Source organism: Lactuca serriola, chromosome 7 (genome assembly GCF_051521515.1).
Source record: "Lactuca serriola cultivar US96UC23 chromosome 7, Lser_US96UC23_V15, whole genome shotgun sequence".
NCBI classification, from domain to species: Eukaryota; Viridiplantae; Streptophyta; class Magnoliopsida; order Asterales; family Asteraceae; genus Lactuca; species Lactuca serriola.
Window position 1 is genome coordinate 51,322,584 of NC_136414.1, and position 72,089 is coordinate 51,394,672.

At 37.7% G+C, this 72,089-nt stretch overlaps 3 protein-coding genes across 3 annotated transcripts; 2 read left to right on the plus strand and 1 right to left on the minus strand.

Annotated features, from left to right (window-relative positions):
* Positions 1 to 16,518: 16,518 nt before the first annotated feature.
* LOC145061410 (ARM repeat superfamily protein) lies at positions 16,519 to 21,715 on the plus strand. The gene is made up of 13 exons (XM_079008866.1): positions 16,519 to 17,126; positions 17,444 to 18,511; positions 18,586 to 18,996; positions 19,072 to 19,250; positions 19,321 to 19,471; positions 19,548 to 19,754; positions 19,832 to 19,945; positions 20,030 to 20,191; positions 20,260 to 20,388; positions 20,474 to 20,575; positions 20,656 to 20,735; positions 20,811 to 20,939; positions 21,054 to 21,715. The coding sequence occupies exons 1-13, from the start codon at positions 16,614 to 16,616 to the stop codon at positions 21,616 to 21,618; spliced, it is 3,810 nt and encodes a 1,269-aa protein (XP_078864992.1). The 5' UTR covers positions 16,519 to 16,613; the 3' UTR covers positions 21,619 to 21,715.
* A 352-nt stretch (positions 21,716 to 22,067) lies between these two features.
* Positions 22,068 to 26,061, minus strand: LOC145061411 (3-oxoacyl-[acyl-carrier-protein] synthase II, chloroplastic-like). Its single transcript, XM_079008867.1, has 14 exons — positions 25,430 to 26,061; positions 24,661 to 24,866; positions 24,366 to 24,569; positions 24,164 to 24,274; positions 23,977 to 24,072; positions 23,813 to 23,858; positions 23,490 to 23,569; positions 23,337 to 23,405; positions 23,162 to 23,246; positions 22,889 to 23,043; positions 22,715 to 22,795; positions 22,559 to 22,618; positions 22,329 to 22,472; positions 22,068 to 22,255 (listed from the first exon to the last, which is right to left on the minus strand). Exons 1-13 carry the CDS (start codon positions 25,815 to 25,817, stop codon positions 22,356 to 22,358), a joined length of 1,698 nt encoding a protein of 565 aa, XP_078864993.1. The 5' UTR covers positions 25,818 to 26,061; the 3' UTR covers positions 22,068 to 22,255; positions 22,329 to 22,355.
* Positions 26,062 to 38,314: 12,253 nt separating this feature from the next.
* LOC145063961 (uncharacterized) lies at positions 38,315 to 40,832 on the plus strand. The gene is made up of 2 exons (XM_079011509.1): positions 38,315 to 38,464; positions 40,386 to 40,832. Exons 1-2 carry the CDS (start codon positions 38,315 to 38,317, stop codon positions 40,830 to 40,832), a joined length of 597 nt encoding a protein of 198 aa, XP_078867635.1.
* The last annotated feature ends 31,257 nt before the right edge of the window (positions 40,833 to 72,089 follow it).

A 72,089-nucleotide genomic window follows, 5' to 3' on the forward strand; every position in this document is an offset into this window, starting at 1 on the left:
AATAGTATATCATGCATCACATAAATATCTACACATAACACGTACATAAACCTGTAAGGATGTCGTGGCTACCCCCAGGGTCTTATACCATTGTGCCATGGGCTACCCCACATGGTCTTTACCTAGGACTGCCATGGGCTACCCCACATGGTCTTTACCTAGGATTGCCATGGGCTACCCCACATGGTCTTCCATGCAAGTATCACAAAGACAACTAGTATATCACATAATTACCAGCATACCACCCCGCATAAAGCTAACTATCATATCACACAACATAAGATGGGCCGACCTTGGTGCCTTAGACTCATTGGTATGGTGAGAAGACTCACTTGCAACTGTTGGCTGAAGAAATAAGATCACGTTGCTCCAACCACCGACACGAACTCCTCCACTGGTCAACACCAAATAACTGAACTCAATAAATACCAATAATTACCAAAATACCCCTAGAAGTCAACTGGTCAACTCTTGGTCATAGTCAAAGTCAAACTTCCTGACTGACTCTGCTCGCCGAGTCAACCCTCTGACTCGTCAAGTCCAAGAATCTTCGAGTCCCATCCTGCTCAACTCACCGAGTCGTCCCTCGACTCACCGATTCACGAATTAACCAGAAAAGGTTAGGGTTCCATGACCAGACTCGCCGAGTCCAAGAACAGACTCACCAAGTCCAAGGTAATCTTCAACAGACTCGCCGAGTTGTTCTTCCAACTTGCCGAGTTCATGCAAATATTTATACACCTCATCGAGTACACTCATATGACTCGCCGAGTATCTCAAGTTCTCAATCCATTCAGAGGCTTTTTCAAGCCATGCAGGGGCTCTAATCCATAGATCTACCCTTCTACAAGCTATCCCTCACGTAAAGTTGCAAACTTTACGTGATACCAAGGAGATATAAGCCCAAAACACACTAGGGCATGGGTTTTGGACAAAGGGGCTTTACCAACAACCCAAGAACTGAAGCTTTATGACATTCTAAGCCATCATGAGTCTAGATCTGGAGCAGCAACCCCAGATCTAACTCCCAAATCCGAGATAGGTCTCAAAACAAGCTAAGGGACTCCCAAAACAACCACCAAGGACAAACCAAAAAGGAAAAAGCTTAAGATAAGGCTCCTTACCTCAGAGATGTGCCCAAAACTGATGTAGATCACAGATCTATACAAGCACTTGATGCTAACTTCCAATTTCTCAAGCTCCTTCCACCAATTTCCTCTTCTAAGCCCCCGATATCCTCAACAATGAAGCCTCACACGAATTTTGGGGGTTTCTGGAACTCAAAGGGAAGGTAAAGAGGCTGAAGGAGGAACATAACATTCTTTATATAGGCCACAACCTCGGGATTAGGGTTTTTCTCTCTTCAGCACCAACTCGTCGAGTCCAACTACCGACTCGACGAGTTGGTCACTTAACTCGCGACCAAAATCCCGCACCGACTCAGAGAGTCGGAATACCTACTCGTCGAGTCCCCTTCTTTATTTACACTTTACCCCCCGAACTCTTGATTCTGACTTGGGATCTTACATTTCCTTTCTTGGCCTTTCTGATTTCGGGTGTTACAACTCTCCCCCACTTAAACTAAACTTCGTCCTCGAAGTTCACTATGGCTAACTGACCTGCAATCTGCCTCCAACACCTTGCCTGGTGACTCTAACCTTATTAGCCTTCTGCCCGATCATTCCGGATGGCATAATCCTTACAGGTCAAATCCCCGAGTACAATCTAATCCTTAACCTTCCTGAGAACACCCCCTGCTCAACTGGCAATCCTTCCAGTACTCCCCGAGTACCTAGGCTAAACATTATTGGGGTTTACTTCCTTTTCCTCGTGCGTTCTTGGCCCCCCTAAGGCTGCCCTCTATAGCTATCTATTTCCTTTGTCACTGTGAGGAACGTATCCTTCACGATGACCATCACTCCAACCACTCTCGGTGCCGGTCACTATTGTCGGTAGAACCGAACTGCCTGAAACACTGAACTGCTATATGGTTGCTTCCCAAAATATCTCGAGACCTTCCTGGTCTCCAATCATTCGTCGGTTATCTGCAACACCGAGTTCCAACTCAACTGTGGAGTCCAAGGACTCCTCACTCAGTCTCTCCCACGACTTCTGAACGAAATCTTTCTCTGGAACTAGTTTCCACTAGTTATCCTGTCACTGTGGCTCTAACAACCTCCCGCTACTACGAAACTGCTTTTCTGAAGAACGACCAGGACCTCCCTTGTCCCGACTTGACTGTCAATTGTCCGTAGCACCGGACATCTTCCCGATTGTTGAGCCAGAGACACATGCTCCACATTCCCATATGACCTCCAAAGGACACCTCGTCTGACAATAATTGCCATGGCGATATCTTTTCTCTTGACTCCTTCACTCCCTTGATCCATCCGATCATGACAGGCTGACAACCCGTCGCCACTGAATCCGACGCAAAAATGAATGCCACAAGAACGACTGTGGTCTTACATCATACCTGACCTCCCTCGACCTGTCTTTTCCTAGTTAAACATGTCATGGTCATATTACTGATAGAACCAATTCGAGTCACACTGTGATGGCTTGAGCTACCATCGACCACACCCATTCATTACCCTGGTATCCTGCATTTGATGCCCTTGGCATCTTATGCTCCCAATCTCATCTTACCGAAACAAAATCCTATACTGAACACGCACGAACCCTGTTTCGGATTCCTTTTCGAAACCAATCGACACCCCGCTACTACCTTGAGGTTCATAACACACCATAACTTCCGACGTCCCCTTCGTGGCCGATAGACAATCACCCTTAATCGATCCATGAGACTACCAGTCTCTCATCTGGTCCAACCACCAGGTTTCCAGGTGATCAAAAACCAAGACTACCCATCCGTAGCCATACTGCATCACGTGCCACTTATCCACAAGATCCTGCAACTCGAGATCCAACCCTTGACTCAACAGTCTCTACCATTTCCATTCTGAAATCCCATACCCATCCGGGCTCACCCATGAATAATCCATCGAATAATCCCTGCGGTCCTGATTCTACCTAAGTTGTGGCTTTCCCACGACTTTGTGAACTGATCTACTGTAGACCCAACCGCTCGAAGAACTCATGAATGCTACAACTACCTCGTAGTCTTACAACACTTCCCATGCCATCCGATTATTAGTGAATGCTACAGCCCCCTGTAGTTTGACAACACTCCCACCCTGACTGTCCATTAGTGAACGCTACGGCTCCCCCGTAGTCTTACAACACTTTCACAGTGAATGCTACGGCTCCCCCGTAGTCTTACAACACTTTCACAGTGAATGCTATGGCTCCCCCGTAGTCTTACAACACTTCCACAGTGAATGCTACGGCTCCCTCGTAGTCTTACAACACTCTCACAGTGAATGCTACGGCTCCCCCATAGTCTCACAACACTTCCACAGTGAATGCTACGGCTCCCTCGTAGTCTTACAACACTCTCACAGTGAATGCTACGCCTCTCCCATAGTCTTACAACACTTTCATACCACATGATCGTTGCCCATGGCCCTACTGCTCACCTATCAATCCGAACGCATCTCACTGTTTAGCACCCACGTAGTCTATCCTCCCAAACTGAACTCAATTATCGACTGGAATACTACTTGGTTCCCTTCCCCGAAGCCTGCAATATGACGTCAGAAGGACGCGATCCAAAAGCTAGGGAGTTTCCCGAACTCCCATTCCACGATGTCCGATACTCAGTCGGCCCTTAAGGCCGCCTTTCCTCCCCAAAAGGAAAATGTGAGACGCATCCAGGTCTCACACTCGCTTTTCTCCGGGATATCTGAATAATTCTCCCCTACTTAGATTCAACTAAGTCTGCTTGGCACATGAAAATTGAAGGATTCCCACATCATCTCTCTCGTTCCAATGGTTAATTTGCTGACGGGAGGCGCCTAACAAAGCTAGAACACCAAGAATAAGCCTTCCCAAAATAACATAACTTCCGAAAACCCACTAGCATTTCTGAATCCCAACCATATCAACGGATTTAGATGCTTTAAATACTGTTATACTCGGTTCTTGCTGACCGAAGGTCAGATGGTCTAACTAAATCTTCAGCAACAATTCTCTCTTCCCTTGACAACCTCAGGAGCCTTTCCAACCATGATAGCTAAGGTTACTGGAACCTAGTCATAATTTCCGTCATATAAGCCCTAGAACCAATCCAGGCCATGCCCAAAATGACACGCGCGTACTGAAAATTCTTAGATAACTGGAGTCGGTGCCCTCACTGCTCCTCGCTGATCGTCAAGTGGTTGACTTCCTTGTCCCCCGTCTGCCTTCAATGACAATATGACGGACTTGCCCCTATGGGCATTCCCTGCTGACGTGGCCAACCCTGCTACACCTGTAGCTACCCAGATCACCGGATAGCCTCCGACAATGACTCGGAGCGATCCCGGTATGTACGGAATCCACTCCGCAAGATACGTCCATCTGAAAGCTCCTTAAAGATTCCTCGGTGCACTGGCTGGCACCTGATACTCTTGCTAACTCGAACAATAGCAGAAATCCGACCCGAGGTCTAACTATCACACTCCCCAAGTAATATAAATTACTGGTACCACCGGAAATGACCGAAGATGGTATATCCACAAACATCTGGAGGACTCCTGACCATCTCCTATTGAGTTAACTCGACCATCCGGAAAACATGATGCAATGCTTCATCCCGATCCCAATGGTAATCCAATCCCTTGTAATGAGCTCTTTCGCGTAGTTTTCACAAGTGTTGCACCGAATCCGGCCCTGTTGGCCTCTCAAAAGCTGATCCAAACTCCTGGATCCCCCTCCCGAGATCCTCCACTATAGGCACCCGGGATGGTCCCCTTTTCCAAAGGTGACCCTAATTAATCCCTGCTCTCAAACTCTAGAAAGCATAACATTCAGGATCTCGCACCCTGACACACTCACCTGCTCAATCGACCACGGCCGATCTGCAATATATGGAGCAACCTATGCTCCCAACCAGTTACAAACTATCCCCAAGACAAAGTCTTTAACTCCGAAAGTGCAATAGATCGCACCATCAATCCTTGACGCCTGATGCAAGAGATCCAATGCGAACTACCAATCCTGGCAATCCTTCTTCTAACTGGCTCTCTACCGGAGCCAGGACCAAACCCTGGTCCTTCCCCTTGCGTGCTCATCCGCATTCTGCACTACAGCTATCCCCACAGTCCACTCGTAACCACGAATTCCTTTCCCATGTTTCTTGGATTCTTCGAGACTTTCCCCGATTTGAGTATGGATCTTGTGCTTTCATTAGTATGGGCCCAATACTACCTTCCACACCTATCCATACTTTCCTCCGGAATCATCCCAAATCCTCTAAGTCACCTACTTCCCTGATGTACTAAATGTATGCTAGACAGCAGCACAATATCCACCTAAGCACCTCCTAGGTCTCCCCCTAGGCTCCCAATCACACCGAACCGCCTCACTACTCACTGGAGCATATCCTAGGCTTTCCTAGGTTCCGGGCCTCGCCCTGCCATCAGCTGCTGAGGAACTCCTCACGATGCCAGTCATCTACCTCCTGGATATCGTCACATCCAATTAGTAGCTGACTCTCATCACTAAAGAGTTCCACAAAGCACAAAGCAAGCAGCATTCGTGCAGACACACTCCTGACACTAATCTCATCCTAGGCTCATCCTAGGGTAATCTCCTACCCACAAACGATCATAGAATATCCGGCCCACGTGCCACAACCCAAGTTGTCCACATCCACCCTTGCTGACGGCTGCCTTATGCATGCAAATTGTACACAGAACAGGAAACGAGCCGCACCAATAATTCTATGCCCATGAGATCCTAACTGTATACAATTTTAAAACATACACGTAGCAGTTACCAATATCAATAATCATTCTCATTCTAGCATGGCATCCAACATCCCAAGGCTACAAACATCACATATCAGGCCAATCTATCGTTGTTTACTCAGCACTAGCATGCAAGTCTAAGAGCTCGTATAGCATACAAAGGCTTCCCTCCTAGCCCTAACTAGCATGCGATATTCGGATTCATAACCAAATCATAACAGATAACAAATGTGGGTATTCTGGGGAAACTTACTTGAGCTCGGCCGATTACATGCACCACACCCTTTCTTTTCTTAGAAAACTTTTCCTTGAAAACATTTTCCTTTAAAAAAAAACCTTCCAGATCCTTAGTCTGAGTTCAGACACACCTAAAAGTATGTCCGAATCCCTCAAACCAAGGCTCTGATACCAACTTGTAATGTCCCAAAAATCAGGGGTAAAATTTTCATTTTTATTATAACTAAAACATTGATACTATTGAATTCAAACAATCAAATCATAGTCAATCAAATCGTTTATCAGAGTTTATCCCAAAATCATTCATTACGGAAATCATAGGTGTGTGCACTGCGATCAACCCGAGCTCTTCCTTTCCAAAATGATGATACCTGAAACCATAAACAAACCTGTAAGCACGAAGCTTAGTGAGTTTCCCAGAGCATACCATTCACACAAAACCACATATCACATATCCTGTTAGCTATAAAAGCTACACACATATCATATATACTGTTAGCTATAAAAGCTACCATATATCACATAATCCTTGCATACATAAAACCTGTAATAGTGTCATGGGCTACCCCATATGGTCTTTACCTAGGACTGCCATGGGCTACCCCACATGGTCTTACATCCAATGCCAAGGGCTTCCCCCGGGGTCTTCCCTGCAAATACCATATATAACCAAATAGTATATCATGCATCACATAAATATCTACACATACCACGTACATAAACTTGTAAGGATGTCGTGGCTACCCCCAGGGTCTTATACCATTATGCCATGGGCTACCCCACATGGTCTTTACTTAGGACTGCCATGGGCTACCCCACATGGTCTTACATCCAATGCCATGGGATACCCCACATGGTCTTTCATGCAAGTATCACAAAGACAACTAGCATATCACATAATTACCAGCATACCACCCAACATAAAGCTAACTATCATATCACACAACATAAGATGGGCCGGCCTTGGTGCCTTAGACCCATTGGTATGGTGAGAAGACTCACCTGCAACTGTTGGCTGAAGAAATAAGATCACGCTGCTCCAACCACCGACACGAACTCCTCTACTGGTCAACACCAAATAACTAAACTCAATAAATACCAATAATTACCAAAATACCCCTAGAAGTCAATTGGTCAACTCTTGGTCAAAGTCAAAGTCCTTAGTCAAAGTCAAACTTCCTGACTGACTCTGCTCGCCGAGTCAACCCTCTGACTCGTCGATTCCAAGAATCTTCGAGTCCCATCCTGCTCAACTCACCGAGTCGTCCCTCGACTCACCGATTCACGACTTAACCAGAAAAGGTTAGGGTTCCATGACCAGACTCGCCGAGTCCAAGAACAGACTCACCGAGTCCAAGGCAATCTTCAACAGACTCGTCGAGTTGTTCTTCCAACTCGCCGAGTTCATGCACATATTCATACAACTCGTCGAGTACACTCATGTGACTCGCCGAGTATCTCAAGTTCTCAATCCATTCAAAGGCTTTTTCAAGCCATGCAGGGGCTCCAATCCATAAATCTACCCTTCTACAAGCTATCCCTCACGTAAAGTTGCAAACTTTACGTGATACCACAAAGATATATGTTGGAATAGTGTCTAAGGCTGCAACTATATTAGGCAAGTATTTGACCCAGTTGTGCATTGTCCTTTTGGGTTGCCTTCACAATAGCAACTTGACAGGATGATTTATTATGAGAGAAGAAATATTATTAATATATTATGAGAATAATATAAAGAATAATAATATTATTATTTGATTAATATAAGTCATAAATTAATAAGGAATTAATTTGGTGACTTAAAGAGATTAATTGAATAAAGGGGTATAAACTGTCAATTGTGTGATAGTTTTACTTTGGGCTATAAATCCTTTATGGATAATGGTGGACGATTTCTAGGGCTTAGGATAGGCTTAGAATTTTTCCAAAGGCTTATCAATTAGGGTATTGGATTGCTTAGGGCCTAAGTTATCCAATTAGGGTTTAAGGGTGAAACCCTAGGAGCCTCACTAGTATAAATAGACCCTAGGGGTCAAGGGAAATCGACACTTGTGATTTAGAAAGAAACCCTGGCCGATTTTGATCCCCTCTCCTCTCTCTTAAATCATCCTCTTGCTAGTTGGTGTTTGTAAGCCATTAGAGGAGCGACAATTGTGACTCTAAAGCTCCAAGGACAAGAAGATCAAGCAAGTGATTCAAGGTAAACTTCTAATTCTGATTTCATATTGTTATTATACTCTATTATCCATTAGAAGTCTTGGATTCAATGTATGTTCAATTAGAGAAACCTAGATCCAAGCATTAGGGTTGCATGTGCACATAGGAATGTTCATATGGCTAAAACCCATCAGTGGTATTAGAGCATTGATTGGTTTCTATTGAATTGATGTATTGGTTGCTTGTTTGATGCTTGCTAAATTCTAATTTTATGTTTTCGACTGATGGACTCGGCGAGTCCATTGGGGTACTCGGCGAGTCCTAGCGTCAAAAAGAGCAATTATCGGGATTTCTTGTTGTTTATCTTTGAGATACTTGCCTTTATCATATTAGATCAATATAAATCCGATTTTATGATATATATGAGTATATTCTTGATCTAATTGAAGATATTTATCAATTAATAAAATATTTATTTCCTTATGTGATAATTGATTAATTATTTTAATTAAATTGGTAAATTGTTTTGCAAGAAATTGTTAAATAAATCAAATATGGATAATTATGTGATTAAATGTTAATTTAGATTATTTGTTATTTGATCCCCTATGTTTTGAAAAGTTTAAAATTTGCCCTCAAGTTTTGAAATTTATGTTTTGTGATTAAAAGTTTAATTTAGACAATTTAAATTTCAAAACCCTAGAATTTTACAAGTTTAAAATTCAACCCTATACTAATATAATATTACAAGATTAATATATATATATATATATATATATATATATATATGTATGTATGTATAATTAAAATGCTAGTCTTACCATTAGTAGACCTCATTCACGAAGCCGGTCTATAAGGTGGGTATAAGGTTGCTGCCTATAAAATGGCGCTTAATGGGTGTACACTCACACCCACCGCTTGCTTGATTGGTGGAGTGTCGTTAGCCGAACGGGTAGGATAGGGCAGCCTCATCTCCTCATTAAAAGTATAATATGAAATACAAGTAACTACATGTTTTTAAAAAAAATCCCAATCATAGTTACTTTAGGAAAAGTGAATTGATGCAATCCCATGAAATTACACTTTGCACCCTTGCTAAGAAGTTAGTGGAGCGTGTGTGGTTTACCGGCACACTAATTGGTTCTAAGCAAAGGTAGCAAAGGGTGATTCATTGTTTATCATAGTTTGATGGAGCGTGTGTGGTTTACCGGCACATAGAATAGGTGATTGTTACAATGAAGGCATCGTGTGAATTTGCATGGTAGTTCACACCCACTTTGTGATCCTCGGTATCCCAGTCACAAACGAGAGGGGCATATCGGGATTTAAACATGCCATTAAAAAGTTCAATGAATCTTATCGAAACCTAGGAATTCTCAATACATTTAGAACTTAACGTTTTGTTTTCATGGTGGAGAATTAGTGAATCGTCATTCACTTACCTTCAAATTGTTTGCATGTTAGATTACGACATCCCTTTTCTAATATGTAAATATTGTTGTTGGATCCTAGCCCTAATTTTCTTATTGGGTGATAATTAGGGATTCAAATTCTAATCTATCTTTGTCCTTTCTATTTGTAGATGTCTTACGCGAACAACGTTGCTGCTAGTTCATTCATATTGATGAACCTTTGCCAAAAGGTGACTTTCGATGGAACGAACTTTAGTGAATGGATAAGATACATTCGCACAATTTCTCGCTATGAGGACAAGGAGTATGTCCTCGATGATAAGCTCGAGAAGATCAACCCAGAAATCGCTACTCCGGCTGAAATGACTGCTTTTGAGACTCATGAACGTGATGCGACGAAGGTTCATTGCATCATGATAGCCACAATGAACGCTGAATTCCAAAAGTCCTATGAGGACATGTATCCGTACGAAATGCACCAAGACTTGTTGGAAAGATACCACCAAAACGCGAGGCAAGAGCGTTATGAGATTTTCACTAACATGATTTCCGCCAAAATGGGTCATGGAGAATATCTTACCGTGCACCTGCAAAAGATGCAAAGGTATGTCGATCATCTTCGCAAGTTGAATGTTGACTTCGGGGAAGACTTGGCGATCGACATGGTGCTTCACTCTTTGCCTCCGTGTTACAATCAATTTAGGATTACCTACCACATGAACAAAGAAGAGGTCACCCTAAGCAAGCTCTAAGGTCTCCTTAGGGTTGCTGAAAGCAACCTCAAGGACAAGTCTGTTGCACCCACTCCCAATCCACCCGCCGCTCCTGTTTTGGCCATTGGGCAAGGAAGAGGCAAGAAGAGGAAGGCTCCGTCTAAGAGCCACCGCAAGGGAAAGTCCCGAGATGGTTCCTCTTCTAGTGGGACCAAAGTTGATCCCGCTAAGCCTAACCCTAACCCAAAGGAGACAGAGTGCCATCATTGCCATAAAATAGGGCATTGGAAGAGAAGCTGCCCAGATTACCTGCAAGCCATAAGGGAAGGAAAGATCAAGCCATCTTTCGCAGGTATATACATAATTAAATCTAACGATTCATCTCATGCTATTTCTTGGGTCCTTGATACCGGTTGTGGTTACCATATTTATTCTGAATTGCAGGGACTAAGAAGAAATAGGGATGTGGAGCATGGAAGAATAAATCTAATCACGGGGAACAGAAGATCGTCGCCTGTGACCAAGATTGGAGTGTATTCTTTAGTGCTTAGGAATGGTTTATGTTTAGATTTGAACAATTGTTGCTATTCGCCAGAAATGGCAAGAAACATCATTTCATTTCATGGTTTGTTTAGACAAGGTTTTAGATTTTCTTTTAATAATGAGAATGGTTCTATTCTTGCTTATCTAAATGGTGTCTTATATTTTGAAGCAATACCGTTTAATGGAATTTATGAAACTATTATGATTGTAGATAACTTAGGAAATGATGTTTTATGCATGGATTCTTCTAATGGTATGGATAGAGCATCCTTGTGGCATTGTCGTCTTGGACATGTCAACAAGAAGCGCATAGCCCAACTCCAAAAAGATGGAGTGTTGGAGTCATTCGACCTTAGGGAAGATGACACATGCGAGTCTTGTTTGCTTGGAAAGATGACCAAGTCACCATTCACTAGTACATGTGAAAGGGGTGAGGGTCTATTGGACCTCATACATACCGATGTATGTGGACCGTTTAGATCAACCACAAAGGATGGGAACCGCTTCTATGTGACTTTTACCGATGACTATAGTAGATATGGGTATATCTACTTAATCAAGCAAAAGTCATAAACGTTTGAAAAGTTCAAAGAGTTCAAGAATGAAGTGGAGAATCAATTGGGCAGGAAAATCAAGATGCTTCGATCCGATCGAGGAGGAGAGTACCTAAGTCTTGAATTCCACGACTATCTCAAGGAGTGTGGAATAGTTTCACAACTGACGCCACCTAGGACACCACAGTTGAAAGGTGTGGCAGAAAGGCGTAATCGAACCTTGTTGGACATGGTTCGATCTATGATGAGTCGTGCTTCACTACCTATCTCATTCTGGGGGTATGCTTTAGAGACTGTCGCCCATATCCTTAACCAAGTCCCTACTAAGAAGGTTGCCAAAACATCTCACGAGATGTGGACATGGAAAGCTCCCTCGTTAGCACATATCAAGGTTTAGGGTTGCGAGGCTTTCGTAAGACGAGATACTCACGAAAAGCTCCAACCTCGTAGTGAGCGATGTATTTTCATCGGCTACCCGCAGAAATCCTTTGGATATCTCTTTTATAGACCGAAGGACAATGTTGTTTTTATTGCGAGGAGAGGAGTTTTCCGAGAGAGAGAGAGAACTCATAAGCCAAGGAGACAGTGGGAGGCAAACGAGCTTGAAGAGATTCAAGAGTCGATAGATGAAGAAACCTCTACCGCTGGCACTCAACTCGAGGAGGAAACTCCGGTTGAACTGATTGACGAGTCCTTACCTCTTAGACGTTCCGAAAGAGCTAGAGTTCAACCCTAGTTTTATGGTTTTCATATTACTACCGAAGGGGACACATATATTAGTGATGGTACACTGATAAATCTAGATGAACCTAATAGCTATAAGGAAGCCATGGCAGGCCCGTAGTCTGCGAAATGGAAAGAGGCAATGAACAGCGAGATCCAGTCCATGTATGACAACCAAGTTTGGAATTTGGTTGATAATGTGCCCGGACGTAAGACCGTTGGGTGCAAGTGGATCTTCAAGAAGAAGACCGACGTGGATGGAAACGTACACACATATAAGGCGCGATTGGCTGCGAAGGGCTTTACTCAAACTCCCAAAGTTGACTATGATGAGACCTTCTCACCAGTTGCGAAGATAAAATCTATTAGAGTGATGCTAGCGATTGCCGCATTTCATGATTATGAGATTTGGCAAATGGATGTCAAAACCGCTTTCCTTAATAGGAAGTTGGCTAAGGATGTTTACAAGGCTCAGCCAGAGGGTTTTGTCGATCCGAAGCATCCAAATAGAGTGTGTAAACTTGAGAAGTCCATTTATGGACTTAAGCAAGCGTCTCGCAGATGGAATCTTTGCTTCGATGAGAAAGTCAAAGAGTTTGGATTTGTACGAAGTGAAAATGAATCATGTGTATATGTCAAAACCAGTGGGAGTATAGTAAGCTTCCTCGTTCTGTATGTTGATGACATACTACTCATAGGAAACGACATCCTGACTCTGCAGGAGGTTAAGTCCTGGCTCGGGAAGTGCTTCGCTATGAAGGACCTCGGAGAGGCTTCCTATATTTTGGGAATAAGGATTGTGAGAGAACGAAGTAAGAGACTAATAGGACTTAGTCAGAACACTTACTTAGATAAAGTACTAAAACGTTTTAGTATGGAAAACTCGAAGAAAGGAGAATTACCGATACAAAGTAATGCCAAGTTGAGTAAGACTCAAAGTCCGAGTACCGAAGCTGAAATAGCATAAATGAGCCGAGTACCATACGCTTCCGCAGTTGGCTCAATCATGTATGCTATGACTTGTACTCGCCCTGATGTAGCCTTTGCTTTGAGCATGGTTAGTAGATATCAAGGGAACCCTGGCAGAGCCCATTGGATTGCAGTCAAGAATATCCTTAAGTACCTTCGGAGCACGAAGGAATGGTTCTTAGTCCTCGGAGGGAGTGATGACTTGAAGGTGCGAGGGTATAGTGACGCCAGCTTTCAGACCGACAGGGACAACTACCGTTCGTAGTTGGGATGGGTCTTTACCCTGAATGGAGGAGCAGTAACTTGGAAAAGTTCCAAGCAGGAAACCGTAGCTGATTCAACGTGCGAATCAGAGTACATTGCAGCGAGCGAAGCGTCGAAGGAGGCAATATGGTTGAAGAACTTCATTGGTGATCTTGGATTTGTACCTGCCATAAAGGAGCCCATGGAGATTTTTTGTGATAATGAAGGAGCGGTTGCCTTGACCAAGGAACCGAGGGATCATGGTAGATCTCGACATATCGACATAAAATATCACTTTATTAGGCATCGTGTAGAAGAAGGACAACTCGTGGTGAAGAGGATATCATCAGAAGATAACCCAGCAGATCCGCTTACGAAGGGACTGAGTAGGGTTAAGCACTTGCAGCATGCTAGGAGTATTGGGTTGAAGGATGATATTAGTATAGATTAGATAGTATTAGAAACATGTAATAGATAAATGTAATTAACATTTGATGATTAAATAAAAGAGTATTATTTATGAGTAATGTTGTTGTCCTATGTTAATTGTTTAACTATTGTTTCTCTTTGCATGTTGTGACTTCCAGAATAATTGAGTTTATTAAGAATAATTGAATTATTCAAATTGTCCACAATCGTTCATATGTTGGAAGTAGATATGAATGAAGATTGTCATGAATTGGTGTGCAGATTGTCTAAATGGTATTAGACATAGCAAAAGTTTGCTGCAACGTTCATGAGTGCTTATGAACTAGTTTTGAGCATTGGAACAAACCCGCGCTTGCTGGAATCACCTTATGGAATGTGATAAAAAGGATGATCGCAAGACGATAATATCATATGGTCTTAAAACCAAGATATATGGTTTGTTATTTGTTAATTGGCTGTGCATTGATAATGCGAAACCGCATCAGTAACTTGATGTTATAAAACGCATTGTTGTGTATAGTTGATTAATGAATATGTAAATGCATATAAGTCGAAGTTTATCTGTTACTTTTATCCTAAGAGGTTAAAAATGATATCTCGGCCGCTCGATGATTTGATTTGACTTATGTGCCGGGCCCGGTCAGAACTGAATTGATGTGTTCAATTAAGTTCTATGTCAAATGAATCGGAGATCGAGAAACCAAATGCTAGATAAACGAGTTCCATAAAATTGTCAGCATGATATCTAAACAGAGGACTGTACGATCCCTTATCTGAAGGACAAGATTGATTAGATTAGAGTTTGACAGCGTCTTTGAGAGCTACGATTGCTAATCGGATTATACTTGTATATATAGTTACTAGACTTGTCCAAGTGGGAGACTGTTGGAATAGTGTTTAAGGCTGCAACTATATTAGGCAAGTATTTGACCCGGTTGTGCATTGTCCTTTTGGGTTGCCTTCACCATAGCAACTTGACAGGATGATTTATTATGAGAGAAGAAATATTATTAATATATTATGAGAATAATATAAAGAATAATAATATTATTATTTGATTAATATAAGTCATAAATTAATAAGGAATTAATTTGGTGACTTAAAGAGATTAATTGAATAAAGGGGTATAAACTGTCAATTGTGTGATAGTTATACTTTGGGCTATAAATCCCTTATGGATAATGGTGGACGATTTCTAGGGCTTAGGATAGGCTTAGAATTTTTCCAAAGGCTTATCAATTAGGGTATTGGATTGCTTAGGGCCTAAGTTATCCAATTAGGGTTTAAGGGTGAAACCCTAGGAGCCTCACTAGTATAAATAGACCCTAGGGGTCAAGGGAAATCGACACTTGTGATTTAGAAAGAAACCCTGGCCGATTTTGATCCCCTCTCCTCTCTCTCAAATCATCCTCTTGCTAGTTGGTGTTTGTAAGCCATTAGAGGAGCGACAATTGTGACTCTAAAGCTCCAAGGACAAGAAGACCAAGCAAGTGATTCAAGGTAAACTTCTAATTCTGATTTCATATTGTTATTATACTCTATTAGCCATTAGAAGTCTTGGATTCAATGTATGTTCAATTAGAGAAACCTAGATCCAAGCATTAGGGCTGCATGTGCACATAGGAATGTTCATATGGCTAAAACCCATCAATATAAGCCCAAAACACACCAGGGCTTGGGTTTTAGACAAAGGGGCTTTACCAACAACCCAAGAACTGAAGCTTTATGACATTCTAAGCCATCATGAGTCTAGATTTGGAGCAGCAACCCCAGATCCAACTCCCAAATCCGAGATAGGTCTCAAAACAAGCTAAGGGACTCCCAAAACAACCACCAAGGACAAACCAAAAAGGAAAAAGCTTTAAGATAAGGCTCCTTACCTTAGAGATGTGCCCAAAACTGATGTAGATCACAGATCTATACAAGCCCTTGATGCTAACTTCCAATTTCTCAAGCTCCTTCCACCAATTTCCTCTTCTAAGCCCCCAATCTCCTCAACAATGAAGCCTCACACGAATTTTGGGGGTTTCTGGAACTCAAAGGGAAGGTAAAGAGGCTGAAGGAGGAACATAACATTCTTTATATAGGGCACAACCCCGGGATCAGGGTTTTTCTCTCTTCAGCACCAACTCGTCGAGTCCAACTACCGACTCGACGAGTTGGTCACTTAACTCGCGACCAAAATCCCGCTCCGACTCGGCGAGTCGGAATACCTACTCGTCGAGTCCCCTTCTTTATTTACACTTTACCCCCCGAACTCTTGATTCTGACTTGGGATGTTACATTTCCCTGAGACGTTATTGTCTAGTATTACCAAAACGGATAAAAAACTTTGGTTTTTGTCCATATTTAGGTAACCATGTTTTTTTTGTACACATTTGGCCAATAAACTTGTTTGAGCTATTCATAATAAGATAATATTATCGTAATTACCAGTCATATTACCTTATTTTGAACAGGTCAAACAAGTTCAATGGTTAAATATGAACGAAAAAAACATAATTACTTAAATGTGAACAAAAACTAAAATTAATTACCTTTCTAGGTCATTAATCCTGCAAAATAATACAACCTCGTGCCAACCTAAAAATGTTACTTTACATGAGGGGTTATCTGTGTAATTAAGCGAAAATCCAAGGACCGGTGATGCAATTTTCGTCAAATTAAGTCTTAAGCTTCACACATCATCAAATCTTTTAGCCTAAAACCCTAGCAAATACGCCGAGACAGAGAGAGTCGGCACCTCTGCAAAACCCTTGCATTTCCTCTTCTCTCCTCTTCATGGATGCCCCAGAGATGCCGCAGCTTATCGGCGATATGGAACACGACAATCGCTCCGACGATGACTTCTGCAACTCGATCCTCTCACGGTTTTCTAACTCCACAGACCCCCAACACCACCACCTGTGTTCCATGATTGGCGATATATCTCAAGGTCTCAAAGACCTCAACCACCCTCTTACCCCCCTTGCCTATTTCGGCGCCACCTGTACTTCTCTCGATAAGCTCTCATCTTCCGACCCCAACCCGCCGTCTCACCACATTGATGCTCTCATCAGTATCATCTCCATGCTCCTCCCTCGTATTAGTTCTGCGGTTCTCAGGAAGGAATCTGACTACGTTTCCGGTCTAATCACCCGTCTTATTCTATCCAATGGTGTTACCGATAGCGTCGTGGCTTCTGGCTTAAAGTGCATCTCGCATTTGTTAATCGTTGGTCATAGGATGAGCTGGTCTGACGTTTCTCATTTATTTGGAGTTCTTCTTGGATTTATTGCAGATTCGCGTCCCAAGGTGAATTTTTTGTTGCAAGCTTTCTTTAAACACAAACACATTTGAAATTTTGAACATATATTTGGAGCTCCACTTGCTTATCTTTTGCTAGTATTCTACTTCTAGTTATACGTTTTATTTCTCAATTTATCCAAACTTGATTCCTGTTTATGTTTGTGAGTGAAAGTTATTTGTTAACGGGAAATTTACCTAAGAAGCTAGTAAATGGATTAGCTGAATTTTTCTATATTGCAGCAAGATTACTCCTTCATAGTTCATCATGACACATGGTTATGATAGTTAGAAAGCTTAGAATAACATATGTCTTTATCTTATAGGTAAGAAGACAATCACATATCTGTCTCCGTGATGTAATGCAAGGCTTCAGGGAAACACCAGTGTTGTCACCTGCTAGTGAAGCCATTGCAAGCACCTTTGAGAGGTTTCTTCTACTTGCTGGAGGATCAAATACAAACACTTCAGAAGGTTCTAGAGCTCAAGAGGTCCTATATGTTCTTGATGCTCTGAAAGATACTCTTCCCCTTATGTCTGTCAAGTTCTCAACAAAGATTCTGAACTACTTTAAATCTCTTCTAGCACTACACCAATCTGCAGCTACACGCCGAATTACAGATGCTTTGTATTTACTTTGCATCCAACCAACTGTAGAGGTCTCTCCTGAAGTACTGATGGATTTGTTATGCTCATTAGCTGTCTCAGTCTCTTCAAACGAGATGTCTGGTGATAACTTGACATTCACTGCACGACTGTTGGATTCAGGGATGAAGAAAGCTTTTTCTCTTAACAGACAGACTTGTGTTATCAAGCTTCCTGTTGTTTTCAGTGCTTTCAGAGATATTTTAGCTTCTGAGCATGAGGAGCCTTTGGTTGTTGCTATGGAAGCACTCAAGAGCTTAATACATACATGCATTGATGAGAGCTTAATCAAGCAGGGTGTAGATCAGATTAAGACAACTGGGAGAAAATCTGGGCCCACCATTATTGAGAAACTCTGTGCAACAGTTGAGAGTTTACTTGATTATAGCTATGCTGCAGTCTGGGACATGTCATTTCAAGTTGTGGCTGCAATGTTTGATAAACTAGGTGAATTCAGCTCTTACTTCTTAAAGGCCACTCTTAAGAGCTTGGAAGACATACAAAAGTTGCGTGATGAAGATCTTCCTTACAGGAAACAGTTGCATGATTGCATGGGAATGGCTGTAATTGCATTAGGTCCTGAAACCTTCTTAAGATTTCTACCTCTAAATCTAGAAGCTGAAGACATCTCTAATGCCAATGTTTGGCTTTTCCCTATCTTGAAGCAAAACATTGTGGGTGCCCGTTTAAGTTTTTTCAATGAATCTTTGCTCGATACAATTCGAATATTGAAGCTGAAATCTGCAAAGGTAACAAGTGTTCTTGAATCTTTTATTTTTGCTTTATGTCTTGTTCTTTCTACTTACATGTCTGCTTGCAACAGCATGAGCAAGAAGGGAGAATTCATTCTGCTAGAAGCATTGATGGAGTTATATATTCTTTGTGGTCTTTATTGCCTTCATTTTGCAACTACCCTCTTGATACTGCTGAAAGTTTCAGTGATTTAGAAAAAGCATTATGCCATTCTCTTCGTCAAGAACCTGATTTTCGTGGAGTAATATGCTCCAGTTTACAGACTCTCATTCGACAAAATAAAAGAATAGTGGATGGGGAAAGCCAAAGTCAACCCTCTGATAACAAAGTCAGTGTATGTGAACAACGTGCAGTTTCCCGCTACACTTTAGAAGTTGCAAATTGTAATTTGGATGTGTTAAGGTCCTCTGCACGTGATATTTTGTCTACACTATCCGGAATTTTCATGAAATCTGATAAAGATGATGGTGGATCTTTACAGGTAGGATTGATGGCATTTTTGTAATTGATTAGAATTTAGAACCTCTGTTGGTTGATTAAAATTTCCATTTTGTAGAAAACAATTGGTGAATTTGCATCTATAGCTGAGAAAGGTGTAGTCTCAAGGTTTTTCAAGACCACAATGCAGAAACTATTGAAGGTCACAGAAGAGGCTGGAAAAGCACAAAATACAAAAAATTCAACTTCTATGGAAGTAGACCAATCATCGAATGAGAATACATTATCACAAACAAGGTAAAGCTTCTTTATTTAACTAATAGTTTTTTATAAAATAGTTTAACATGTTTGTATTTTTCTTTTACAGGGTACAATTATATGACCTGGCAGTTGCACTTTTACCCGGGTTAGGTGTAAAAGAAGTTGACCTTCTATTTGTTGCAATAGAACCTGCATTGAAGGACACTGATAGTTCAATTCAAAAGAAAGCTTACAAAGTTCTCTCAACAATCCTTGAGGTATTTATTTTAATTAAACCATTAACATAATCTTGACATAAAGATCAAAACTTTACATTCTTTTTTGCTTTGACAGCATGCTGATGGTTTCATTGCAAGAAAGCTTGAAGATTTACTCAAACTGATGTTTGAAGTGATGCATTCATGCCATTTTTCAGCCAAAAGACACAGACTTGACTGTTTATATTTCATAATTGTTCATGTCTCAAAGGATGAATCAGAACAGATGAAGCGTGAAATTGTTGCTTCTTTTTTGACAGAAATTGTACTTGGACTCAAAGAGGTAGAATTTCTAGAACTTTCTGAAGTTTTGTACTTTGTTGCTTATTTTTTATGTGTGGCTGATTTTATGATTTACAGGCTAACAAGAAAACAAGAAATAGGGCATATGATATTATTGTCCAAATTGGTCATGCGTGTGTGGATGAAGATAAGGGTGGAAACAAGGAGAATTTGTATAGTTTTTTCAATATGGTAATGTACTTTTGAAAAGACATCTTGGGTTTCTTTTTTAGTTTTTTTTTTTAAAAAAAAAGTTGGTTGCTATTTTTGATACAGGTGGCTGGTGGCTTAGCTGGCGAGACACCTCACATGATCAGTGCAGCGGTCAAAGGCATAGCTCGTTTGACTTATGAGTTTACTGATCTTGTATCCACTGCTTTCAGTGTTCTTCCATCCGCTTTTCTCCTTCTTCAAAGAAAAAACAGAGAGATAATTAAAGTAAGTATTTATTATTATTATTGTTATTTTATATTAAGTGTCTAATAATATGGTTGTTATTGGTGCAGGCGAATTTAGGTTTGATAAAGGTATTAGTTGCAAAATCACAAGCTGAAGGGTTGCAAATGCATATGAAGGGCATGGTGGAGGCTCTGCTGAGCTGGCAGAGTACGAACAAGAGTCATTTTAAGGCAAAGGTTAGTGAAGGATCTGGATTTATATCTCGTGATAAATTGTTATTGAAATATAATAAATGGAATGGATGATGATATGTTGTTACAGGTGAAGCTGCTGCTTGAAATGCTTGTGAAGAAATGTGGGATTGATGCTGTTAAGGAAGTTATGCCTGAAGAACATATGAAGCTGCTTACTAATATTAGAAAGGTTTGTTGAAGATTTAATTTTTTTTTTCTTTTAAGATATTAATTTGGAATTAAAATTAAACAAGTTGGAATGGAATGCAGACAAAGGAACGGAATGAGCGAAAATATGCTGCTAACACTGAGGAAACCAAATCTCGTATGTCAAAAGCAACCACCTCCAGGTTCTTTTTGCTTCTTGTCTTTTAAGCAAAGATATTTGTAGAGATATTATTTATAATTTTATATATAATTCACAGGATGAGCAGGTGGAATCATACAAAAATATTCTCTGATGATGAAACTGAGGATGGGAATTCAGATGACATGCATACACATGCAGTGTCTGGTCGACGCAGCTTGGTCAACTCCAAGAATCCTTCAATCCGGTTTGTGCTTTGGCCCCAAACATAATAACTGTTTTTGGACCAATTTTGTAAAAATCAGGTATGCCCAAGGACCAAACATGTAATTTAATGTAATGTAATGATATATGCATGCAGGTCCAAGAGAGCAGGGAAGAGGCTACCAGAAGACGATTTTGATCGATTAGAGGATGAGCCGTTGGACTTAATGGACCGTGAAAAGACGAGATTGTCCCTGAGATCATCTCAGAGTTTAAAGCGGAAATTACAGTCGGAGGATGAGCCAGAGATAGATGATGATGGACGGCTTATAATACGCGAAGAAGACACGGCGGGGGGAAAGGTGAAACGCGAGGTGGCGGAGGAGTATGATGCGAGGAGTGAGATGTCGGGAGGTAACAAGTCACGGAAAGGAGGGGAGAAGAGGAGGAAAGTGGAGAGTGGGTGGGCGTATACGGGTGGGGAATATAAGAGTAAGAAGGCGGGTGGGGATTTGAAGAGGAAAGGGAAGCTGGAGCCGTATGCTTATTGGCCGTTGGATCGCAAGATGGTCAGCAGGAGACCCGAGCAGCGGGCAGCTGCCCGGAAAGGGATGTCAAGTGTTGTCAAAATGTCCAAGATGATGGAAGGCCAGAGCGTGTCCAATGCCTTGAAAATGAAGGCCTTCAAGTTGAAGAAGAAAGGGAAAAAAAGACATGCTTAATTAATTAAATTAAATTTCAAGGCTAGATGATGTGCTGTTTTTTGAGTGTATACAAAAATATTTATTCTATTTAAATTTTAAAATATTACATTATACATGAGTTTGTTTGGACTGCATTTTCATGTCCTTTTTCCTTATCATATAATAATCCTTCATTCATCCAAAATAATGTTCAAAGTAATTTTGCAAAGTCACGAGATGAATGCTATGATCGAAACCTTACTATGTTGGTCATCTTAAGTGAGAACGATCTCCAAAACTAGTAGTTTTATTACATAAAATATTCAAATGTGCTTTGCAATCAACTCTTTTTTTGGGGGTGAGAAAATTTATTAAAGATTGAACTTTAAAGAGTTTAGAATTTCTGGTGTGGGAAATAAATAGCAAGTACACACCATTAATTAAGCGACTATCTTATAGCATGAAAGAGAAGTAATACATAATAAATATAGCATCAAAATCCAACAAAATATTTCATTCTCATCTACTTTCAAAGTACACAGATGGAAGCAACAACAGTCAGGTGAAGAATATCATTACAAGAACAGCATTCATTAGCATTAGCCATTTAGCTTTCATTCTTCCTTCATCTTCCACTGTTTCTCTTTTTCCCAAACAGACACACACCCACCCACCCCTGTAACAAACAAACAAACACCATTTTCAATCTTATTTCATATTAATAATAATGGGGGTGGGGTCAGTCTTACCATGTCTGAATAAAGAACAGGTATTGTCTATTGGAAAGGTGCAAATAATATGGAAGAGTTGTGACCCCCAAATCCAAATGAATTAGACAACGCCACCTTCACTTCCAGTTTCTCTTTCTTTGGCCCCACCAACACTTTTGTATCCTGAATATCCCATCCATTTCCATTAAAATAATTTTTATTTCTCAAAAAACAACCACAGAAAGAATTAGAATTATATTGATCCATACCACGCCTTCATCTGGATTATCAAGATTGATATTTGGGTGAATCCAACCTGTCCTTATTGCCTGCCAAAACAACATCATTCAATACCATTAAAAACTAAAAAGGCAATTTATTTACACCAAAATGAAACTACAAAGTAATTTTATTTATTGGTTTACCTGTATAGTTGCAACAGCTTCCACAGCACCAGCTGCTCCAAGAAGGTGCCCAATCATGGACTTTGTAGAATTCACTCGCAACTGCAAACATTCAGATTTCATAACCAATTAATTACCCAATAAATAAATAAAAATAAAAAATATATTTTTCATTAAATCTCAACTCTCACTCACATCTTGGTTCTTCCCAAAACAATGAAGAAGAGCATTATATTCTTTAAGGTCTCCAGCTGGCGTTGATGTGGCATGGGCATTTATGTAATTCACATCTTCCCTCGCCACCCCAGCTTGAGATAACGCCTTCTCTATGCATAAAATCACACCAGCACCTAATAAAAGACACAATTTTAAAAAAAAAAAAAAAAAAAAGATAAATCAATTATATTGTTTTTTTTTAACAAATTAGCCCTTATCAATTATCATATCTCATTATTGATTTCTTTCTACCTTGTGGATGAGGCTCTGTCATATGATAAGCATCACAAGTGAAACTTCCACCTAAAAACTCTGCATAGATTGTAGCACCCCTTTTCTGTCCAATTTCAACATTTTTAATCAAATCAAATACAAAATTAATTACTACTAAACTATATTAATATCATTACAGTTAAAAAAAAAAAACCTTAGCATGCTCAAGTTCTTCCAACAATAAAACTCCAGCTCCTTCACCCATAACAAATCCATCACGCCCCTGTAAAAATATCATAACCAAAGTTATATACATTTTTTAAAATGGTATTAAAATTATATTTTAAGAAAGAATATTTAATATTACTGTATCCCATGGACGTGATGCTTTTGCAGGGTCATTGTTTCTCTCAGATAAAGCTCTGCATGCCACAAATCCTCCCAATCCTACACCACAGATAATGAAATAAAATATTTACCTTTTATGACCATTTTACCCTTATACTCTAACAACTTTCACAATACTCATATCATGAGTAAAGAACAGCAAATGGGTATACATGAAGTCATTTAAGTAAATAAAAAAAGAAACAGCCATGTATAATTGTCTTAGATTAAGTGCTTAAACTATTAAGCTCATTAAGTCAAAAAGACGAAAAACACCTTACACAAGAAAATATTTAGTAGTACCTATAGGTATAATGACAGCATCTGAGCCACCACAAAGCATCATGTCCTGCAAGATTCTTTACACTGTTAGATAACTAAGCATAAATAGCTATTTTGGAATTTTAATTAATGACTTTCTTTTCTTTTGCATTTAAAAGTATTATAGAGTAACAAAAGTCACTTACAGCTTCACCTCTGATGATGTGATTTGCTGCATTTAATATACAGAAGTTGCTAGTGGCACAAGCTGTAGAGATGGAATAATTTGGACCCATCCATCCCTGAAGAACAACAATATGCAAATGAACATCATTTACAATTTACAAGAATCTTGAATGCTTAATCTTTTTAGGATCATAAAATTTAGCTCACCAGATCCATGGCCAGCATTGCGGACCCCATGTTAGTAGTTGCAAAGGGTACACAAAAAGGATTCATTTTTCTATATGAAACCCTTAAAGCTTCTATAGCATCATTGAAAACCTAAGAAATTATAAAACAAAGAATGTGTTTACTCTTAAGATACATGAATAGAAGTGAAAGAATAAAGAATATATTTTCTTTGTGAAATTACCTTCATACCCCCCATAGCAGAGCCAATTAGAACCCCACATCTGGTTTTATCTAATTCATCCATTTGATCTTCAGTTATCCCTCCATCTGCAAGAGCTTTCTTTCCAGCAGTTAACATGTAAAGCATAAACCTATCCATTCTCTTGGATAACTTTGGTGCCACCCATCCATTTGTTGAAAAATTCTTTATCTCTCCAGCAATTCTCTGTAAATTTAAACTCTGTTATGTTAACGACTTGATTCGAATCAATAACTTTATAATAAAAAAACAATAAAGGGTAAGAATAAAGACATACAGTTGGATAGTTGGAGCAATCAAAAGCTTCAATTTCACTAATGCCACTGACACCTTCTAGCAAATTGTTATAGAAATCATTTGGATTATTACCAATTGGGGTCTCAACACCCATTCCTGTAACTACCACTCGCCTTTGTTTTGTTGGTGGTTTCTTTTTTGTCACTGTTTCCATTGAAGGTTGAATGGCTATAGCCATTGCTTCACCTAAATGTTTAAGAAACCAAGAATCTGGTTGGTGACTAATAATATCATGAAGACTTAATATGTGCAAGTAAATGAGATAAAGAGAGAGGAGAATGTGAATTAATGCAACCAACTTCAACCAAACCTGCATAGACTTTAATATAAAGTTGAATATATATATTTGCATGCGTGTGCAGATACCCAAATTTGAAAAAAATCAGAACAAGAAATTACAGAAACTAAATTGGTTGGACTAATTTGCAACTCCATTATCAATCTGGCATTTTATCTATGCTAAAAGATCTGTTAGGTTTTGAACAAACAAGCATACCAGCTTATACCAGCTGCATTAACTAAAAGTTCAATTCAATGAGATCGGGAATAGAATAGAATCCAATTAAGCAAATGTCTTAAGCCCCAAAGTGTAAAGAGAGTAAAACTTTGTTGGGGTTTTGAGATAAGAAACCTTTTCACCCAAAATTAAGAAACAAACGGAATCCCAAATTAAAGGACAAGTGAGAAGGGGGTACGATTGAAGCGGATTTATAAATTAACAGAAAGGGGATAAGAAGTGAGAAGATTACCTGAACGGAGGGGGCGGCGGCGCCTGCCACCGAGGTGAACATTTCCGGATCGGAAAAGGGAAGCAGCACCGAAAAAATCAGAAGAGGAAAGTGAAAAACCATTGGAGCTATTGTATCGATCGCATGGAGATAAACAAGAGGACATGAAACCCTCAATGGTATTGGTAGCAGTTAATCGTCCAAAACCAGGAAAAGAGGTGTTGGCGTTAGCGTTGGCGCTGGCGCTGGCGTTACATTTAGATAAGAGTCTCCGTTTGCGAGCCCATCTGGTGTTGGTTGCTTGTGGCTTAGAAGACAACAACGAGGGATGTTGGTCGTTTTGGCAAGAGACAGACATGCAGGCCGCTACTATCCATGTACAAACCAGGGAAGAGGCGGATGCCTCCATCTCAGTGATTAATTGTTTATTTAGCTTCAAACTGAATCATATATGTGGGTGTCTGCTTCTGTCGTAATATATATATATGTTATGTGGGGGATTGTCGAGTGAAACTGGCGTAAGGCCGTGACGGCGGAGAGACAGAGGAGGGTTGTTGCTGGTGGCTGAGTGCGTTGAATCTGAGAGAAACAAGTGAGAGAGAGAGAGAGAGAGAGAGAGAGAGAGAGAGGAGAAGAGAGATACGTGGTTCGCGTGTTGTGATGAAGAGGCCAAGTAATCGAGTGGAGCCATGGCGGAAATCTGAGTCCGTCCAACTCACCCCACTGCCCACTTCCAGAGTGGGCCCGTGTACTCTCTAGCTCTACCAAATGGCACCACATCTTCCACCTCTTTCCCTCCGATTATACCATTATCAACAATATATACCCTTATTTTCAGTACACAATTATATTTCAATAAAGCTTATCAAAGTACAAGTACTATTATAAATTAGAAAACAAAAATTATGAACTTTATCAAATATAATACCATAGTATAAAGTTTTTATTTATTGCAAAGATGGTCCCTAATTGAAACAATATTATCAATGTCCATCACTTCTTCTTTACTTTGTCATGTGTCGAAAGTCACATAAGAGTATTTATATCGTTTTGTCCTTATCTATTTCCAGTTGCTTATTAAAAAAACAATAAGTGGATTTCAGTTTTATTCTTCAACATTTAACGAATGTAAATCCTATCATTTGAAAATGGCTTTTATGCACGTGGTCGATATACTATGACACAAACCTCTTGGACATCCAACAACCATGTGCGAAGATTTTACTAATTTTTCGAAGTGGTAATTAAAGGGTACTTAATGTGGATTCTTTCATTAGGTTCATCCACCAATGTGTCCAATGGCAATGGATTCCATTCTATGACTTTGTCATTCCATGAATGCCCTAGAAGCTGATAACAACTTTTTTGTTGCACAAAACTAAAGAATGTAACATTTTATAAGGATTGATTGGTTAAGATGCAATAGTGGGTATTTCTCATGAATTTTGTTTTAGTAAGGTTGTATAAAAGATGAAACAGTTAGTTTAGTTCATGTTTATTTAGGAAATTTAGGTCGTATGTTACGTGCTGTCTTTGTGTGGAAATGTAAAGTACATGTTTCAAGTGATGAGAATGAAAGGCACTTATGGGCGTGGACTGTTTTATTTCCAAATTTTGTATATTGGTGATTGGAAAAATAGGATATGTTTAACATATGTGCACCAACATAGCAAGTTAGTGATACTACTTGTAAAAACATAAGCACAGTGGGTTACACTTACGGCTCAATCCAACAACAATAAGTAAATAAATATAAGGACTAGTTTATTATTCATCAGTTGATGGTATAATTATAAACTAAAAGTCTAAAAGAGGTGAGCTTATTTTGTAATATGTCAAAAATATAAATTAGGAAACATAATTATATAAGATGATTATATTAACTAGATAGTTGCATAATTTAAACCAAATCTTAGAGAAAATGAAAACTCTATGAATTATGCAAGTATAAAAAGGCAAGCCAATCCATGAGAGACTTATCTTAATCTTGATTTTTCTTTCTTCCTCTCATTTTCTCTCTTTTTTGGCCGGGAATACACACCCCATAAGGGTTCTCGGTTTCGCTAGTTCATCAAAAGACAAAGGTTTGATATGCTTTCTTTCTTGGATTGTTGCTTTAAGGTGTGACCTCGATAGATGGATTGTACATTGGATCCTTCTATTGTGTTTGCTTCTTGATCTTCAAAAGGAGTATATACACACATAAACCTTCTTGTATTTTAGTATTTGTTGCTTGAATATATGAACATAGATCTAATGGCTTGATCATGATGTGTTTTGATTAAATGCTTATGTTGCTTGTTTTGTTTATGGAATTCGAAAAAACATCGTGAACCAACAAGATCAACGTAATTGTACTATGTAGGTTTACATTAAGAAAACACAATGCTCATAACACATCTTTAGAATAGTAGTTTAATTTCAAGTATCATCCTTTTATAATTCACATTAATAATAAACTTTTCTATAGCACCTGGTTCCTGGTACGTACTCCTTGTGAATAACATTTTAATTTTATGCATTTTTTGCCTTGGACTCGGCGAGTTGAAGGACCAACTCACCGAGTAGGAGCGGGATAAGGCGCGGGGTTTGAACTTTGTACTCGGCGAGTCGGTCCCCGGACTCGGCGAGTAGGCCCTGTTTGGACAAAAACCCTAATCCGGGCGTTTGCACCCTATTTAAACGCTCTAACTTGGCCTCCTTAGTCCCTAACACTTCCAGAGAACTGTAGAAAGAAACCCTAGCCCCATATTGTTCTTAAGAGTGATTTTGGCTTTATGGAGAATGTTTGGAGCTTAGAGGAAGGAATAGGAGGTTGAAGTGTGCAAGGAGGGGAGGTAGATCCGGAATCTACACTGTGAGAAGCTTCCATTCAGGTAGAAAAGTTCTTACCTTGATCATTAGTTCATTAGATCCCCTTTTTGTCCCAAATTAGTGGTTTCAAACCCTAAAACCTCAAATTCCATGTATTTATGCTTTAAGTTCTAAAAGGACTTCATATTGGGATCTTATGGGCATCCTAGAAGTATAAAGTCTCTGTGGTTGGAGTTATTGACGTCCCTATTGAGTGTATGACCCCTTAAAGAGCTTGGATTTGCCTTCTTGAGCTTATAGGGCCATGCATGCACGTAAAGTTTGCAACTTTACGTGATAAGCATGCCCTAGGAGCATAGATCTATGGGTTAGAAGCGTTGCATGTCTCAGTTTTGATTAGTATGGGAAGTGGGTCGAAGGGACTCGCCGAGTCCCAAAGTGGAACTCAACGAGTTCTATGAAGATGGTCTTAGACTCGGCGAGTTGGATGAACAACTCGGCGAGTCCTATGAAGATTGCCTGGAGCTTGCCGAGTTGTTCTTCAAACTCTGTGAGTCATATGAACTTTCACTGAGTAAGAGGGGTTTAAGTGTTGAAGGTCCAACCCTTCGTATCTGCACGCGGAATTAGCAGTGTAACGTAGTCCCAAAACCCTAAATCCTCTTCGGGGTGTTCTGGTGAGGATTGGAAGCGAGTAGGAGATCTGCTCGTGGAACTCGGCGAGTCAGATCACGAGTCGGTTACATAGTCCCGAGTAGTGAATCAAGGGTGACTCAGTGAGTGAAAAGAGGGATTGGGCGAGTTAGACCGGGTTAGTAGGAGAAGGACTCGGTGAGTCTGTGCCACGACTCGGCGAGTCCAGTCAACTGGAAGTTGACTTTGACCAAGGAGTTGACCTTGGAGCAAGGATGGGTCAGTCAATTGACCTAAGGATATTTATGAGTGGCTAATCTATGTTATGGATTTGTAGCCTGAGGATTACCGGTGCAGCAGCCAGACGTCTAGCAGTCAGACTTTCGGTAGCTACTTTTCGATGTGAGTTTCCTTCCAGTAGTAACGGGTCTAAGACACCAAGGCCGACCCGTATAGACGATATGTTAGTGTCTGAGTGTGGGCAGAGCCCATATCTCATGGTTGAGTTTGATTATGACATATGACAGTATGATAGAATTGTTTATACTCGTTGTCTGTGTGATACTTGTATGTTATGGTTTAGCAGCTGAGTGTAGGTGAGGCCCGTATCTCTCTGATAGTGGAATGTGGGCGAGGCCCGTCTCTCTTAGATAGCAGAGTGTGGGCGAGGCCCGTATCTCTCAGATAAGGGAGTGTGGGCGAGGCCCGTATCTCCCAGATAGCGGAGTGTGGGCGAGGCCCGTATCTCCCAGTTAGCGGAGTGTGGGCGAGGCCCGTATATTCATGAGTGTGGGCGAGGCCCGTATCTCCTAACTGTTCTTTGTATGTTCGTATGGTATGAAGTATTATAGGGGAACTCACTAAGCTTCGTGCTTATGGTTTACAGTTTTGTTTTTAGGTACCTCTTCTTCAAGGGGGAAGGAGCTGGCGCGGTAGCGGCACATCATACACGCACCTTGTTTTCCGCACCATGAGTCATTCTGGGATTTTATACTCTGATAGTTGATTGTTTTCACGTTTCGGTTTTCGGACACGATGTATGTTATGAAATGGTTGGATTAGACAGTGTTTTAATTAAAATCGTTTTCTAAGTATTGATTTAAAAAGAAAAAATTTTGGACGTAAAATTTGGGTCGTTACAAGTTGGTATTAGAGCCCTGGTTTGAGGGATTCGGACACACCTTCGGGGGTGTCTGAACTCAAATCGAGGGATTAAAAGATTTTAAAGAAGAAATTTTTTTCTAAAAGCTAAGTAAAGACTTTTAAGAAGGAACAAAGTGTGTGATGTGTGCGACCGGCCGAGCTCAAGTAAGTATTCCCCAAAGTACCCATACAAGCTTATGTTATGTTTATCAGTTTCAGTAGAACAACATGCTAGAATAGGACTAAGGATCTAGGAGTGATGCCTTATGTGCCTGCTTTATGTGCCTCAGTGTATGAAAAACTGCATGCTAGAATTGAGTAGACAGCAGTGGGATAGCCTGACTAGGTTATGCCTGATAGTATGAGCTTAGCATTGTATGCTAGTGCAGTTCCTATTATGAGGATAGAGTTGTTTGAGATTGTTTCCTTTTTGTCTGAATGATGTTGATTTGTGCTATGAGGGCCTTGAGTGATGGGAGTTAGCTGTTAGGTGAATACGTTAAAGTCACATGTGATCAGGGTTGAATAATCTTAGAGTGTTGGATTTGACCCTATTGCATAGCTCTTGTTTGAGTCCTAACAGTTGTAGGGATGAGTCCCTTACTCGAAGGATTATCCAAGCCTCGTTGCATGTGATTGTATTAAGGTAATGGCTAATTAGCATTACAAAGAGACCTTCAGCAGCTGAGGACTGGGTTGGGTAGAGTCAGAGGTTTCCAAGAGATGCTCCCTTGAATCCAAAATCAACGTCATCTGAATGGCCGACATCAAGTTCAAAATCAAGTGCTGAGCCACCCATCAGATCGAAAAAGAAATGGGTTAAACCCAACTACAAATGGGTTCCAAAGGCTCACTCTCCCTAATCTTCTAATGAGTCTAATATTACGTCATATTCTGTTTGTGATAAGCAGGACATGTCATGGGAGAGAGTACCTTGCTTTGATGAAAAAGGTCAACCCAGTTTCAAAATGGACTGGGTTCCAAAGACCAACTGATCCCGCTATGTGTCGGAGCAGTTATGGAGGCATATCATCAAACTTCGGTTTGTTGATAGTGGTTGTTCCAGACACTTGATAGGAGACATCTCTCAACTGTACAACACTCGGAATTTATTTTGAGGGTATGTCTCCTTTGCGGGAAGGGAAGAAAGGAAAGTATCACATGGGGTCTGTGCTTAACGACATGAAGAATTTCTGGATCTTTTCTGAGATTATGCGTGCTGTTCTCAGACCTTCTAGATGCAAATTCAATCGATGACTTACGGTTTGAGTTTTCTTCTCTATATTCCTGAGTTTTTCTTAAGCTGATTTGCTTTAAAGACTAATTTTTGTTTTAGGATAGTTTAAATTTGTGCATTTACTTTCGTTTCTCTCCTATGCACAAATTTAGAGGGAGAAATAAAAACAAAACAAAAAATTAGAAAATTTAAAAAAAAAAATAAAAAAATAAAAATAAAAATAAAAATAATAAAAATAATAAAAAAATAATATGTTGGTTATGGAATGTGCTTTAGGGAGATGTTTTGGGAAGTGAGTGATAATGGGAAATCTGAGTCTGCGTAACGTACCCAAAGTTGAAGGGTCTATGCTTTGGTTTGATGCGTCGGTAGGCACGAAAGATTCTAAATGGATAGGACTAGGCAGAGTTGAACTTAAGAAATCAAATGACTTGACAAATCCTGACCTAGTTAGTTCCGTTTAGCCTGACAATACGATGCTTGGATAGGTTGAGCAGGGAGATATATATGGGAATCTACTCGTCACATTAAATGAACTCGTATTTGGAACCGTGGTTTAACTTTTCCTCCATGTGCGGATTCTGTCCTTAATTCCAGTATTGATGGGGCAACTGGTAAATTCCGATAAATTAGGTCTGTAGAAAATCATTTTTCTTTCTTTCTGTCTGTTAGTTATATGTTACCTCCTCTGCGTGATTGGAAGAGATCCAACCTGGACTGCAACACATGCAACTCTATTTCTCTACATATTATACATACATACATACATACATATATATATATATACACACACACACATATATATATATATATATATATATATGAAATTCCTCTCATCTGTTAGCTATATGTTGTCTCCTTTGCGTGACTAACAATCCGACCTGGTACACAACATATGCACTATAAGTGATAATACTCTAAATCTATCTTCTCCCCTAATGAGGGTCTGCTCATCCGATGTAAGGAGTACTCTGGAAGTTCTTGATTACCGGGGCATATCTGTAAGCGGGAAACATGTTCCAGTACAATTAAAATTGAACACTCAAAGATTGTCTATAGATCTCGCTGCTCAATTTAGGTGGACAACAATACCAGCGATCGACCAAAGACGTGAAGATGGAAGGTACCAACAAGCGGATAAAGGCTGTCTAAAAACTTTGATCCCAAATCATTCTCAAAGTTAGATATCATTTTATTAAATTTGTTCATAGTTTTCCTCTATGCACAAATTTTAGGGGGAAAATTAAAAAAAATAATTCAAAAATCAAACAAAAATCAGAAAATCCAAAAATATTTTTGTTTCTGCTTTTATTTTTCCAGAAAATATCAAAAATCTAAAAATATTTTTTTGTGTGCTAATTTTTCTTTTAGTTTTGTTTTGTCTTGAAAAGTGATTTTAGGCGTAGATGAGACTCGTGGAGTTGTATTGAAGATCTTCTGAGCCAAGGCTTCATCCGTGAGCATCGAAGAATTCGCATTCGAAGGAGCAAGAAATGAAGATTATTCTTTCGACATTAAATCTGTCAACCCCAGAAGCATGGTGAAGCTGTACTTGAAGATTATGTGATAGATTGCATTGAAGCCTCCTTAATCAATCTGCTGCTATCTTGTACCTGCTGAAGTGATCCAGAAGATTATTTCTCTCCGTTGTTCTCTCTGAAGATTCTCAAGCTGAAAGCGCTATCTTTCAAGAATCAGTACAGCAAGCCTCCTCACCCAATGTGCGTTCAATGTCAAATCTTGAAGAAAAGCCCAACCGCTCAAGATGAATTCATTTATTGAAGATTCATATGTTCATCTTGATGATGTGAAGAAATTTGAAGATTAATGTTGAATCCAAGCTCCCAATGAAGATTAACAAGAAAAAGCTAGCTACTTTTTAGGGGGAGTTTGTTGGGCCAATTAGAAAATAAAGCTATAAACCAAAGGGGAGATTGTTGGGTCAAAAATATGGTTTATACTTTGCTTTTCTAGGAAAGTATATTTTTATGTAATGTTTTATGTGTTTGCGGTTTGTGTGTACGGTCGTACATGTGTGTACAGCCGCACACCCTGTGTACGACTGTACACAAGGTGTGTGGTTGTACACATGTGTATGGCTGGAGGTCCATATAAATAGAGGAGTGCATGTGGGAGTGTACGGTTAGAAGAGAGAGGTCAGAGAAGAGAGAGAAAGTTAGAGAGAAGAAGTGTGTATGTGTGTGTGAATCTATTGTAAGGAGCATCAATCATATTCATTCAATACATCATAGATTCATCTGCTTCTTCTTCTCATTCTCTTCTATATTGATCTGACATCATCCAATTGATTGGGATTCCGCACCATCAATTGGATCTGATTGATACACAAGCAATTTTGGGGACTTACAGTCAGTCTATCCACGATCACCCATATGGCATCTACTCCCCTCGCTGTCCGCGGTAGCTTCGTGATAAAGTCCATAGTGATCTCTTCCCACTTCCACATGGGAATGGGTAATGGCTGAACCTTAACATGAGGCCGTTGGTGCTCGACCTTGACCTTCCTGCAAGTCAAGCATCACTCCACATATCCGGTGATCTCCCGCTTCATGCAAGGCCACCAATAGCTCATCCTCAAGTACCTATACATTTTTGTTGCACCTGGGTGTATAGAAAATTTGGACTTATGCGCATCCTCTAACAATCTCTGCCTCACTCCCCCTGACATCGACACCCATACTAGGCCACACTGCGTTAACAAGCCTCGACTATCCTTGACAAACAAAGGATACTGCCCCCGAATTCTTTCCAATTTCCAGTTCTCTTTATTCACCCCCTCGGCCTGAGCCTCTCGAATCATGTCTATCAAGGGTGGACTTACCGTTACCCTCATACAAATACCCCTCATCGGCGACCCCGTCGCTTTGCCACTTAAAGCATCGGCCACCACATTGGCCTTCCCTGGATGGTATAAGATCTCGCAGTCATAGTCCTTTAGCACGTTCAACCATCTCCTCTGTCGCATATTCAGGTTCTGCTAGTCCATCAAATACTTCAGACTCTTGTGATCAGTATACACCACAAATTTCACCCCATATAAATAGTGCCTCCAAATCTTGAGGGCAAACACCACTGCTCCCAACTCCAGGTCATGCGTGGGGTAATTTGCCTCGTGAGGCTTCAACTGCCTTGAGGCATATGCGATCACGCATCCCCTCTGCATCTGTACAACACCCAATCCTGAAATTGATGCATCATAATATACCACGAAATCGTCCAATCCCTCAGGCAGTACTAGGATCGAAGCCTCACATAACTTTTGTCTCAGGGTCTCAAAAGCCCTCTATTGATCCTCACCCTATCGAAAAGCCACATTCTTCTTGGTCAAACGGGTCAATGGCATCGCAGTCTTGGAGAAATCTTGGATAAATCTCCGATAATAACCCGCTAAGCCCAAGAAGCTACGAATCTCCGAGGCATTCCTCGGTACTTCCCATCACATCACAGCCTCCACCTTCGTTGGATCAACCAAAATACCCTCTTGATTAATGACGTGACCCAAAAACTGTGCTTCCCGCAACCAAAAGTCACACTTGGAGAACTTCGCATACAGCTTCTCCATCCTCAAGGGTCTCCAGTACCTCTCTCAAATGTTGCTCATGATGTTCCCTGGTCTTGGAGTAGACCGAGATATCATCATTAAAAACGATCACCGACTGATCCAACATCGGCCTGCACACCCGGTTCATGAGATCCATGAACGCGGCCGGAGCATTGGTGAGCCCGAATGGCGTCACCACGAACTCGTAATGCCCATAACGAGTCCTGAAAGTTGTTTTTGGTATATCCTCATCCCGAATCCTCATCTGATGATACCCTGACCGGAGATCAATCTTAGAGAACCATGATGCTCCCTGAAGCTGATCAAACAAGTCGTCAATCCTAGGCAAAGGATAACAGTTCTTCACCGTCAGCTTATTCAGCTCTTTGTAATCGATGCACATCCTGTGCAACCCGTCCTTCTTTTTCACGAAAAGGATCGGAGCTCCCCACGGAGAACTAATCGGACGGATGAACCCTCGGTCTAGTAGCTCTTGAAGCTGTGCAGATAATTCCTGCATCTCAGGTGGCGCCAACCGATATGGTGCCTTTGCTATCAGGGCGGCACCGGGTACCAGGTCAATACGAAACTCCACTTGCCTCTCCGGAGGCACTCCGGGTAATTCTTCGGGAAAAACGTCCCGAAAATCCCACACCACTGGTACACTATCGATATCCTTCACTGTCTCCGCTTGCGTATCTGAAACATAGGCCAAAAATCCCATGCAGCCCTGCTACAGAAACCCCCTCGCCCTCGCAGCTGAACAAAGGGTCAGGCCCTGCGTAGTCCTCTCGCCGTGGATAACCAGTTCTCCCCCCCCCCTTGGGGTTCGAACCCGGACTAGCTGCCGCTCACAATCGATCATGGCCTCATTGGCCCCCAGCCAGTCCATCCCAATAATCACCTTCATTCCTTGCAATGGTATGGGAACCAAATCAACGCGAAACCTTTCGTCGTGCACATTCAGGACGCAATCCTGACACACCCTCGCAACACTCACGGTGCGATCATCTGCAATCTCCACCTCGAGTGGGGTATCCAGAGTCCCCGGTGCGTCTCGGAATTTCTTGCTAAGTGCAAGAGACACAAAAGATCGGGTAGCCCCCGAATCGAATAAGACATGGGCCGTCATACCATTGACCAGAAAGGTCCCTATACAAAGCATAATAAGCATACATACAAACATTTATCATAAAAGAGACAGAGGATAATGAACACATACCAGCCACAATGTCTGGCGCGGCCCAAGCCTCCTCGGTAGTCAGCTGGAATGCGCGACTCTTCACCGCTGGAGCTTCCGCCTTAGGGTGGCCATCAGTAATCCTCATAGTGGCGGGCGCGGGCGTTGTCACAAACCCTCCTCCTCCTCCTTGCAACCTTGGACAATCGGCCTTTTTATGGCATGTCTGGTTGCAGTGAAAACATATCAAGCCCTTCTTGGGGAAATCCTTACTTAAGTGGCCCTACTGGCCACATGAGTAGCATCCCGACATCCCGATAGTCCGCCAAGCCCCACTATGAAATCTCCCGCACTTGGCGCACCGGCCCCAACCCTGTTGGCTCTTACTCGAAGAATTGGAGGTCTTAGGCTTCTTGGCCTGAGCCCCCGCTGCCTGAACCTGCTCAGTCTTCCGCTTCGTGCGGGACTCCAACTCCATCTCCCTCTTACGGGCCTTATCAACCATCTCATTCAGGGTTTTAGACGCTCCAGAACCTCGCAAAAGTAGTTGGGAACTAGGAAATATAAGGCCAAATGATAAGGAAGGGATCCCAGAGGTTTTGGGAGTGAATAAGCGAGGAAGAGAGGCTAAAATTGAACCATATATATAGGGTCACAGTGCGCGCGCTGCGCCTCATGGATGACGTTGCTCCTCTGGCCTCAAGACATGTGTCAAAATCTGTCTTGTATGTGTCGTTGTTTCTAGAAGCTCCTGTGCACCATACCGAGAGCCTGCACGTAATTTTTTCAGATTTTCAAAAAATCACATCTTCTTCATATGAGCTCCGATTTTTATGTTCTTTATATCCACGTGTAACTATCAACGAGTACTACAACTTTCATTTAGACTCCATCGGATAATTATCAATTTATTTTTAAATTTATACTTTTAACAAACTTAGACTGTTAAAGTCCGTATAAAAATCATAAATCTTTCATATAAATTTCGTTCTCGACTGTCTTTATATCGACATAACCCTATTCACAAAGATCTTCAACTGTCTTGTAGATTGTTTCGGCTACAATAATCCGATTTGAATTTTGATTTCTATGTCCGCACTATTGCGCTGAAACTTCGAAAAATCATAACTTCCTCATACAAAGTTAGATTTAGGCGTTCCCTACATGCACGCTCTCGGTTTAATATTACTATGACTTTTGTTTATATTACTTAATCTAATAAGCAACCTATCTCTTATTCAAATTTTATGACATATTTTGATGTATAGGATTGACCGCAAAACTTCAAACGATCATAATTTTTTTCATACGAAGTCGGATTTCAGCGTTCTTTAGATGTGTGGAATCCTTGTCACATCTACTATAACTTTGGCTAAGATTATTTATCCTAAATAACCTTCCATAAAAATATCATTTTTATCGCTTATCGATGAATTCCTTAAAATACTTATAATATGTAGTCTGCAACATGCAAGACTAGCGATCTCTCTATTCAAGGCTTCAAATTATAATAGTTGTCACTTAGTATATCTTAATTGTGTAGCCCTAAAGTTGAGGGCATTACAGTTGAAACATGTCGTGGGCTGAAACAGTCTTTTGGCTAAAACATGTCATAGGTTAAAATATGTTGTGGCCTGAAACATGTCGTTGATTAAAACAGACCACTGGCGGAAATAAGTTGTTACTGATATGCATAGTTTTATGTGTTGTATGTGACATTTTGGGAAACTCACTAAGTTTTGTGCTTACAGTTGTGGATTAAAAAGTTTCAGACATTTCTATGGATCGTGGGTAGACGAAAGTGTAACTGTACACATTCGTCAGCAAATTATGTTTTGAGATTTTAGTGTGTTTTCCTATTAAATACTCTGAATTGAAATTCAGTTTTTGAATAATGGTTTTACTTTGATTATCACTTAATGAGATTTATCTTGATTTTAAAAATGAAAAATTTATTGTAAAATTAGGATGTAACACAAAAATGTTTCTAATAGGTATGTATGAAGGAGTAACATATGGTAGACAGTGTGTGGTGAATTTCTACCGTAAGGTTATCCAGAGTGGAGAGAGCTCCACGCATGAGCTGCTTACATGGAGGCTCTCTCCATGCGTGAACATCACCCCCGACTTTGGTGGGTTGGTGGTGGCGTGGCGACGAGGACATAAGCAGACGGAAGAGGTGATTGGGTAGTAAATTTTCGACCATTTGCGCATTAATAAAAAAATTATGTTTTCTTTTAATTTAATTTATCTCTATATATACATTCATTATACACATATTTTTCAAAACAAAACCCACCAACTCTTTCAAATCAAACACACACATTCAACAAAAAAATGGATGACGATTCTGATGACGAGTTGGTATTGCAAACACTATTGTCTGCGGTACAAGACATGGTTCGTGAGAGAGGCGAAAGTTCACACAGCAAGAAGAAGCATAGAAAATGGATCAACCGGGATCGAGAGGCGGCAAATGGACATTTGGTACGTGATTATTTTTCCCCTGATAGTTTATATGATCTATCGAAATTTGAAGAACGTTTTCATATTAGTAGAAATTTATTCTTACGTATAGCTAGAGATTTGGAACGTAATTATGAGTTTTTCCAATTAAGATGGGATGTTAGAGGTAAACGTGGTTTTACTACAATACAAAAATGTACGACCGTTGGTGGTTGTCGAGGCCAACAAAATTAATAATCCTATATCTTTTACACTAAAATAGTTTATAGTTGTAAAGGGGTCGAATCCGCTGAGATTGGTTTAAATTTATAACTCTATGAAAAATCTCTTTGTAAAAATACTTGTAAAATAATAATAAAAATAAAAATGGGGGGTTTTGGTCTTTTTTTTAAATACTTGAAATAAAACTAGGATTAAAAAAAGATTTAAATGGACAATTCAACAAAAATAAGGGTTTGATGTAAAATCAATAAGAGAAAGATGGTTGACTTAAGGTTTCCTCACTTTGACTTTTAATGAACATATCATTAGAATCTAATGATGCAATACCTGTTTTAAATCCTTAATTTGGCTATAGTAATCCAAGAAGCTTGAGCTTACCTACACTTTTCTTAGTTTTTAAAATGGTTAGAGAAGCTCATAACAATTTCCTTAGTCAAAGTCACAATTTCCACTAAGCATGTAATTAGTGAAAGTTAACTAGCATTAAGAACCAAAAAGTCACCAAATCCAAGAGGAGTCAAATGCTTTCACTACCATGTTGGAGAAAATGTTTTTATGATCGTGTGAAGTAAAACCAGCACAAAAATCATTTGTTGCTTGCTAATTTGAGGATCTTTTACTTAATCAAGAAATTAGTCAACTAATCACCACAAATATATTTAAACTCATGAATAAAAACATACAAGTAGTATTAAAATGTCAAAACACAAAACATTCTCATAAAGATTCAAGAACTAGTTCATGGAGTCTTCAACATTCAACATAAGTCAAAGAATTTCACCAAAGTCAACCAAGTTTTGTTTAGCCAATCATGACTAAACTCATGAAAACAAAGTAAGTAAAGATTGTACCAAACATTTTACAAGATTCAAGAGAAAAATGATGATGTTCTTCATGGTTTTTGATCTTCAAAATGCCCCAAATTCTCCAGAGAATGCTCCCAACTTCGGATGTGAAAAAGTTAAGAAAAGTGGCACACCAACCTTCCCCATATAGAGCTCCAATTAAAATCCCAAAAATTCCCATGCAGGAATCCACGCAGGCCGTGCAAGCGTGACGGGGGTGGATCTTCTTCATTTGATGGGCCTCCACAAGTTAACCCATTTGGCCCAATTCGAGTCTGATTAGCTTCTAGCCAATTTTTCTGCAAGATTTCTTCATTTTAAGTCCAATTAGCATTTTCTAAACAATCCATAGCTTCCGTAATCCCCCGATCGTCAATCTCCACACACTCGAGAATTCTCCTGCATCTTGCAAATTTAAAGTTTAATTATTCCAAGCCTTCAAATAGTTCCATGCATCATCTCTATAGCCATTAAGCCCAAAATCCTTGTTGTCCTCCAAGTCCAATTGCTTCCCAGAGATCCCGCTCCGCTAGTCTCCATGAAATCTACAATAAAGCTCACAAAACTAGAAAGTACCCAAAAGTGGTCATAAAATAACAAAAAGGAAAATATGCATGGGGATTAACTAAAATATGAATGAAATATGCTAAAATAAACTATAAAAAGAAGTAAATAAAATGAAACTAGCAACCGCTCTTAGACGATTAGGACATGACATAGTTGTAGACGCCTCTGATGAGTATTTGAAAATGTTTGAGAGGACGGGTTGAGACTGTACATATCTTTTCTGTGAGTATGTTATTGAGCTTTACCGTGACATATACTTGCGACATCCGACTAAAAGTGATGCTGAACAATTGTATGCCGCACATCAGGCTAAACGTGGTTTTCCAGGAAGGCTTGGTAGTATTGATTGTACACATTGGGAGTGGGCAAATTGTCCCAATGTGTGGCTTGGTCAATTCACACGAGGTGATCATGGGGTCCCGACTGTTATATTAGAGGCAGTTGTTTCACATGACCTATGGTTTTGGCATGCATTCTTTAGTATGGTAGGGTCCAACAATGACTTGAATGTGCTTCAAGCGTCTCCGTTATTCAACAATATTTTACAGGGTAAAGCACCAGACATGTCATACATTGTGGATGGAAATGAATATAAGTATGAGTATTGTCTAGGTGATGGTATATATCCAGAGTATGCTATAATTGTCAAGGCATATTCATTTCCAGTCGATGAAAAACGAAATTTGTTCAAGTTAGCACAGAAATCTGTACAGAAGGATGTGGAACGAACATTTGGAGTCCTAAAACAAAAGTGACATATAATCAAACATCCGATACGACATGGGATAGAGCAAAACTAACGACGGTGTTGACTGCTTGTGTAATTTTACATAACATGATAATAGAAGAAGAGGGCATGACTATTTGTTCATATATCGGGAACGATATATACATAATCCACCTGCAGTAATACACGCTGGCAGCCCGACATACTTTTTTAGGGTTTTAGAAATACAAAACCATGAAACGCATCACAATCTACGTCACGATTTGACCGAGCACATATGATAAAGACAAATCCAAGAGGGAAATGATGATGAAGACGAAGAGGATGAGGGCAATAACGACGAGGCGGATGAAGACGGTGACGATGATGAGTAGTATTTGTTTATGGTTTTTATGTTTTAAAATTTTATATTTTTTAAGTTGTGTAATGTCTTATTTGTTATGTTATATATTTATTTTAGTAATTTAGGTTTTAAATTTCTATGTTTTTAATTAATGAAATGTGGTTTTATTTTTTTGTGTTTTCAAAATTTATTTATGTTATAAATTATGTATTTTATTTACTATAATTTTACAAAAAAAGGAATATTGTATAGTGGTAACCATTTTCAATGTATAGTGTGTTGGTGATAAAGCTAACGTGACGTAGAAATAACAACACTTTTTGATGGGTTGATGGTGACCACTCCCCATACCCTAAGAAGAGTCATCAATAGGTGTATCGGGTATACCTTCTGGTCAAGAATTCTAACAATATAGTTTGTTCCCAAGTTGTTAATTGTAAATGACACATGTTTTGTTTCCATTGGTAGCTTAGTTTGTCACAAGGATTGTGATACATATGATTTTTTAAATTAAAACAGAGTAAAATAATAAATTAATTTCCACATAAACAAGTTCAAATAAGTTAAAGGCTTTATATTATGCGCTTTATATTATATTTCATCAAAACATTTAAAATTATTTTTTATTATAGATAACAAAACGATAAACCTATCACATAATAAATAAATAAATAATAAACAATCCCAAGCATCCTAACTCCTAAGTAAACGATTGATATTTTAGGTTTATAAATTCGGATTCATTTTTAGAATTAAACAAAATCTTTACTGGTTAACGATTAGACCATCTATATCTTATAAATAAAGAACTTCTTCCAATGTTTACATATTTTTAGTTTATATATATATATATATATATATATATATATATATATATATATATATATATATATAACTTAAATGCGTATATTTTATAATAAGTATAATTTACTATACACACTGTGACGGAGAAAACAGAGAAGGAAATGAAATCTGGAGCACGTGAGTTTGGGTGTTTGTGACTTTGTGTTGTGTTGTCAGTTGTGACCTCCTCACATGACATGACATGACCCACTAAAACTTCCCTCCCTCCCTCCCTCGTGTTTCTTTCTAGAAATTAAAATATGAAAATTATTCCCCATAATATTCTAAATTCATTTATTCAGCTTTTTACATTTAACACACTGCAAATACAAATAGTGTGCCTCACTTCAAAATCACCATAAACAAGTTTTCAATAATATCATTATAAAAATTAGTCATTTATTCATTCCTCACCGTTACAAATTGAGAGGTTTTACTCTTTACGAGGTTAATTATAGAATACTGTAATTTCTTTTATTTAAATACACTAATAGCTTACAAAATACTTTAAGATGTCTCATATGTTTAACATATTGGAAAATATTGATTAGTTTATTAGTAATCTTTAATTCATAATATAAGATAGTTAAAAGTTAAAGAATAATAAATATTTACTATGTAATTATATAAATATATATACTTTTTGCATATTATATAGGGTTATGTTCATTTAAGATTATAAGTATTTTGTGAGACATGTGGACGTAATCTTAGCCACTTATTAGGGAGGAAGGAGTCCTAGCGGGTCGGAGGAGGAAAGGGGTGGAAGGGATGAAAGCAAGAGAGAAAGAGAGGGGTTTAGCGGTTTGAGAAACCTGCTTGGGAGACAAATCAAATAGGAAAGTTGAAGAAGATAGGGTCGGCGGTTTTGGGATTGTACGGGTTCGATACCCTCCGCCTAGGGTTTAGCGGTTTCAGCGGGAGGAGGGAAACGACTCCTTCATCCCTTATGGAAATAAAAAAAATATTTTACAATGCAAAATAAACGAAATTTTTCGATTTTCTTTTTAAATATTATTTTCGTCATTTAGATTATCCAAGAAAAGAAAAAAATAAAAATAAATAAATAATTACCGTTTTTTAAATATACATGAAATATTTTACTAGATTATTACAATATAAATATTAAAACAAAAAATATTCTACTAGAATATTAGACTATAAATATTCAAACAATTCTAATAAACTATTTAAATATTTTAACAATTTTAACAATTCTAGTAGAATATTAGAACATTTTCACATAATTAACAATTTTAATAGAATATTAAAATATTTTAATATTTTAAGAATTCTATTTGAATATTTACAGTGTAATATTCTTTTAGAAACTTTCAAATATATTTAAAAAAACGATTTTTTTTACATTTTTTTATTTTGATGCTAATAAAGGTAATGTGGGACTAATCAACTTGGTAGAAACTTTGTCTCTTAGATTGAAGATCTCAAGTTCTATCCAGGCGAACGATTTTATGATACTAATTTCTCTCTCTCTCTCTCTCTCTCTCTCTCTCTATATATATATATATATATATATATATATATATATATATATATATATATATATAATTTTTTGATTTCTTCTTTTATTTTTTATTTTAATTTTTTTTTATCTCTATGTCTTATAAAATTAACATAATCTCAAATGAACCTGTACCAACCTTATATATAGGTTTTAGTCGATCATTAATTATATATATATATATATATATATATATATATATATATATATATATATATATATATATATATATATATATATATATATAAAAGATAGTATTCCTTTTAAGACTCAAATCATACATTATTTCTCCATGCCATAAATCATGGATGAATAAATTTTACAACTAAAATGGCTTGAAACAAAAATAGACTTTGTATTTATTTATTTATAGGTTTGACTTTTAAAAGTAGAAAATTACTTCATAAACCTATCAAACTTTTTTACAAGCTTAAGAAAATCAAAACAAAATAAAAGAAGGAATCTTTTTCCAAATAAAGGGAGACACCAACTCCAATGGATTGTGTCTTGAATCCACCTACCATGTTTTCGTTTTTTGGTCATGTTGAAAAACAAATAATTTTTTTAACATGTAATTAAATATAAGTTTTTAATAACAATGCACCCTCAATATACTTCTAATAAAACAAAACTTAGAGAATCTATCGACCATAAGTTACCGAATCGTATATTTTATTATAGTTAATTAATTTGTGATGGACAAATAAATAAGTCCAACAATATTGTGTTTTACAAAAATATTATAAACTTTGAGACAATTCAAGATGAATCAAGAGTAAGGTCCCGGTTGATAGTTTTTGTTCGGGAAAATGTTGTATGAGAAAGTTTTTTAACTGAAAAATGAACTATATTGTTTGATTGTACATATGATTGATTGTGCTAAATGATGAAAAATGACAATATTACTTTGTTGTTTTATATTGTGATGTATGAAGTAGCTGAATAATTATAAAAACATACCAATTGTTATATAAAATCAAAATTATACAATAATCATTTAAAAATCAAAATAGAATCTCGATTAAGTTGTTTTTAGTTTATTAATTTTCAAGTTGATGTTGCTTTGTTAGTCTTTCTAGCTATTTTAGTGTTATTTTTATAACTCGATGTATGATTATTGACCCGGTTTATGTCCGATAGTAGTGGGATGGATAAAAAGGAAATAAAAAAGAATTATTTAAAAGAAATTAGTAATCTATTAAAATAATATTAATTAATACATAAATATTATATATTAAAAATAATATTTATTAATATATAATAATCCAATAAAAAAGAAATTAAAAGAATTATTTAAAAAAAATTAATAATCTAAGAAATAACGATGCGGTGTTTGGGGCACAATTGTCTTTCTAGCTTATTCAACCAGAAAGATATGATTTTGAGGCTTTCTGGGAAAGACATATCTTACCGGAAAAGATCAATTTTTATGCGTATCAAACAATCTTTCCGGTCCATTCAACCAGAAATATATGTTTGGATCTGGAAAGATGTCTATCAAACGAGACCTTACTATAGAAAAATATTGAATTAATAATCAAGTCAACATTGAATAATATGTCTAACAATTAAGGAAAAAACATGGTATTGTAAGCTTTCAATGTGTATGTGTGAAAGACTTGTAAACGATATCTAAAAAATAAAATATAAATGTAAATATAAATATTTTGTTGAACTATAGAATTTATTATTGATGTCACAATTACATTATCATGGTGCTAATGGGGTATCGGGGTCCAATGGGCATTCAATTGCATCTAGTTATAGGTACGAGATATTTTACTGATTTACCCCCTTCAATTCGTAATATTTTATGTTGGAATGAGCTACATGGTTATGAATTATTTGTTTTTTTTTTCCTTTTAATTGTTTTATATATAATTTTTAAGATTTTGTATCATTACACGGAAAAAAAACATCTTTTTTTGTCTTTATCATACACTCATAACCTATAGTGAGTCTTTTTTTTTTTTTTATCAAAAGAGATGAGTCACTTACAATTAAGAACTTTAGAACAAACTATATTGTCAGATGTCTTAGACCGGAGTGTATCATCCAGTTGTACGATGTTTCTAATTGCAGGATAGTGGATAATAATTTGATTGAGTAAAAATCTTGGGCTTTAAGGGAATAAAGTTTATACATTATTAGATGTTGATAATTTTTGTTAAGTAATTTAAACCTTTGAATTGTGATTTGAAGCCAATGGGGTAAAATGAGAAAAGTGTTATTATTGACTTTTCTATGTATTAATGAATTAAGTGTGATTTGGGGCTCGATAATACATTCGCGTGCATATAAAGATCACTGGAAACGGGTTTGAAATGAAAAAAGTTATAATTGTTTGAAGTTGAAATATGAAAATATGTGAAACTATGCTAAAGGTGAGAAGCACCTCTTAAATGAGCAGGGGGTGCCTCTTAGTGGGATGCATAGTTTTTTAGTGTTTTTGGAGTATGTAAAGGCCATTAACCCTATGGTTTGTAATTTTCAGCCTCTGCTTCCTCTAGAACACCTTTAATGACACCCTATCCTCCATTAAAGTGTTTGGATTTCATCATATCTCCTAAATTCATATCGGTGCTCCTTTTTTTTTGCTCCTATGGTGTTCTTGGGCGATGATACATGAAAGCTTGGGAAAGGAAGCATGGATCTTGAAGATTTAAGCCTTCTTAACACCTTTGGACCTTGGCAAACTCTAAAGTTTTAAACTTTATTATGTTTCCTCCATAGATCTAAGAGTTTGTTGGGATTTCGGTCCATTTTAGTAAGTTTTGGTCCCTTTGTGGCTCATTCCATTGATTTGGAAGAACTCTGGAGCTCTTAACTGATATTTGGGATGTCATATGGTCATTTAATGGAGTAAAGAGTGCATGCAAGAGTTGTCTTCCAGACGGTGGGCGACCCGAGCGACCACCCAGGGCCTACGACTCGAGGGGGCCTAAGTATTCTGGAATATATAGTGTATATATAACTTTTATTTATCTTTATATTTAATTAAGGGCCCAAAGTTAGTCCAAAATCACATTAACCCAATTACCCAAACAAATTAGTAGAATGGGTAGCTTGAATCTTGACGTCGTTGAAGTGTTGAACGTGATTCCGCTTTCTGTGAATATCAAATAGGAACGAGACTAAGGAAGGTAGCGGGGAATGTGGGAAATCGAGATTAGGGCGCCATATGAATCGTTAGGTAATTGAATTGACGCCTCACACCTTGATACTGAATCGTCTATTTTCTCTCACAATCTTTAATCTCTAACGACTAATAGTCTCGAATCTAGATATAATACATCTAGTTTCCGGTTTCGCAATTCTCAATTCTCAATTCTCACTTTGTCTCCTATAATCTCACACATCTCTCTGCTCTCGGATAATCATAAACTGATTAATAATCGGTTGAATTTCTCATATTCGGCTGCTACAGTGCAACTTGCGAGTTCATTGCAGAAGACTGAAATCAACGATTAGATTCAATTTCTAATCGATTTCAGTTACAGATGGGCATAGAAGGCTGAAAACAAACCGATATTGACACACCTACGCAGGGACAAGGACACCAGGTAATCGTCTAATCGATTTCAGTTTCTTAATTCTCATTCAATTCGTTCGTTTCATTAGATTCAAGTAAAGAGGGATATGAAGAATTAAGGAAGCAGATTTTTGTTTCACCAATTTAGGAAAATTTTGTTTTTGTATCAAATTGATTCAATTCAATTGAATATCTAGTTTTTCATTTTAATTTCTAGCCTTCTGTTTAGTAATTCAGTTTCAATTCTCAAATCTCAATTTTTTTTGGATGCTTTAGCAATTTACCAGATTTTGATATTGAGTAGTGCCTTGATTTCCCATATTAAGCCCTGTATTTTTTTTTTGTTGATTTGTCATAAGACTAACAAACCTATATATGAAATCCATGATATTATTATTTTCTTTGGATATTCTGGATATTTTGCTTAGTAATATGAAAGATATTTTGAATTTTAGGTTACCCATTTGGCAATTTTTTCTATTCTTTTACAATATCAAATTTCTGAATTACTGAAAATAAATGTTTCTGCCTTCAAATTTTCTAATGTTTTGCTTCTAACTTTATTCTTTCTGAGTTAGTGAAAATAAATGTTTCTTACTTGAATTTTAGGTTACCCATTTGGCAAGTTGTTTTTGTAATGTTGTGACCATATTTATGTTTTTTAATATTAATAATGCATTTTATAGCATTCTATTTCGAACTAATTTTTATTATATTTATGACTTTGGGGGGGCAATTTTTTCTTTTTGCCATGGGCCCACCATAGCTTTGGACCGACCCTGTCTTTACTCCATACATGAAAAAAGATGTGTTGTTGGTCATTTATTAACTTAGAGTTTTAGATCTTGGAAGTTTGTGGCTTTATAATGGATAAAGTTGGAAACTTTGTCCATTTGGACATCATGTTGATTCAAATTTGAAAGTATAAGGCTTGGACTTATTTGATTAATTCGAGAAAGATGCATTCTTGGACTTTTTCAGACTTAAAATTCAGATCTTGCTTGATTGGAGTGTCTTAATGTGTAATGTTGGAAACCTTATCGATTAAGACATTTTTGAGGACCAGATCTATAAGTTTGGGTTTTTGACTTAATGGATTAAGTCTTTTCACTTTGTGAAGAAGGCCTAAACGCGACACTCCTTTCCCTAACACGACACAACTTTTGGGGGTTTATGACTAAGGTATGTTTTAGCCGAGATACCTGATTATTGTGTCTTGTAGTGGGCGCGGGGGTGCCCTTATATAGCATGGCGTGCCCAGTTGACCAAGGTTGACTTTCTGAATAGTTTGAATTTTGGTCGTACTTTGGTAAATTTGAGTATTACTAAGGACTAGCCAGAGTTTGGCATTACGTAGCGCGATAGCTGTTCTGTTGTTGAACTTATGTTGTTTAGTTCATGTGAGTTTCTCACTATACTATGTAGGACATTAGGTGTCATTATATGCTTGTCGTCTTCATGACTCCGCGTACATGTTATATGCTTGGTTGAAATAAACCGATAGGCTAGACTCTCTTGGATGAAATAGGTTGTTGGATGAAACCGGCCGTTGGGTTGATATGGACCCAACCTATGAAGGATCTAGTTCTTTACAAAAATTCTATGCACTAAGCGAAAAAACACTTAACAATTAAATGATTAGGTCACACGCAACCTATGAAGGATCTAGTTCTTTCACTTAAAGGCAACATACTATGAACTATCAAAAGTCAAAACTACAAAAATTCTTATCTAAATCTGAATTCATAAGATGGAAACATACCTTATTGATTGTGTAAGCAAACAATCAAGACACCCTTTGTTGATCTTTTGGAAGCAAGCACCATAAGTGTCGTGCCTCTAGTGGTTCACACTCAACACAAGCAGTAAGGATATTGAGGAAAGAAGGGGGAGGGGAAGAAGATCATAATTTTGGCCTATACTCTTTAAGGTTTGAGTGGTCGAAAAACATCGCCCTATGGGCCTTTATATAGTGCAGTCAGGAAACCATAGATAAACCCAAACTCAATATAATAATATTATCTTGAACTGGGTAATTATCTAACTTCCTATATATCCACGTGGATATTCTAGAAACCCTATAATATCATTTGAAATTGTCCATAGCCTCAAGGACAGTTCTAGAATGCCTCTTGTTCTACTATTGAACAATTGCATTTCAGTCCCTCCACTTTCAATTAATTCTTTTAATCACCAAATTAATTTTTGATTAAATATTAATCAAATATTACTATTTCTAATTAATATATTATTTCCATAATTTATCAACAGATTATTTATTTCAATTTATTAATCAAATAATAAATCTATCTCTCTCTCCAAAAATATCATGTCCATTGCTAGGTTTGAGGGCAACCCAAAAGGACCGTGCTACTATCAATTCAAGTTTATACCAATTGTAGTTATGAGCTTAGACACCTAATCCAATAGTCTCCCACTTAAATAAGTATGTAACTATAATTGTCAGTATAACTTCTAAACTGATCAGCAAATTGCAGCTTCCAAAATTCGTTTCCGAACTCTAATCCAGTCGGTTACATGCCCTAAGATAAGTGATCATATAATCCTCCGTTCTGTAAGATATCATTCGAACATGAGACATGGAGTAGAATTAATCTCATTGTCCAATACTTTGTTTCCCGATTTATGATTTGTAATGACATAGAACTTCTAAACAAACACATCAATTAATTCCAGACTGGGCCTAACACTATAAGTCAACACCAAATCACTGGGGGACCCAAATATATTGCTTTTCCTGTTAAGGCAAAAGGAATGAATAAACTTTGACTTATATGCTTGCACCACTTATTCATCAAATCATGAACCACAATATGTTTTATAACATCAAGTTACTGATGCGTTTACGTATCATCAATGCAGAACTGATTTGTAAACCACATCTCATATATCCCCGTTTCAAGATTATAAGATATTATCATCTCAAAATTACTCATGATAAATTCCATGAAGTAATTATCTGAGAGTGGGTTAATCAAATACTTAAATCTCCATTTCAAATTATTCATGAATATTGCAGCAATACCATTGCGATGTCTAAAACACTTTAGACAATCTACAATTTAATTTATGACAGTCTTAATTCACCACTTACTTCTAAAAGTATGAATGGTTGTGGAGTTTTGAATAATCGAATTATTCGGAAAGTAAAACATATAAAATGAAACATAATAATAAACAATTGACAAAAGGTAGTAAACAAACTCATAAATAATTGACAAAAGGTAGCATAGTCCTTTTGGGTTGCCCTCATAACTAGCAACTAGACAAGACGACTTTTAGAGAGAGGTTGAATTTTTTATTTGAATAATAATTTGAAATAAATGATTTATTAATGGTTGTTGATGCCACAAGAGTTCACGGTCATAGAGAGCAAGTTGTACCAGACGTTTTATGCAATATAAGTGTGTGCAAGCTTGTTTAAATTCTGTTTCTACCTTGTTTAACGTTACCTAACGGGCAATAAAGATCACTGAAAACTAATTGGATATAACTGTAGGGATCGATATTATCTTCTCGTGCATATAAAGATCACCGCAAACGGGTTTGGAACGAAGAAGTTATGATTGTTTGAAGTTGAAAACTAAAAATCTATGGAACTACGCAAAGGGCACGGAGCGCCTCCGTTCTAGTGGGTTGCATGTTTTTTTAGGGTTTTGGAGTCTTTAAAGGCCATTAACCCTGTGGTTCATCATTTTCAGCCTCTGCCTCCTTTAGAACACCTCTAATGAAACCTTATCCTCCATTAAAGTGTTTGGAGCTCATCCTCTCTCCTAAACTCATTTTGGTGCTCCTTTTTATTTGCTCCTATGGTGTTCTTGGGTGATGATACATGAAAGCTTGGGCAAGGAAGCATGGATCTTGAATATTTAAGACTTCTTAACACCTTTGGACCTTGGTAAACTCTAAAGTTCCAAGATTTATTATGTTTCCTCCATAGATCTAAGAGTTTATTTGGGGGGGGGGGGGGTTGTCCATTTTAGTAAGTTCTGACCCCTTTGAGGCTCATTCAATTGAGTTGGAAAAACAAATGAGCTCTTGACTGATGTTTGGGATGTTATATGGTCATTTGATGGAGTAAAGAGTGCATGCAAGAGTTCTCTTTACTCCATGCATGAAGAAATATAGGTTTTTGGTCATTTCTCAACTTAGGGTTTTAGTGTCACACCCTAAAACCGGAACGGCGGAAACGTTCTGGGGTGGATGACGTCATGTCAAGTATCACAACATATGCAGTATAGTAATCAAAGTACAACAACCATTGCATTAATAGTAATAGTTTTACATAAGTTACATTTCATAGAGATATTAAAGTAATACAAGTAATAATATAGGTGCAACTTGGTACTAAATTGTCTTCACCAAAAGCTCCTGGGATGTACCTGTCTATTGCTGACCTGAGAATACAAGTTATTTTGAAAGCGAGTATCAACATTTTTATAAACACTGGTGAGTTCATAAGTATTTAGTGTCATTTGTGTAAGTAAGCATTTTATTCAAAATAACTTTATAAAAGTAGTAGTTTAGAATCAACGGTGTATTAGAGTCCTTTCCAGAAAATCCTATATTTTCTAAATAAAAGCAGTCTTCTACCAAGACTCGACAGAGTTATGTTTTAAAGAGTAATTTTCCCTGAAATACTATCATTACCAAAATACGGTATTTGATTTTAAAGTAAGAAGGAGGATAAACAATAGGGAAAATAACATATGCCTCAGCAGAAAAATACTGCTGACTAAGGAAAAAGAAATCATAGACTCCAGGAGAGTATCGAATGAACGACATGCCTGGCTCAGTCTAACAATAGGAGACACAGACCCCAGACGGTATCAAATGTACGATACGGCTAGCAAGGTCTAAAACAAAAAAAAACACAGACCCCAGACAGTATCAAATGAAAGATACAGCTAGCAAGGTCAAAAACGAAGAGTAATTCTAAGAGTGTGTTTCCAACATACAGTGTTAAATTTTCGTTACCTTAAGGCCATGAATTATAAGGCAAACATGGAGATACTCGTAACCATACTGATCGACGCTAGAGTTCTTGACGCCCTGCAAGCGTCGGTGTAAATATGACATTTGTCACCCCTTGGTTTGGTAGGTCGTGGACTGTAGCTAGCAGTCAGGGTGCGGGGGTGTCAGTCCCGTATAGATCTATACACACAATGCCCGCTCTCCTTACAGGAGACTATGGTTACCAACTCGACGACGGGGAGATCCGTGTCTTGAAGATGCATCTCGTAATCTGAATTCTATTAGAGACGCTGGAGAGATGATATAGACTCGCGTGTGAACTGACCCTTGTAAACCTTTATGTCTATACATGTACACATGATATATAATTAATGATTAAACGACCTTCGGATGGATATCCGATCCCGCCAGACCACATCCAAACGAGGAAAAGGAAATAGGGCGAATTAGCCTTCCTAAGTCCTTTAAACATTATTTATATAACTATACAAGTACATACATACATTTAACGACGTAGAAGCATTTAACGAAGTAGTAGCATTAACGAAGTAGAAGCGTTTATGAAGTAGAAGCGTTAACAAAGTAGAAGCGTTTCAGGAAGTAGAAGCATTAACAAAGTAGAAGCGTTTCACGAAGTAGAAGCGTTTAACGAAGTAGTAGCATTTAACTAAGTAGGAGCATTTAACGAAGTAGAGGCATAACGAAGCAGTAGTATCTAACGAAGTAAGAGTATAAAAACATGGAAGAAAACTTTGATGAAAACTTTGGAAAACCTTTACGCTTAAGAAAATCATGACTTGGTATTCTTTTGTAAAATAAGTTTGAAAACCTTTAGCAACCCTTGAAAATCTTTCATAAACAAGTTTTGATTATAACTTTGATAAAACAATATAAGTAAAGAAAACCTTTGTTTAAAATACGGCTATAACTGAATTTGAAGCAAAACATACAGCGCGAGAGACAATTTGAGAAAAGATTTGAACAAGTAAAGACGCTTTGGAAAACCATTTACAGTATCATACTTGGTAAAACAGTTGATAGTGTAGTAAATCCTTGTGCATGCGGGTTATCAATCACATGTGATTGATATGATAAATGGCATGTTTTAACTTGTATCCCCCCATAAAAGCATGTAAAAACATTTAAAAGGTTGATTCAGTGGTATGAACTCACCTGTTGCAAGCGGATCGAACGAAAGTGTCGGTTGGGTGCTCGGTGTCAAGTAAAGACTTGAACACACTTAGTGACCTATTAACATATGATGACATATGTTTACATTCAATTAGTAAATATAATACTAATTTAAACACGTGTACACATCCTAAAATGCAGAAAACACTTTGGTCAAGTGCTAAGAGTGTCCCAGGTAACATCTAAGGGAGTGTATGGCCTAGTTAGGGAGTTTACTCTTCAAGAGTAAACTCTTTATAGAGTTTACGACCCTAAGACCTTATCCCCATGAGTTTACGGCCGTAAACTCATGGGTGGTGTGTTCTTTGATGCATTAAGGTCTTATAACACTTGTGGAACTAGGCTAGGTTCAATTCTAGGGCTTATGAAGGGTTTTAAGGCTTCAAAATGGACCATTTGAGGAGTTTACGGTCCATTGACACTCCTTGAGGAGTTTACAGCCGTAAACACATGAGTTTATGGTCGTAAACTCATGCTTGGCCATTTCTTTTGTTGTTTGGTGGTTCTAACTCATGCATGTAAGGTTCTAGTCACTTTTAGGAGCTTAGGAAGGTGTTTAGGGCACTTAAACACCTTGGAAAGGTGTTTACGGTCTAAGAAGATGTTCTTGGGGAGTTTACTACCTTAAACACATGATTTTATGGTAGTAAACTCATTTTGACCATAAATCCTATGTTTTGGTGTATCAAACGAAGGATTACAAGGCTCTAGGCACTTGTGGAAGCTTTTGGAGGTGTTTGAGGGGTAGTTTAACACCTTAAAAGGTGTTTATGGTCCAAGAAGATGGGTTTACGGTCTAAGGATGTTCTTAGACCGTAAACTCATGTTTACTCTCCATTTTCCCGATTTTGGTGTTCTAAGTCCTTTCGTGTAAGCCTCTAAGTCATTGTTAAGCATTAGAAGTGTTTGGAGGGGTTTTTGGGCATCAAAACCCACTTCCATGGGGTTTACGGTTTTGGGATGCTCCTAAGACCGTAAACTCATGTTCTTGGGGTTTTTGGATGATTAAGCCACGAATTTGAAAGATAGATGAGATGAACAACAAGCTAGGGAGGTTAACTGTAACACCGTGAATTTCAAAATAATTTCTCACAAATCATAAATACATTTCTCATTTAATTTCAAAAAACATTAAGTTTAAAAATCCCAAATCACATCATAAAAAATCCCAAGATCATATATATATATATATATATATATATATATATATATATATATATATCAAAAATCCCATGCGTGTGTACAGATCAAGCTGGCGCCTTCCCATGGTCATCGCTAGTACCTGAAACAACAACACTAACACTGTAAGCACAAAGCTTAGTGAGTTCCCCAAAATACCATACACATAACACATAAGAGCCACTCGAGGCTATAACTCTATGGGTCCGTGCACCCAAACTCTGTGAACCTTCAGGTTCTAACTCTGTGAACCTTCCGGTTCCAACTCTAAAACATGCACAACATAAATCTCATAGAAATAATGCAGTACAACAACATACAAATACTCTGTTCACATAACTTTGGTTACCTACTCAAGGTAAAGTATAGTGAGAAGACTCACCTCGCGTATCTCAATAACTCGCGAATCCTGGAATCACTCGTGCTCGATCCTCCGAGCTATAATCCTCCTATAACATCATATGTCTCTGAATTAACACTTTTACCACTAAGGTTGACTACCCCTATCAAGTCAACACTGGTCAACTCTGGTCAACGGTCAACGGTCAACTTTGACCGGACTTGGCGAGTGCACTACGGCGACTCGGCGGGTCTAAGCGTTTTCACCAACTATCTAGGATTCCCTTTTTGACACGTCGAGTATTCCCCTGACTCGACAAGTTCCACCTGGTATGAATCGCGGGGCCACCCCGACTCAACTCGCCGAGTCTCAAGAACAACCCGACGAGTTCCAGTTCGACTCAGTCCACCTGTCAACACTCTCTAACTCTCTCTGACTCACTGAGTCAACTCATAACTCGGCTGGACCACTCACTGAGTGGTAAAGGACAATCTTCATGCTACTCGCCGAGTCTGTTCTTCAGACTCGGCGAGTCCATGTCATGCATCAACTCAAACTTGCTTCTGAGGTCAGATCCGCTCCAACAACTCATAGATCTGGCCCTCCTAAGCTAATTCATCACGTAAAGTCCATAACTTGGTGCTCATAACACACCCCATGACTCATAAATGGTGTTTTGACCTTAAGCACAAAGACCTCAATCCAAAACCCTCATGGATTCATAAAAAGCTTGGGCAAAGGGACACTCTGGACCTCCAAAGGTCCATATCTATAACCTAACTCACTTAAGGGACCAAGGAAGCACTAGATCTAACCACAAAAGGGCTCAATAAGCCCTAAATCAACATAAACATCAACATAACAGAGAATAGCTCAAAAGTAGTACCTCAAATGTGATGTTCTGGCCTCAAATCTTTCAGGAGGTGGCTCCTCTTGATTCCCCTTAGCTATTGCTTCCTTTCCCTTGCAATATAACACCTCCAAGGTCAATAATGGCTCCTTGCTTTGCTCCAAACGCTCAAACTCGCTAGGGTTTCACTCAGGGGTCTGGTGAGCACAAATGACGGCCTTAAGGCCCTTTAAATAGGTCCCAAACCCGAGAAATTAGGGTTTCATTAAACAGCGCGGACTCGCCGAGTCCATACCTTGGACTCGCCGAGTCCAGGCACGAACCCGCGTCCAGAACCGCGATCCTACTCGGCGAGTCTGAGCTCCAACTCGCCGAGTCCCCTCACAAAACACTAAAAACATAAGAATAAAAGATACCTGGAAATCCGGGCTGTTACATTAACTTACCGATTTGAAGCTCGAAGGGGCGATTTTTGACCAAAACCCGTTTTGTAGAGAGAGAAAGTAGAGAGAGAGAGATAGAGAATCTAAGGTGGGAATTAAACCCACTCCTCCCTTATATAGGGTGGAGTTTATGGCCTGGCTGGGGTTCACCTGACACCAACCGCGAACGGGGTTTTTCACAACTATTATTAATCACGGCAAATTTAAAAATTATACCGCCTTAATTTTGGTTCGCTTGACGAATATTATTTAAAATATTCCAACGGGTTTAAATCCGGTCAAAAATATTTTCGAGATAAATTTGGCTAATTTTGACGTTAATTTCGACGTTAAAACTAACGGAAATTTTTTGGTTGTCACATTTAGATTTTGGAAGTTTGTGGTTTTATAATGGATAAAGTTGGAAACTTTATCTATTTAGACATCATGTTGATTCAAATCTGAAACTAAAAGGCTTGGACTTATTAGATTAAGTCGAGAAAGATGCATTCTTGGACTTTTTGAGACTTAAACTTCAGAACTTGCTTGATTGGAGTGTCTTAATGGGTAAAGTTGGAAACTTTATCCATTAAAACATTGTTGAGGACCAGATTTGGAAGTTTGTGGGTTTGACTTAATGGATTAAGACTTTTCACTTTGTGAAGAAGGCCTGAACGCAGTGCATCCTTCCCTGACATGATGTTGTTTTTGGGGGTTTCTGAGTCAGGCATGTTATAGCCAAGATACCTGATTATTTTGTCCTGTAATGGGCGCAGGGGTTCCCTTATAGAGCGTGGCGTGCCCAGTTGACCAAGGGTTGACTTTCTGAATAGTTTGACTTTTGGTCAAATTTTGGTAGAATTGGGTATTTTACTAAGGACTAGTCTCAGTTTGGCATTAAGTAGCTTGAGTTATTTATTATGTTGTTGAGGTCGCTGTTGAAATTTAGTTTTTTAGCTCAATTGAGTTTCTCACAATACTATGTAGGACACTAGGTGCCTTTGAATGCTTGTCGTCTCATGCGTGTATGTTATATATTTGGTTGAAATAGACCGATGGTATAGACCCTCTTGGCTGAAATATGTTGTTGGCTGAAATAGGTCGTTTGGTTGATATGGACCCGCGCTGATACGACCCCATTGGGTTGAAACATATCCACTTGGCTGAAATAGGACGTTGTTTGAAATAGACCAGTGGGTTGATACATACCCATTGAGTTGAAACAAACCCATTGACTGAAATAGGTCGTTGCTTGTATGGTATGTGGTATCATGGGAACTCACTAAGCTTTGTGCTTACAGTTTTAAGTTCAAATGGTGCAAGTATTTTTGACAGTTCGGGGAAGATCACGACATGATTGCATTGCATTTGAGTTTTTGATTTTGAGATGTTCCGTACTTATGAAATTATTACTTTGATTTATGTTATCAAATAATTGAATGTTATATTTTTATGATTTAATGATATGTTTTCCTCCGTTTTAAAAGTAAAAAAAATTTTGTTTGAAATTTGAGACGTTACAAAAAGAGTATATATGATACACCTACAGTATCATATAACACTCTAGTTAGTCTTCAAAGTGTATAAAACTATATAAAGAATTGTAAATCAATAAAATCAGACCATTATTAGCATAAACAGTTACTCTTTTCTTATTAGAATAAAATTGAAGTCTTTGTAACTCAATACCGGTCTCAACTATATATATATATATATATATATATATATATATATATATATATATATATATATATATATATATATATATATATGTTTTAAATGAAACAAGAGTTTAGATAAAAATTATGTATGAACCACAAGCCCTAACACTGGACATAAGTTTAAGTTAGTTTTAGAACCAAACCAATTCTTGACCGACTCTATATTTTTTTTAAGAACAACGATTCACGCACTCTAATTTATTTTTAAATTACACTATTGTCTCACACGCCATTTGGATTCTATATGATTTTGTTTTTGGTTGCTTTATTATAAATCCATATATTAAGGATTGTTTGATATATTTTTTTATTAAGTTTGGTAAGAGGTTGAATTTGACTTTTTTTTTTGAAACAACGAATAATATTAATAAAAACGAACCACTACTAGCAAGTAATTAGCAGGGGAACGAAAGTACAGGTCGAAGAGGTTGAATTTGATGTGAATAAATTCAGACGGATTGATACATAATTAAAAGTCTTTTTATCTTTAATATGCCTATTATTGAGTCTTATAAAAAAACCATGTCTAATTCAATCAAATCTAAATCAATCAGCAAATATTATGCAATCCTTAATCAGCAAATATTATGCAATCCTTAATCCAATGTGATATGACTAAATTTTATACGAATGATTGTATTACAACATTACTAATTTACTACCTAAAAAGCTTCTTTAATGCTAATATAAAGTGGCTCCTTTTTCATAAAAGGAGAGGAACACGGGTAACAAAGGAGATTTTTGTTATAATTTGCCAAAATCCAAACACCACCCATTACATGTGCCCCTTATCTCAGTATCTCACCCAACCACGTCAACCTCTCATCTCTAACACATCATTGTCAACATTAAAACACATAAAACAAACGGATAATCATCAAAATATTTAAAATGTAAGGTGTTATATTACACTCTCTATCTACCGATATTATAAAATAATTATATATATTTCATAAAACCTATTGCTTTTCCAAATTATTTATGTTTTACATACAATTTATCTTTCTATATTATCTAATAAATAAAAATAATTGTGTCATATATTATTTTTTAGAGTATCAATTCACTTATTTTCGGATTGACACATGACAGTAACATAAAAATTTCTCTATTAATCCGGTCTTTAAAATTCAAATAAATCAAAATATGTATTAGATTTGAAATTTAAAATTTGAAATAAGTTATATGTTAACTGATTTGAAATATTTTATATTTCTATTTTTCGTCATATTTTAATATTATATTATTATATTTTGTAGTATGATTTTTTAAATTGTCAATCCATATAATAATGGGTCTCTAACCTAATTATTCATATTGAAAGAAATTACTCGATGTATAAAAGAAAAGTTGCACAGAATAAGAAAAATGTAAAAATGGGTTAAATAAGAGCGGAAAAAAGCACGGCAAGAAAAGGAAGACAAAATGTGTAGTTATTTCGTAAAATAATGGCTTTTTGCTGGGTGGGTAAAACTTAAAAGTACATCAATTTATGAAACATATGATTATAATGATAATTTGAAAAAAAGTTCATATCATAACACCTTCCATTTTTTATAATTTATAGATGTACCATTAAACAAAACATGTAAATTGTTTGTTTATATTGTATTGTATACGCAACTAATTGGGAAAATGATGGGGAAATGATTTATAAAGGAATTATCTATTTGTTTTGTTCATATGTAGGCATTTATTTATATTCGATTGACCTACAAACTTGTTAAAAGTGTTTAAATGTTACCATTATGACCGAGTATTTTAAGTTACAACTTACTTAGCATATACGTGGCAAACTAAAATTAGAAATAAAATAGGAACGTAATTATCTATATGTTTTGTTCATATTTAAACAATTTTTTTTATTTTTTATACGGATCTGACCATCTATCTTTTTAAAAGCATTCAATGTCATTTATTACAAATATGACTTTTTTTATAAACTAATTATTATAAATTATCAATTATCTAATAATAGCAAAAAAAAACTTTTATTCATTTGCTTATTTTGATACTTATTTTTCTTTCATTCCTAATGCTTATGGAGATGAATACATTGGATAACAAAAAATGTGCTTAATGGATGTATATCATCTATTATTTGCCACAATGTTGCATGACCATCTTTCATTCATTCATTGATACTTATATATAGGTGAAGAAACTAGATACTTGTATAAATGTAATCTTTATCTCCGTATATATATATATATATATATATATATATATATATATATATATATATATATATATATATATATATATATATATATATTTAAATGTTGTTCTATAGATGATTTATAAGGAAAAATGATTATATTTGATACATTTTTTTTTGATGTTCTCTTATATATGATTTTATGATATCTTACCTTTGAAATAGCTTAGAGACTTATCGGATAGATAAGTGTTATTATATCAATTGTGATATCCATCGTATTACTTTTAAACAATATTTTATTTCGTTTGAAGTTTTTGACGGTTTTTGGGCTTCTACTTTCAATTAAAAATATTTTTAGTCTTCAAAAATGATTTTCAAATGTTATTATGTGGTGATATCTTCATAGCAAAATCTATAGTCATAATTCCATAGCAAATTCTGTACAATATTTCCATAACAAATTTCATAGCCATTTTTGCTTCACAAATTCCATATCTGTATTTTCGTGGAAAATCTCATAACTATTTTTTCGTAACAAATTTTGTAGTTATTTGTTTCATAGCAAGTTTGTAGCTATTTCTTCTTTAGGAAGATTCAACAAAATTGAATTGATTCAATGTTCTATTTGTTTTGTTCATATCTGGACACATAATCAACGAATAAGGTTTAATATCAAATGATCACGCAAATTGTGGTCGATAGCCTTTAGCGGCGACGACCACTATCAGCAGCGACACCAAACACGAATGTTGGGTGTCCCCACTAATGACGTCGCCATTAAAGCTTGTTATTCTTGTGGTGATCAAATTTTAGAAGATATATTACAACGTTACTTAATCATCAAATTTGAATATTAATTGCATATGATAACATTTGAGCACTTCTAACAAGATCGATGATCAATCATGTATAAAAGAATTACCTAAATGTGAACAAAATAAATACATAATTACCCCTTTATGTCATTTCTCAATTTAATTTGCCACATACATGCCATGTATAAGCTAAGTAAGCTGTAAAATAAGATTGTCGGTCATAATGGTAACATTTAAACACTTATAACAAATTTGTTGGTCAATAATATACATTTTTTTCATAAATATAAATAAAACAAATAGATAAGTACCGTCATAAATAATTTTTCCCAAATAATTTCATACGAATTACAGAATTTATATACCTTTTAGTTTTTAACTAGTTATTAACATCTATAAGATTTGAATCCTAAGACCCTCTTTGATAGCAGGTTCAAACAAATCTTTCTGGCTAAATGAGCCGGAAAGACTGTTTGATTTGCACAAAAAATGGTTATTTCCAGTAAGATATGTTTTTTCCATAAAGCTATAAAATCATATTTTTTTGGTTGAATGATCATTTTCCATCATTCAACACGATCAGTCAGATGTACAATTAAACAACATAGTTTCTTTCCCAATCAGTATATTTTTCTAGACAACAACTATCAAATGGGCCTTAACCTAATCTTTTGATGTTCTTATTATTCTCATGCCTAATTTATTAGAAAAGATGATACATATAAAATAAAAACATATTATATAAATTACCAAATAGGATAAATTAGTTTGCATGTATCTGTTGGAATAGTGTCTAAGCCCGTAACTATATTTGGTATGTACTTGACCCGATTGTGCATGGTCCTTTTGGGTTGCCTTCTCCATAGCAACTTGACAAGGTAATTTAAGGAGAAAGAGAGAGTATTATGATTTATTAATATATTATAAGAATAATATATTAAAGGAGAAATCATATTTATTTAATTAGTATTGGTCATAAATTAATTAAGAATTAATTTAGTGGTCAAAAGAGATTAATTGAATAAAGGGGCATAAATTGTCAAATGTGTGATAGTTGAGTTTTAGGTTAAGGAAACCTAATGGGCTTAAGGGGGAACGAAATTATGATGGGTAACCATCATATTTTCGTCCAAGGGCCTTATTCCAGAAGGTTCCATGGGCTGCTTGGTGGTTAAGCTGTCCATTAGGGTTTAGAGTGAAACCCTAGTAATCTGTAACTATAAATATGACCCCTAGGGCATGAATTCGGCTACCACTTGATTCCAAGAGTACCCTAGGCCGAATTCTAGCCTCCCTCTTCCTCTCTCATATTGCCTTCTTGCTTGTGGGGTTTGTGAACCATTAGAGGAGTTGCATTTGTGACTCTAGGCTCAAAAGAAGAAGATATACAAGATCTAAGCCAACAATTGAAGAGGTAAACATCTAGATCTGATTCTATATGCTAGTTATGTTGTTTATATGCTAGATTAGGGTTTGTAAGTCTTGGAATCAAAGCATGTTCAATAGTGAAACCTAGATCCAAGCATTAGGGTTTGTATGAGCACATAGGAATGTTTCTTATGCATAAAACCCATCAGTGGTATCAGAGCTTTGATTGGTTTCAGTTGTATGTGATGCTTAACTGCTTTATTTGCTGAGAAAACGATTTTTGGTCCCTGCCCGACTCAACTCGGCGAGTCACTACCTGGACTCGGCGAGTTGGCCCCTACTCGGCGAGTCCAGGCCTGACTCGGCGAGTCAGTTCGTCAGAATTAGGGTTTTTCGGGTTTCTGGCTGCTGTTTTGACTTGGACTTGATGCTTAATTGTTTTATGAAGTTAAAATCCGAATTTTATCTATATTAAGTGTTTATCCTTGCCAAAAGAATAGATAATTTCAAATCCTTTTAAATATTAGTTATTCATGTGATAAATATGGATTATTTAAAAATTATTTGGTAATTATCTAATGACTAGAATTAAGACTAGGTCAAATATATATAATTATGAAATTAATTGGTTAATTTGAATTATTTGTTATTTGATCCCTTATGTTTTGAAAAGTTCAAAACTTGCCCTCAAGTTTTGAAATTTGAATTTTGTAATTAAAAGTTTAATTTTGAATAATTTAAATTTCAAACCCTTAGAATTTTACAAGTTTAAAATTCAACCCTATACTATTATATATTACAAGCTTAATTAATATATATGTATAACTTAAATGCTAGTCTTACCGTTAGTAGGCCTCATTCACGAAGCCGGTCTATAAGGTGGGTATAAGGTTGCTGCCTATAAAATGGTGCTTAATGGGTGTACACTCACACCTACCGCTTGCTTGACTGGTGGAGGGTCGTTAGCCGAACGGGTAGGATAGGGCAACCCTCTACTCATTAAAGGTATAATGTTGAATATAAAGTAACTACATGTTTTTGCAATTCCCATTCCTAGTTACTTTAGGGTAAAATGTGAAAATGATGCTAATCCATGGAATTACACTTCGTACCCTTGTCAAACGTTGATGGAGCGCGTGTGGTTAACCGGCACATCAATTTGGGGATGACATAGGTAGCGAAGGGTGACTCGATGTTTGTCATAGATCAATGGAGCGTGTGTGGTTTACCGGCACATTGATTAGGTGATAATGACATTGAGTGCATCACGTTAATTCGCATGGTTATTCACAAATTTGTTTGCGATCCTCGGCATCCCAGTCGCAAATTTGAAATGCATATCGAGATTTAAACATGCCATTGAAAAGTTCAATGAATCTCAAAGATCTAGGAGTTTTCAATACATTTAAAACCTAAATTGTTTTTCCGTTTTTCATGGTGAGAATTAGTGAATCGTCATTCACTTACCTTCAAATTATTTACTTTTAGAGTACGACATCCCTTTCTAAGTTGTAAATAATGTTGTTAGATCCTAGCCCTAATTTCTCATTTGGGTGTTTAATTAGGGATTCAATTCTAATCAAACTTTGTTCCTTTCTTTTTCAGATGTCTGCTAACAACAACAACAACAACGCTTCTGGGTCATTCTCGTTGATGAACTTGTGTCAGAAAGTGACATTTGATGGTTCAAACTTCAACGAGTGGATGAGGTACATTCGCATGATCACACGCTACGAGGACAAAGAATATGTCCTCGATGAGAAGCTTGAGAAGATCATCCCAGATGTTGCTACTCCTGAGGAATTGGCCGCCTTTGAGGCCCACGAGCGTGATGCCACGAAAGTTCACTGCATCATGCTGGCCACCATGAACCTCGAACTCCAAAAGTCCTATGAGGACATGTATCCATATGAAATGCATCAGGATTTGCTGGACAGGTATCACCAGAGCGCGAGGCAAGAGCGCTATGAGATCATTACTAACATGATCACCGCTAAGATGGGGAGTGGAGAATCCCTAACCTCTCATTTGCAGAAAATGCAGAGGTATGTTGATCGTCTTCTCAAACTTAATGTTAAGTTTGATGAGGATTTGGCTATCGACATAATCCTCCACTCCTTGCCCTCCTGCTACAATCAGTTTAGGATGACCTACCATATGAACAAAGAGGAGGTCTCCTTGAGCAAGCTCCAAGGACTTTTGAGGACTGCTGAGAGCAACCTCAAAGACAAATCCGTTGCACCGTCCCCTGCTGTGGCCGCTCCTGTGATGGCAATAGGTCAAGGAAAGGGCAAAAAGAGGAAGGCTCCATGTAAGAGCCACCATAAGGGGAAACCCCGTGATGGTTCGTCCTCAAGTAGGACCAAAGCTGGCTCCGTTAAAACCCCTTCCGATCCTAAAGAAGCAGAGTGCTTCTATTGCCACCAAAAGGGCCACTGGAAGCGAAGCTGCCCTCAATATCTGCAGGACATAAGAGATGGGAAGATCAAGCCCACATTTGCAGGTATGTATTCTATTAAATCTAATAACTCATCATTTGCTACTTCATGGGTTCTTGATACAGGATGTGGTTACCACATTTGTTCTGATTTGCAGGGCCTAAAAAGAAGTAGGGAGATGGAGCATGGGAAGATGAACCTGATTATGGGAAACAGAAGATCTTCGCCTGTGACCAAAGTCGGTGTTTATTCTTTAGTGTTGAGTAATGGGTTAGGAATAGATTTAGAGAATTGCTGTTATTCGCCAGATATGGCAAGAAACATTATTTCTTTTCACGGGTTGTTTAGACAAAGTTTCAGATATTCGTTTGATAATAATAATGGTTCTATTAATGTTTATTTGAATGGTGTCTTTTATTTTAATGCATTACCTTGTAATGGGATTTATGAATCTGTGATGATTGTTGATAATTTTGGAAATAATGTTTTGAATATTGATTCGTCTACTAGTCTAGACAAAGCATGCTTGTGGCATTGTCGCCTTGGCCATGTCAACAAGAAACGCATAGCCCAACTCCAAAAGGATGGAGTGTTGGAGTCATTCGACCTTAGGGACGATGACACGTGTGAGTCTTGTTTACTTGGGAAGATGACCAAGTCACCCTTTACTGGCACTTGTGAAAGGGGTGAGGGTTTATTGGATCTCATACACACCGATGTATGTGGGCCCTTTAGATCCACCACAAGGGATGCTTGCCGCTTCTACGTGACTTTTACAGATGATTATAGCAGATATGGATATATCTACTTGATCAAGCAAAAGTCGGAAACCTTTGAAAAGTTCAAAGAGTTTAAGAATGAAGTGGAGAATCAGCTGGGCAGGAAAATCAAGATGCTTCGGTCAGACCGAGGAGGAGAGTACCTAAGTCTTGAGTTTCACGACTATCTAAAAGAATGCGGAATCGTTTCGCAATTGACGCCTCCGAGAACGCCACAATTGAATGGTGTGGCTGAGAGACGTAATCGGACCTTGTTGGACATGGTTCGTTCTATGATGAGTCGGACTTCGTTACCAATAGCTTTCTGGGGGTATGCCTTAGAGACTGCCGCCCACATACTTAACTTAGTTCCCACCAAGAAGGTTTCCAAGACTCCTCACGAGATGTGGACAGGGAAGGCTCCCTCGTTGGCACATATCAAGGTTTGGGGTTGCGAGGCTTTCGTAAGACGAGAGACTCACGACAAACTAGAACCTCGTAGTGAGAAGTGCTATTTCATTGGCTATTCGCAGAAGTCTTTTGGCTACCTTTTCTATAGACCGAGTGACAATGTTGTCTTCGTTGCTAGAAGAGGGGTTTTCCGAGAAAGGGAATTAATAAGCCAAGAAGACAGTGGGAGGCAAATTGAACTTGAAGAGATTCAAGATCAAAGCGATGAAGGAACCTCGGACACTGGCACTCAACTTGAGGAGGAAACTCCTGTTGAACCTATTGACGAGTCCCTACCTCTTCGACGTTCCACTAGGGCTAGTGTTCCACCCCAGTTTTATGGTTTTCATATTACTACTGAAGGGGATACATTTATTAGTGATAGTACACTAGTAAATTTGGATGAACCTAGCAGCTATAAGGAAGCCATGGCAGGCCCAGAGTCTGCAAAATGGAAAGAGGCTATGGACAACGAGATTCAGTCTATGTACGACAACCAAGTTTGGAATTTGGTTGATAATGTACCGGGTCGTAAGACAGTCGGGTGCAAATGGATCTTCAAGAAGAAGACGGACATGGATGGGAAAGTGCATACTTATAAAGCGCGATTGGTTGCGAAGGGCTTTACTCAAACTCCCGGAGTTGACTATGATGAGACCTTCTCGCCAGTTGCGAAGATAAAATCTATTAGGGTGATGCTTGCCATAGCTGCGTTTCATGATTATGAAATATGGCAGATGGACGTGAAAACCGCTTTCCTTAATGGAAAGTTGGCTGAGGATGTCTACATGAATCAGCCAGAGGGTTTTGTCGATGCAAAGCATCCAAATAGAGTATGCAAGCTTGAGAAATCCATTTATGGATTGAAACAAGCATCTCGCAGGTGGAATCTTTGTTTTGACGAGAAGGTTAAAGAGTTTGGCTTTCTGCGAAGCGAAGATGAATCTTGTGTGTATGTCAAAGCCAGTGGGAGTATAGTAAGCTTCCTCGTATTGTATGTCGACGACATACTACTCATAGGAAACGATATCCCAACCTTACAGGAGGTCAAGTCCTGGCTTGGGAAATGTTTCGCTATGAAGGACCTCGGAGAGGCTGCTTATATTCTGGGAATAAGAATAGTTAGAAACAGGGAAAAGAGACTGATAGGACTCAGTCAGGATACATACTTGGAAAAGGTACTAAAGCGTTTTAGTATGGAAAATTCCAAGAAAGGGGAGTTGCCAATCCAAAGCAATACCAAGCTGAGTAAGACTCAGAGCCCGAGTACAGAGACAGAGATAGCTGATATGAGTCGAGTACCTTACGCTTCCGCAGTAGGCTCTATCATGTACGCTATGACTTGTACTCGCCCTGATGTGGCCTTCGCCTTGAGCATGGTCAGCAGATATCAAGGGAACCCTGGTAGAGCACATTGGATTGCAGTTAAGAATATTCTTAAGTACCTTCGGAGGACCAAGGAATGGTTTCTAGTCCTCGGTGGGAGTGATGACTTAAGGGTACGAGGTTACAGTGACGCTAGTTTTCAAACGGATCGGGATAACTTCCGATCGCAGTCAGGCTGGGTCTTTACCCTAAATGGAGGAGCAGTGACTTGGAAAAGTTCCTAGCAAGAGACCGTAGCTGATTCAACATGCGAATCAGAGTATATTGCGGCGAGCGAAGCGTCAAAGGAGGCTATATGGTTGAAGAACTTCATTGGAGACCTTGGAGTTGTGCCATCCATAAAAGAGCCGATGGAAATTTTCTGTGATAATGAAGGTGCGGTTGCCTTGACCAAGGAACCGAGAGATCATGGCAGATCTCGACATATTGACAGAAAATACCATTTTATCAGACATCGGGTAGAAGAGGGACTCCTCGTTGTGAAGAGGGTATCATCAGAAGAGAACCCAGCAGATCCCCTTACAAAGGGACTGAGTAGGGTCAAACACTTGCAGCACGCTAAGAGCATTGGGCTGAAGGATGATATAAGTTTGGATTAGATAGGAAATGTGTAATAGATAGTTTGTACTTGACATTCGATGAATAAATGAAATTGTATTATTTATGAGTAAAGTTACTATCTTATGTTGGTTATTTATCTATTGTTTCCATTTTGCATGTTTTGACTTCCTGAATAATATGATTATTCAAAAAGGTCCACAGTCGGTCATATTTTGGAAGTAGATATGAATTAAGACTGTCATGAATTGTTTGTAGATTGTCTGAAAGGTTTTGGACATAGCAAAGGTTTGCTGCAAAGTTCATGAGTGCTTGTGAATATGAGTTGAGCATTGGATTAAACCCGAGTTTGCTGTATCACTTAATGGTGTCCTATCTTAAGTGATCGTAAAGTGATAACATCATATAGTCTTAAAACTTAGAGATATGGTTGTTGTTTGCTGGTTGGTTATACATTGATAATGTGTAAACGCATCAGTAACTTGATGTTATAAAACGCATTATTGTGTGTGATCCATTAGCAAATGATAGATGCATATGAGTCGAAGTTGATATGTTCCTTTTATTCTATGAGGATAAAAGTGATATATTGGCCACTTGATGATTTGGTTTGACTTATGTGCCGGGCCCGGTCAGAATGAAGTTGATGTGTTCAACTAAATTCTATGTCAAACAAATCGGAAATCAAGGAACTACTGCTGGACAATAAGCATTGTCAGCATAATATCCAGAATAGAGGATTATACGATCCCTTATCTAAAGGACAAGTTGATCAGAGTTGACAGCGAAGTATAAGAGCTACGATTGCTAATCAGATTCTGAAATCATATGTGAGATATAGTTACTAGACTTATCCAAGTGGGAGACTGTTGGAATAGTGTCTAAGCCCGTAACTATATTTGGTATGTACTTGACCCGATTGTGCATGGTCCTTTTGGGTTGCCTTCTCCATAGCAACTTGACAAGGTAATTTAAGGAGAAAGAGAGAGTATTATGATTTATTAATATATTATAAGAATAATATATTAAAGGAGAAATCATATTTATTTAATTAGTATTGGTCATAAATTAATTAAGAATTAATTTAGTGGTCAAAAGAGATTAATTGAATAAAGGGGCATAAATTGTCAAATGTGTGATAGTTGAGTTTTAGGTTAAGGAAACCTAATGGGCTTAAGGGGGAACGAAATTATGATGGGTAACCATCATATTTTTGTCCAAGGGCCTTATTCCAGAAGGTTCCATGGGCTGCTTGGTGGTTAAGCTGTCCATTAGGGTTTAGAGTGAAACCCTAGTAATCTGTAACTATAAATATGACCCCTAGGGCATGAATTCGGCTACCACTTGATTCCAAGAGTACCCTAGGCCGAATTCTAGCCTCCCTCTTCCTCTCTCATATTGCCTTCTTGCTTGTGGGGTTTGTGAACCATTAGAGGAGTTGCATTTGTGACTCTAGGCTCAAAAGAAGAAGATATACAAGATCTAAGCCAACAATTGAAGAGGTAAACATCTAGATCTGATTCTATATGCTAGTTATGTTGTTTATATGCTAGATTAGGGTTTGTAAGTCTTGGAATCAAAGCATGTTCAATAGTGAAACCTAGATCCAAGCATTAGGGTTTGTATGAGCACATAGGAATGTTTCTTATGCATAAAACCCATCAATATCTTGTTAAGCCAACAATTCACGAAAAAGATATAATCATGACATGACTATTTACTTTAAAAAAAAAGTCAACAATCGTATCACGAATTTAATTTATTATCATAATCGGTATGAATACCATTAACCGCAGTGGCGGAGCCAGGGTCAAAATAAAAGTGTATCCTAAAAAAAATTGTGTAATATACGATATAAAAAAAATAAAAACTGCAATTTCATTAGACATAAAGTTCAACTTCCATAACAAAGTCGCGTTTTAAAGTTTACCTCTTCGCTTTTTCATTTTATGAAAAGAAGTAATTACGGTATTGATGACACCTTTAACAGAAGAATCATTTAGATGGATCACTGTATATATACAAAAGTAGGATTTAGTCACTGAAGAATGCTTTAGATGGATCATTATATATACAAAAATCCATGTTAGTGAATACACAACTCTAGAAGAAGCAAAGTTATTCCACTTCACTTAGTATCTATCCATAACCATTAACACTGAAAAAGTTGCAAAGCATATCCTGCATCAACAACAGAAAACATTAGTTATTACCTTTCTGTTCATCTTTCAGCCCTTAATATTGAGATTGACTCAAGAAGAAAAAATGTTGGTTTCTACACGGGAACAATTCAAAGGATTCTAATTTGATATTATGACTATATGAGAAAGGGCTATACAAGTTAAGCAACTGGAAGTCTAAGAAAGGAACTCAGAAAGCCTCAATCATTAAGTATGCTGAATACAACCATCCGTTGAAGATTTGTTCCAATTTGTTGGAATAATCCACATAATCCAAACTTTAAATATCCATTTTTTGAATTTGAATCATTATCTTTTCCTGCAAATTTGTTGGCAAATAAACTTAGTTTGTTAGCTTTTTTTTTTAGTATAAATAGGAGTTGCTTTGATGTTTACAGTGTTTTTTTATGAGTTGAATAAAAAACCCAGCATAAAGAGTTTCCCAAAATACCCTTTTCATTGTGTTCTTCTCTTTCATTGTTTGCTCTGTTTCTTGTAAATGATGTTTCTGCAGAAAGAAACACAGGTTCAAATTTACATAATTTAAGAGGTGTAAAGTGATAACATTTCTTAAAATTGTAATTTCATGATTTGTTGATCCCAACAGAGGTTCATAGCACCAAAATGCATATACTAGAGCAAAATCACATTCTATTACAAAGACTAAGGTTAACACAACCAATCCACTCAAGGTTTATTCCAATTTAAATGTAAAATGGAGTACATTAATCTTATAGAAACCAATTGTTTAGGGGTGATGCAGTTATATATGTGTAAACGAAATGGAAAATCCTATTTAGAAAAATGAATAGTAAAAAATTAGGGGAGTCTAACATCAGCCACAAAAATTAAACAGACGAACATCAAAAATCAACAACATTAAAACCCATTTGGATTCCAAAAAAGAGTCTGAAGGAGGCTGAAGAATGTATCGAACCTCAACAGTCAACATCAGTAACAAACACCCAAGTTAGTAGACGATTTGTGACCTACCTTGTACTTATCTCCAATGGTGAATGGAGCAATGCGTGAGTGATGAGTTGCACTGTTGTAGGGGAGAGTCCCAAAATAATTATACTACCGAAATTTTTTTAAGGGTATCCCGGGCTACCCCGGGCTCCAAGGTGGATCCGTCTATGATTAACCATAAATATATATCATGCTATTTTATGAGTTTTTAAGTAAAGGAGAGTGTTTTAAAAAATTATTTTTATAATAGCTATACTTCATTATTAAAAAAAAACTATAAAAATGGTTCCTATGAGATGTACTTTTTTAGGTTTTAATCTAAACCTTGATTTTTTTTTTGTTTTATGGTCCTTTTGGCCATCTTTTTATATGGATTTGGTCCTTATTAAACTTAAAAGGACTAATATGTCATTTTAGTTTGTTTTCATCACTTTCTTAAATACTTTGTCTTTTATTTTAATATTAATGGAGTATTATTATTATTTTTTTTAACTATTTAAGTAGATAAATAATAAAAGAAAAATAAAAAACTAAATTCATAAGGGTATTACAGTAATTTTAGTTTTCGGAAGGACTAAAACCATATACAAACATGGTCAAAAGACCACAAAACCAAAAAAAATCAACTAAAACCCAGAAAAAAAATACATACCAGATTGACCATTTTTGCCGTTTTGTCAAAGAAAAAAACAAATTTCATAATTCCCATATTCTTCCGCTCATGCGACATTTCTCCCATCTTTCCCTTGGCCTCCCATATTTTCCTTATGTCACCGACCATCTTCGTCTTTCCTTCACACATCTTTAGAGGCGAATCATTTATAGGGTCAAAAGAGGTTGTGCTCCCCCCCCCCCCCTGACTTTTGGGTTAGAAATAGTCCATATAGCATAAAAACTTATAGATGTAGGCATGTTAATGTTAATTTTGGGTTGTAACCCCTCCTGATCATTTCTCTGGCCGAAACCAGGTGAAAAGTCAAAATTGCATTCCATCGATCGCCCTCTAAACCTTCAGCCCCTTCCCATCTTTGTTCGTTTTTGCTAGTCGTTGCCAACTTCGTTCAGTTGTTGGACACCTGCACGGTTGCACCTAGTCTCGTAACACCACTGCACGACTCCACCAGAAATCAGGTATGACGTATGCTTCTGTTCTTTTTTCTCCAGTTGAAGTTCTCTCTGTTTCTGTCTTCTCTCTTCTCCGATGGATGCTGGAATAGTAGAATTAGGATTCAAGAATCTCAAACATTTGATTTTTATTGAATGA

What these genes read in the sequence shown, in the direction of transcription:
- LOC145061410 (XM_079008866.1), top strand. Translation starts at nt 16,614, where the DNA reads ATGGATGCCCCAGAGATGCCGCAGCTTATCGGCGATATGGAACACGAC. An exon ending in TTGTACTTGGACTCAAAGAG is followed by an intron (nt 19,755 to 19,831) that starts GTAGAATTTCTA and finishes TATGATTTACAG; the next exon opens with GCTAACAAGAAAACAAGAAA. An exon ending in AGAGTCATTTTAAGGCAAAG is followed by an intron (nt 20,389 to 20,473) that starts GTTAGTGAAGGA and finishes ATGTTGTTACAG; the next exon opens with GTGAAGCTGCTGCTTGAAAT.
- LOC145061411 (XM_079008867.1), bottom strand. Translation starts at nt 25,817, where the DNA reads ATGGAGGCATCCGCCTCTTCCCTGGTTTGTACATGGATAGTAGCGGCC. An exon ending in CATCACGTCCATGGGATACA is followed by an intron (nt 23,406 to 23,489) that starts GTAATATTAAAT and finishes ATATTTTTACAG; the next exon opens with GGGCGTGATGGATTTGTTAT. An exon ending in AAGAACTTGAGCATGCTAAG is followed by an intron (nt 23,247 to 23,336) that starts GTTTTTTTTTTT and finishes GAAATTGGACAG; the next exon opens with AAAAGGGGTGCTACAATCTA.
- LOC145063961 (XM_079011509.1), top strand. Translation starts at nt 38,315, where the DNA reads ATGGATGACGATTCTGATGACGAGTTGGTATTGCAAACACTATTGTCT. An exon ending in AGGCGGCAAATGGACATTTG is followed by an intron (nt 38,465 to 40,385) that starts GTACGTGATTAT and finishes GCCGCACATCAG; the next exon opens with GCTAAACGTGGTTTTCCAGG.